General features: G+C 40.8%; 1 protein-coding gene across 1 annotated transcript; it reads right to left on the bottom strand.

Annotated features, from left to right (window-relative positions):
• Nucleotides 1-11479: 11479 nt before the first annotated feature.
• Nucleotides 11480-68547, bottom strand: prkg3 (protein kinase cGMP-dependent 3). Its single transcript, XM_034016989.3, has 22 exons — nucleotides 68360-68547; nucleotides 51091-51180; nucleotides 49794-49856; nucleotides 48320-48449; nucleotides 47715-47881; nucleotides 43937-44050; nucleotides 43603-43708; nucleotides 38245-38308; nucleotides 37953-38030; nucleotides 37243-37331; nucleotides 32201-32266; nucleotides 31142-31189; nucleotides 30898-30939; nucleotides 28839-28974; nucleotides 26637-26773; nucleotides 26385-26474; nucleotides 19706-19847; nucleotides 18751-18914; nucleotides 17686-17802; nucleotides 17018-17080; nucleotides 15067-15142; nucleotides 11480-14473 (listed from the first exon to the last, which is right to left on the bottom strand). Exons 2-22 carry the CDS (start codon nucleotides 51176-51178, stop codon nucleotides 14387-14389), a joined length of 2067 nt encoding a protein of 688 aa, XP_033872880.1. The 5' UTR covers nucleotides 51179-51180; nucleotides 68360-68547; the 3' UTR covers nucleotides 11480-14386.
• Nucleotides 68548-72089: the final 3542 nt, after the last annotated feature.

Below are 72089 nucleotides of genomic sequence, written 5' to 3'. Positions count from 1 at the left end.
GCGGTGGAGGTGTCGGAGACAGAGGCAGTTCCTGCTGCTCTGCTCCTGGCGGTGGAGGTGGCGGAAAGGCTGCCGACTCCTTCGGCAGTGGTGATGGGGCTGATGCTGGCCACTTAGAGGGAGGCTGTGGCGGTGCTGGCTCCCTCTGCTGTGGCGGCTGGGCTGGTGTGCGCCGTGCTCCCTTCAGCAGCATAAATAGAGGCTGCTGGGGGACATCAGCATCCTGCCCTTCTCCCCCCCAGAAAAATTCAGGGCCCTGGAGACTGCAATAATGGCTCCTCCCCTTCTGGCTCTTGGGACGGCAGCGATGGCTCCTCCCCCTCTAGCTCTCGGGACGGCAGCGATGGCTCCTCCCCCTCTAGCTCTCGGGATGGCAGCGATGGCTCCTCCCCCTCTAGCTCTTGGGACGGCAGCGATGGCTCCTTCCCATCCTCTGCATAGAGTTCCAGGCATCTCTCCTCTTCATGCCCGACTTGGCAGCAGTAAGTGCACCACACCTCTGCCTCTACTCCAGTCGCTCCCACGTAGGGGCACCTCAGCCAGGCATGCCCATACCCCTCACAGCGGGTGCACCAATCTGGGGGAATTTCCGGACATCGCCACCAGCGGTGCTCCTCCTGGCCACACCACGTGCACACGGGCCAGATGTACTAGGGCTCCGCCCCCTCTTGCTGCGGGTGCCGCCATTGTGGTTGCTGTGGCCGGACCTTTCTTTGTTTTCTTCCCATTTTTTTTTCTTTTTTTCCCCCTTGCCTGTGGTCGTTTTCCAGTACAGCGGGGCCGCTACATCCTACTTCTGACAACCATATGTGACAGGCTGACCGGGGTAAGGAGACTCAGAGTCAGGATGTGCAGGGAAAATAAAAGACTTTTAATTAAACAAAATACACAAAACAAAAGGCACGATGGCCAACCAAAAAGACAAACACAAAAACAGGCTTTAAACTCGAACTATCCAAAAAGAACCACTCACTCTCTCACACAGGTCTTCTCACTCTCACAAACACTCACCAACTAACATACCCAACCACTCCCTTTTACACAGGTGCCTGGGCTAATTGGGCAATTCGCACCTCATTAGCCCAGGCACATTCCACACATTCCTCTCACAAACTCACTCACTGAACCACACCCCAAACTCACTCATATCCACTCTAAACAATACAAAAATACAAAACCACCACAAAATAGGCTGCACCCCATCACACTTACCAAAAACAACATCCTTTAATGTTGGTTTTTTCAAAGCTCTCTTTCCATTTACACCAGTCCAGTTCATTTGTTGAGCAAGGGTGTTGTTGATGGTCTTGCTGAGCAATCTCCAGACAGTTTCCTTCACATTTGTTCCCCCAATCATCCCAAGATAAGAAATCTATAAAATTAGGTGTGACAAGAGAGAACCGTAATAGTTAATTATCGCAGATTTGATATTAACAGTAGTAGTTTTTTAAGAAATTTACATGGCAGATTATGAGAACCTTTGGCGCAGTGATTGTCACTCCTGGTCCTGGAGAGCCACCGCATTGCAGGTTTTATAGGCAACTTCAAGACCGCAATGACTGATTAAGCTATTAGAGCAGCTCGGTTGAAGTGAAAACCCTGCAGCTCTCAAAACCAGGAGTGAAGATCACTGGTTTGTATACTTTCATTCTAATTGAAAGGAACAGAAACAACATTATCTATCATAATTAACCTTTTGCAGTCCATTTATTAAGTGCGCGTCAGGTCCAATTTATTTTCACACGTGCAGTTAATTTTAGACACGCTGTTTAAAAGTATTTTTTTTCACAGTCAAACGGGTTTAAAAGGCCCTGCATATCAACAAAGCACTCACTAGACATCTCCAGCGCCGCCCACCCGTTCGTTGGTGTTTCAATTTAGGGAGGAGTGTGTGTATGTGATTTTATACCAGGTAGTGTGGTTATTTGAATAATAGGGTGATTTGCAATTTGTAATTGTATCAGGGAGGGTGGTTTATTAACTTGAAGAGAGTTGTTTGCATTTGGATTGGTCTCCACACAGCCTCCTGTAGTGGTGTGATCCCCTTTGAAGTGTGTAAAAGTATTGTCAATAGAGCAGTTAGCAGTTGTGCCAGTCCCCTTGCAAAGTGAGGTGGAACCTATTTAAGGGTGGGCATATAATAGTGGTCAGTCTACAGGAACCAGGGACTGAGGCAGATAGGCAAGTTCCTGCTTCAAGTAATTTTTAAATTAACTACATTTGGTAACTTTGTAAGGTGGTGTTTGAATTAGCTGAGTTAGTGTGTGATTAGTACCAGGTGAGGTGGTTTAATTGAATAGAAGTTGATTCGCTATTTGATTGGTTTCCATCAGTTTAGTTGGTTCTTTTGCCACGCAGTTGTTTTATATATATTAGGCAGCCTATTTCTGCGCCAGCAAGAAGCGCCAGCAAACTGAAGAGCCTCAACAAAAGAGCCGGGAGTCTAGCTGTGGGAGTCTAGCTGTGAGAGGCCTGTGCCGAGACACTGTTCCAATAGATCCGAACCTAACGGCGCTCTGGAAGAAGCCATCTACTAGTCAGGTCTGTACCCTCCACCCCACCCCGCCCAGGTATGTCCAGATAGATGGGGCATAACTCTGCAGTGTCCTGGGGACAGACTTGGAGAACTGACTCACTGCCACTTTTACAGTATGACACACACAGGGCAACACAGGATTACTCCTACTGCAAAACTGCACCTACTTGATCATGAACTGTGATAATGCCTCTTAGGGACAATGGGACAGCACAGACAGTTTGATGGAATATCTGTGTGAAATTAGTTTAAACATTAGCCTGAGTAATTCAAGAACAACAGTTTGGAGTGTATTAATAATTAAGTCAAGTCTCTCTCTCTGCACATGATGAGGACAAAACCACAGAGAGAGGACGATTTAGTTTAGTTTAAAGTTTAAGTGGATTCATCTACTAGACACTGATGATTTAAAATGTTTACACCGCCAGCTCTCTGCTTTCCTGTCCAACCACTCTCTGCTCGACCCTCTCCAATCTGGCTTCCGCTCTGCTCACTCCACTGAAACCGCCCTCCTGTCTGCCACTAACTCACTAAACTCTGCCCGAGCTGCCTCTCTCTCCTCTGTCCTAATTCTCCTCGACATTTCTTCTGCCTTTCACACTGTTGATCACTCTATTCTACTATCCCCTCTTGCTGACCTGGGAATCTCTGGCACTGCTCTGGCCTGGTTCTCCTCCTACCTCTCCAACTGTACTTACCAGGTAACCTGGTGTGGAGCAACCTCCACACCTCACCCTCTCTCAACAGGAGTCCCCCAAGGGTCACTCCCTGGGCCCCCTCATTGCATCCTATGGTTTCTCATACCATTTCTATGCTGATGATGCTCAGATTTTCCTCTCCTTCTCCCCCTCTGACTCCACCATCCCCTCCCGTATCTCTACCTGTCTGTCTGCTATTTCCTCCTGGATGCACTCGCATCACCTCAAACTCAACCTCTCTAAATCTGACCTCCTTTTCTTTCCCTCCTCCTCCCCCTCCTCTGATCTCTCTGATTCCAGAGGATCTCCATTCCTCTGGAATCGACCACACTCTCTCCCTCCTCCTCAGCTAAGAACCTTGGAGTCACCCTGGACCCCTGCCTCTCGTATTCCCAGCACATCTCCACTCTGGCACGCACTTGCCGATTCTTCCTGAGCAACATACGAAGAATCCGACCCTTCCTCACCAACTACGCAACCCAGCTCCTTGTCCAGGCCCTGGTACTCTCCCGCCTAGACTACTGCACTTCCCTCCTGGCTGGCCTCCCTGCGTCCGCCACCCGTCCGCTCCAGCTCATCCAGAACTCCGCTGATCACCTGGTGTTCTCTCTGCCTCACTTCTCCCACGCTACTCCACTGCTCCGCTCGCTCCACTGGCTCCCGATCACCGCTCGCATCCAGTTCAAGACTCTTGTACTAGCCTACAGATGCCTTGACCAGACTGCCCCCAGCTACCTCCAGACCCTCATCTCCCCCTACACCCCCACTCGACCTCTCCACTCCTCCTGCACTAGAAGACTGGCTGTACCTCCTCTATGCTCCCCTGCCTCCAGAGCCTGCTCCTTCTCCACTCTCGCCCCGCAGTGGTGGAATGGCCTTCCAACAGATGTCAGGACTGCTCAGTCCCTGACCACCTTCCGGCGCCTCCTCAAGACACCTCTTCAGACAGCACCTGTAGAACTCCTCTTTTCCATCTGGACACTTTATCACTCTTCCTTAATGCACTTTACTTGCATTTATCTGCTCCCTATTTTACTGCATTTAATCCTGTACTTTAGAGTATTGTACTGTAATCTGCCACAAGTGTTATTCAATCTGTAGTATTTTGCATTTAATCGTATCCTGATGTAACTATCACTGACACTGTTATCTGCTCCGATATTGATTCGTATTTTGTAATATACTTGTACTTACTAGAACTGAAGTCATTGTATTTTATCTTGCTCTTAATTGTATTAATACTTGTACTGTGATTCTTGAAATGTATTTTTTGTTTACGACTGTAAATCGCCCTGGATAAAGGTGTCTGCTAAGAAATAAATAATAATAATAATAATAATAATAATAATAATAATAATAATAATAATAATAATAATAATAATAATAATAATAATAATGCCTTAACTGTTATGTTTAATCAGCATTGCATTCAGTATATTAATCTTAAACTGAAAGGGGTTCCTCATGAGTAATTGCGAGCATGGTAGGTCCCTGCCACCTGGCTGTCATTTCTTTCTAAATAAGAGAACACTGGGAAACATGGTACACTGGTATTGCATTTGCAAAGCATTTGGTTTTAGCAGTCGTTTTATGTGTCACTCTTTTTGCTCAAGAGAGAAGTGAGACATTTTTGTTCGAGAGTTATGAAACCAATACTCATGTGGTATGTCAATGTTCTGAAATGACCCCTATTAATCCCTCAGAAGAATGGGAAAAAGCAATACAAGTAGGGACACTCCAGTGATGCATAATGAGTAATTATATTGTAATGAAGTATGGTGAACTTACATGTTAAACTCCCTCTAGATTCTGTTTTGCCCCAACTCATAGAGCCCAGATAGGTGTGTATATGCCTGAGCCTGAAGCAGAGGAATTTGAAATCTCAGCTTGGTGGGGTGACACATATTTGGAATTGTACTCTGTCGTGTTCTCACAGGTACATAAGCTGGCCTTGCAACAAGCAGAAGAGAAATTGCTTAAAGCAAAGGTTGAAGTCGATCTCGCAAACCTGAAAGTCACAGTACTAAAGTGGTATGGCTGGTCAGGAGAAGCGATGGGAAATAACATCTAGGATTGGATATTCCTCATTCTCCTTGGGGCTTTAGGGCTACTTATGTTGTGGAACTTGGGGCAGTGTATTTGGTGGAAGTATCAACGTAACCAATTGATGAGAATAATTGATAGACAAGAAATGGTAAGATTCAGCATCACTGGTAAACTACGAGATATAGTTCAAATTGTACTCTTGTGTTCTTTTTGTCGAAAAGTACAAAATGAGTGAATTCTAGGAGATGACATTCTGCATACAGTATTAATTATGTATTTGATTATAATTTTCTTTACTTCTATGTTAAAGTTTTATTTTCATATTTTGATATAGCTTAAAGCACTTGTGACTAGCTAAGCAAGACATCTGAAGTCTCTTGTTTCTTGGCTTCTGGCAGAGTGCCAAAGTTAGCAGGTGTCTAATCAAGATGGGTGGAGGAGTGGAGACACAGTGTGAAAACAGAACACCACAAAGGACTAGTTTGAAACAGTTTCTAACAGATTCGGTTAAAATGCTTAAATGTGACACACTATAGAATGTGATAGATTTGGGCAAGTTCCCCCCCCCCTTACCAGGAGGTGTGTTGAAGGTGTGTGATAGCAGGGTGGATCCATACTGATTGGAAGAGAGTATAAGAATTGGGGTGGAAATGCTAATATATTCATAGTATTTAATGTAATGTTTTTGTTTGAATTGTCAGTCAATTCTTTGATTTGACTCCACGGATGTCTGTGTTATGATACAAACGTATACATTAGGGCATGCTGTGACCTGCGCGTCTTTGCGTGCTTGTATCTGATGTTTATACAATTGTATTAACATTATTTTCTTTTATACATATACATTATTTTTTATAAAAAAATATATTTGTCAGATTTATTTCCCTACACAAGCTCTGTTTATTTCCCTACACTATGCACTGTTCCTGGTTGTGTGCAAGCAGCCCAGACACAGACACACAGCCCTGTACCTTGGCACCCCAGTGTCTAGGCCTCGACGCCCGCGGTATCCTCGGGTCCTCTGCCCCCTCGGTGCACTAAAGCCTCGAGGCCTCGGTGCCTCGGAGCCCTCGGTGTTCAAGTGTTTCCCGACATCGGTGGCTTCGTGCCTCGGTGCTTCAGCATCCTCGGTGCCTCGAGGGCTATACGCCTCAGCGATTTGAACCCCCAAGGCCTTTTCAAGCCCTGTGCTGCGACGCATTCGGTGCCACGCTGCCCCAGAGCCTCGGTACCTCGATGGTTCGACACCCTCGACACCTCGAGGATTCAACTTCTCAGTGCTTCGATGCCTCAGAGGCTTTTAAGCCCTGCGCATCAGCACCCTCGGTGGCCTCGGTGCCCCTGAGTCCATAGCCTCAGTACCTCGGTGCCTTGAGTCAGGGAAGTCTGTGGATCCTGGTCAGGTCGTTGGACTTCCATGCACATAAACACACTAGAGCTGAAAGCGGTTCACTTCGTGCTGCAACATTTCCTCCCTGTGCTCTGCAACCAACATGTCCTTGTCTGCAAGGACAACATGTCATTAGTTGCGTATGTGAACCACCAGGGAGAGCTTTGGTCCCTGGGGTTACACCGCATAGCCTTTCGGCTACTGATCTGGGCACAGAGACACTTCCTGTCCCTCTGGGCTGTACACCTCCCGGGAGTAGTGAACTGGGCAGCGGACCTCCTCTCCAGGGAGGGTCCTCACTCGTCAGAATGGCAACTGCAGCTGCTCCGTGCCTTCCTCGAGAAGGTCAGAGATAAGGTAACAGTTCTCCTGGTGACCGAAATTTGTACTGCAGCTAGCTGGGCTACTCCGCATACATTTACCAAGTTCTACCGACTTAATGTCATAAATCCCTCTATGCCTTCAATAGGGACTATGGTCCTTGAGGTTAAATGCTCACAACACAAACACTAGATGGCGGCAGCGAGATGTCTCTCATATGCTGTCTGCTCATTCTCCCTCGTGACGGCTTTGGTATAATTTCCCAAAAGTATTGTTTTGGTGGTAATCTTTGAATTGAAAGAGCCAACTTTGTAAGGTTGCATTACTTGCATTTATGGGTTCAATGCAAAAGATACTCCGTGCAGTGGCTATTTATTACCACGGGAGGCTGGACTGAGGACGTCACTCCATGGAGGGGCCTATCAGCAGCTTTGATATAAAATGCTCAGTAAATACCTGATAGGCATATCCCAAAAGTATTGTTTTGGCGGTCATCTTCTCTTTTAGAACTGCTTACCTCATATATGTTAAATGGGGAGGAATGGCCTTTTGTTACAGAGCCCTCAAACTTTGGAATGAGTTACCAACACATGTGAGGGAAGCTGAGATGCTATCTGTTTTATATATATATATATATAGTAGTTCCTCGAACAAGTTAGAAAAACTTGTTTGAAACTCCCTAGAGTCTCCAAGAGTTTTGCTGTTTTCACCGTTGCAGCTGCAAAACTAAATCACTTAGAATTACCATCTGTACCAGTACCAAAAGTCTGAAACTTTCTTACATCAAATGTGAAAAAACGTAAATACCTCTAATACACAATGAGATATAAGGCGTCACACTAAGGTAAAATTGTTATTCTCCTTCTTCCGTTTACTTTTTAAGAGTGTGTAGCGACTTTTCAAACAGAAAAGCTAAATAACTGGACATCTACCAATCATGTGATTCAATGTGATGTTTGTCAACATCAAAATAATCCATGGAACGCAAGCAGTTTGATATCCACACCATTTATATTAAACAATGTATTTATGTTTTAAAACAGCACATATCGCACAAAAAAGAAAATAATGATTTTTTAAAAAAATTACCACTGTTTGAACTTGCAACATGACATCCTTGAAAAGCACACGGCCTTAGCCTGCTGTGCCACTGGGCTGTTGTTGAAATGTGTTCATTTTTTAAGCTTACATCCATACCTGACCAGCTTTCACTGAAAACCTGGAGGTTCTGCTCGATTCTAGAAATGTTCTATTTCCTGTTTGAAAATATCCAGTTTCCTGTTTGTTTGGTACATACCATAGAATGGAATTGTACACAAGAGTGGCATGTAGCTTCCTTGTCTAAATCTCTGATCTGTGAAAAATTGTAGTTCCTCGTTTAATTAAAAATAAATAAAGGAATAATTTATTACGTAGAAATAAATAAATGATTTAAACAAATGCATAGAGGAATAAATAAATTTAGAAATACATATTTTTAAATAAACAAATGTAGAAATGAATACATGTTTATATTATAAATGTATAAATAAATTAATAAATAGCAAGCTAGAAAAATACATGTCATATTAATTGATTTGGCTGATGCGTTTATCCACAGCAGTTGACTTTTATATACCTATATAGAATTATATACCTATATAAAAAGTACAAGTTTCATGTAAATATATATATTGAGAGGAACAGTAGTTCCTCGTACAAGTTAGAGACTTGTCAGAAACTGCCGAGATTTAGTTATACAAGAAGACACTAGTGATCTATCGCTTGTGGCATCTGTATACTGGTTAGAGCACTGTGATCCTGAGTGGAGGGTTGTGAGTTCAATCACGGGAGGGGACACATTGCTGTTTTACCTAGATTGATCAAGTAAAAAAACCTGACTGTATAAATGGGTAATTGTATGTCACAATTGTAAGTTGGCCTGGATACGTATGGAGGACTATCCATGCCAAAATTAAAAATAAATACATAGAGAAATAAATAAATAAATACATGGACATTTATTTATTTCAACATTTATTTATTAATTTATGTATTTCAACCTTTATTTATTTATTCATTGATTTATTTCAACCTTTATTTATTTATTTATTCATTGATTTATTTATTCATTTATTTATTTCCTGCTTGCCGCTTTGCTATTTACATTTCACAGTGCGCTTTTACATTCCCGTAACTGCATTTACATTTCGAAGCCTGTTCTCTATTTCTTTTTAAATTTCACTGTGACAAAACTCCCCCTGTCAATCACAGCTAGTGGCCGGTATCAATTACACTATTGGCTGTAGAAAGATTGTCCCACCCTGCTCCAGGGAACACAATCGATGCCGATGTGGGCTCGCTAGATCACTGTGTGTTGGAAGATTGTGTGTTATTGTGAGCATATTGTTTCCAGCGCCAGTTGCATGTGAGTTTAGAAGATGGAGAGGTCTATATCTTCCCTTCTTGGTGAAGCAGCGGATCGCTTAAAAAACACACCCAGATCTCAATCTCCTCCACCGACAAATAGAACCATGACTGCACGGAACCCTGTGTAGACGGTACAGAAATTGGCCTCAATTAATTATCTAGCTAGTAGTTTAATTGTTTTGCTGAGCATCACAAGAAACTTATCAGTATTATTACACATTTAAAAACGAGGTATATACATGATGGACATTGACAAAATGTCTGCTGCTCAGCAACGGTGGCCACAAGCTAGTACTAGCCTGTGAATTTCACAGTACCCCCTGTCCCCTCATAACCATATACAGTACAATGTCAATTGTTAATCAGCACATTAAAATCTTACTTCACCTGCTGTAAAACAGAATTTGTCATTCTAGAGAATTTTATCTAAAAAGTTTATTTCTATGCTCAGTATATATCACGATTCTAAAAGCAGATACAAATAAACCCAATGAGAAGCTCTATAATAAAAAAATAACGCGATGTAGAGCTTAATGCAATGTAACTACCTTCGATATTTTAGACTTTTTATTAAACCACTGTTCTATGCTACTAAAATGTCATCAACCACTATTACTATCATAAAGCTCCCAAAATCCTTTTAGATGCTGCTCCAAAGTAAATGCCTGGAATTAAGTTTTGGATTGTTTTGCAGTTAGTGATCCATTCAGCTTTGTGTTTTGCTTACAGATGCTATATAAAAATTAAACCAATAAAAAATCTATGCTGCTTTAGTAGCAGCAAAATACAAGGGTGTGTAAGATGTTCGCTAGATTCACATTTATTACATTTGTGTTCTTTTTTATGTCAAGGTTGTGACAGCAGTTCTGAAGGATTCAGAAGACAGTTATTAGAATCTTATCCCAAACTGAGTGAGGGTGGTGGATTTGAACTAATGAAGATTTCAGGAGCTACGAGAAGCCGGATCTTGGCTGTTATTCCTTGCCCTAATGAGGGGTACTCAGCAAAATATTTAAGGGACCCAGAAACCCAAATTGGCTCTGCCATTATCTATGTAAGGCCGCTACAAAGAGGTCTTAATATGGATCCGGTAAGAGCTTATTGTTTTTTTCTTTTATTGTTTCTTAGTGCTGGTAAATTCTTATTATTCATCCATCTTCTTTGGTGGGTTTTGAGGGTTCCACATGTTCATTCAGCTGTAGTGTAACATTGCATTTGCAGTGAATGATGTGTCTGCTGCAATTCATTTTGTAGGTTCCTGGACTGTCCTTATCCACTGGGCCCCTGATGAAGTGCCTCTTTTGTGAGAGACTTTTCCTTCTCAGAAATAAAGAGTCACAGTGATGGCTGTAGCAGCAGGTATAGTGTTTTTGTTAATGTAATTGGTTAATGTAATTGGTCAATGTTAAATACAGTACATTAACTATTTTGAAAGGTTTACTTGCAGTAAAATGATGGAATATGCATATAGTGGGTTTCAGGAAATGTTTATGCTAATGTAGTCTTACAAAAATAAATGTACTGGTCTCGTTAAATGTTTTCAAAATTAATAAAAGCTGATTGGTTTTGTAATATAATTTAAGTAGTGGTTATAATCATTGTTTTGCTGCACTTCATGGATACATATGTAAAGTTCTTATTACCTGTTGTCACATACCAAAGGTACTTTTTGATGAACATTCTCACAGTGATCTGAGAATGTGTTGGTCCTGCATATGCTTGTGGTCATTTGTCCTTAATTGTCTTTGTTTTGCTGTGTCTTCTTAGTTAATCACTTCATGTGAAACTTATGATTTAAAATGTATTGTCTTCAAGGCCTTCATTTCAGAGCACAGACAATAGTGTAGTGGAAGGAGTAGGTGAGACTCAGAGTTCAGAGGTGCCCACTGCAACAGTAACTTGTGTGCAGCTGAATTCTGATGAGCTGCTTCAGCCTCAGGAGTATATTCCGGATAGACCAAGTGAAATAATAGACAGCAAGAGGGATGCAGGAGTAGACAGAGAAGTCTTCGTTGACAGCAGAGAGGTTGAGGACGGTTTGTGAATTAAATTATTTTATTATTATTATTATGTGTTTATTTAGCGACGCCTTTATCCAAGGCGACTTACAGAGACTAGGGTGTGTGAACTATGCATCAGCTGCAGAGTCACTTACAACTACGTCTCACCCGAAAGACGGAGCACAAGGAGGTTAAGTGACTTGCTCAGGGTCACACAGAGTCAGTGACTAAGGTGGGATTTGAACCGGGGATCTTCTGGTTACAAGCCCTTTTCTTTAACCACTTTCTTTAACCACACATTCCAATTTCATTTAATCAGAAACCTGTAGTTTTTCTTTTATCATGACAGTAAAAAGTTTAAGCTATATCCCAAGCATAAACAGAATCTTGGAGATGGTGGGTCAAATCAGCACACAGACTTAAGTGAAGACAGATTAATCCAAAAAAAGTTATCTAGAGAATTGTGAGGGTTTGGAACCAACTCCCCAGTAATGTTGTTGAAGCTGACACCCTGGGATCCTTCAAGAAACTGCTTGATGAGATTCTGGGATCAATAAGCTACTAATAACCAAACGAGCAAGATGGGCTGAATGGCCTTATCTCGTTTGTAAACTTCCTTATGTTCTTATGTTCTAAAATTAAAATGTTTTGTTTTAAAGTTTATACAGCAATAAAATATAAAGACATTTTAACAAAGATTATTAAATATAGTTGTTCCAAAAAGTCGTCTTAAATCAAGTGGAGCTGGAGCTTTTTGCTGTTGTACGCCTCAGGAACTCTATTCTGGTTACCATTAGCAGGTTGAAACATTGGATTCTTTTAAGTCTAAATTGAAAACATACTTTTTTTTTAATGTGCTTTTATATAATTGGTTGTAACTGGAGTGTACTGTATATTTCAGCTATTTTGTTTTGTTTTTTAACTTTGTACAGCGCTCTGGGATGCCATGATGTGAAGGGCGCCATATAAAAATTTGTATTGTATTGTAGCGTATTGTATCATTGATATAGCTAGAGGTTGAAACAACATTGTAGTGAAACAGATGTTTTGTATTATTAGACAGCACCAGTAATGGAACAGCTTTGTGGAACTTTAACTGAGTGACTGTGAAGACAATAACTCAAAGTATGCTGTATATATACAACCAGAACTTCAAAAGTCACATGACCTTCATATTGTAGCCATATTGGTTCAGTAGCCAATGTAATGGTCTATAAACATTTATCATGAAGTGACTAACTCAAATAGTTTATATGAAGGCTGTAGCTTTGTAAAATTACTGACAACAAAGGTTAGTTTTCTTGTATGACTGAACCTGACCTAGAGAATACTGTACTGAACATGAAGACAATATCTCTGATTGTTAAGACTGGCAACCAAGTCGTCACATAATCCCAAGATGACAGGTAAAAAAGAGTTTCCATTACACTAAAAAAGTTTGAATGGTTCATGAGATTTTTGAAGTTGAAGTAGAAGTGATGTATGCTTAACAAAAACATTTAAGCCCCCCTCAAGGGGACAATAAACTAAACACAAACCAGTATATAAACTCGCACTTATGTAACAATTAAATTGCAACATTGTGTTGGGATTGCTTTTTAATTTCACAATATATTGCATATAGACTCAAAGTATTAAAAAATACATTTCTAATTTCTACACATTCAATGCACAGATTTAAAATTATACAGTGGCTCAACCCATTACAGCAGTACAGTAAGCTATGACAGCATTGCAACATAATTCCTAAATTAATACAATGCCATCCTAAAGTAGTTATAGTTAAACAGAGTGCAGTTAAACTACAGTGTGCATTTCATCTCCACCATGTAATCAGCCTGTAAACCTCAATCTCATCGAGTTCCAATTTTCTTTTTCTGCAGTCAGAGAGTCGTTCACATTGGACACTCATTAGGTGATTTCCACAATTAGCGCAAATTTTTGAGATTGAGTTTTGCCAGCCATCAATGCTAACTGGGGCTGTGTTGTGTGGTGATGTCAGACCCGGAAGAAACACACAGCACTGTGAATGAAATATGAACGCGTTGCTTTTGCGTTTTAATAAAGGAACAAAATAAAGCTTTGAACAAACACAAACATTGATACACAAAACAAACGGCACTAAACAAACACAGTGAGACAAACAGAAACAAGTATTGTGAGGGTCCAATTGTTATTTTCTATTTTAAAGTTTACTCTCTGCTGTCTCGCCTTGCCTCTCCTATTCATTTTTCTCCTCACCGAACACCCAACCCTGAGTGATTCGTGCATCTATATATACAACTGTGCCGGGATTTAATTACTATAATCATTCACTTGAATCCCAGCACGTGAATTGATTTGTGCAATCCCCGTGCCCACATATTAATACACATTTCATCTGCATGTGAAGTGATTGTGCAATTCCTGTTCCTAAATAAAAATATACATTTTTAGAACACTCGTGCTACATAGCCCAATTTATACCCCATGCACCAATATATATACACCAACAATAACACACTACATACAACATAAAACACAAAAATACGCACAGGGGCGGGGCACCCCGCCACAGGCTGATAAAGAGTGCCAATTGAAATTGATTTGATTGTGGTCTGCTGCTGATGGAAATGAACGAGTTTGATTTCAAATCGCTTTCTAGTCAATCCCACTCGAAATGTGTCTTAACACCAATCTGCTTTTGTTTGGTAACAGGTAAGGTGTGTTTCACAGTCAAATATGAACCTGTTCCAATCCCAGCTGGGTTCTGGTTTGCCAAGCAAATGATAACCAAATATAAGTTAGAAACACAGGTCCTAATTTAAATGGGTAAAAAAAAAAACTGCTGATTGATGTATCCATTTCTAGATATTACATGCCAGATATCAAAGATGAGCATGTTCAGGAAGCTAACTGTCCAGTCTGCCCTGTATGTCTTCACGTAAACACCACAAGCTTGCATTCCCTTGCTTTTTAGCATGGAATCTCCTGAAGACAAAAGAGTTTAGAAATCCTTATCCCAGCCAGAGAATTCCTCCTCTGCTTTTGTTATTTCAGGTGGAAATCTGTCAAAATTTATGTACGGTGATCCCTAGAACAAAGACCATAGGTTATGTCATTTCATACACATTTTCCTTCAGTTTATAGTAGCCTTAATATTCTCTGCAGCAGTTATTAGGTGAAGTCTCTACAGAGTCAGTGTAGTCGAATAGAAAGACAATTGTATAAGACATACAGTATGCAAATGATTCAGGAACCACCTGGATTGATCAGCATTATGTGAAGAAGCATACAGTGGTTACAATCTTATTATTCTGGGACTTTTATTAGGTCAGTGGAGTTTTTAAACATGAAAGCATACATTTCCTTAAATTCTAAGCAAAACACTATTGCCCGTGTTTATGCTTTGCTTTATCACAAGTGTTTGCAGTCTGTATTCCATTTCTTGAATATGCAAAAAAGGGAGAGACAAACCATGCAGTCTCTCTACATTACATACACACACTGAATACACACTGTCCATTAAAACAACAGCAGAAAAAGGATGTAGCACTTATTACATGCCACTCTAAAAAAGGCAGTGTGATACCATACAAAGTTTTGATAGGGTTAGGTCCTCATTTTCTTTGACAACTAGTGTCTTGTCATTCATTTCCCAATGAACAAAACTCAAGTCAAACTTACCATTCGTATCAGTGGTATTGTGGGTGCCTCTATCTGTCCAGCCTGCAGTTTCTGCCAGTTTATCTTGCTGAACCACCTGGAAAGTGAGAGGGACACAGTATGTTTATGTACCCTGGATTCATACATTGAAATATATTGCACAATGTATTGCATAAACAATGGACGACACACCAACTGGACACATGACACATTTGTGGCTCATTACACAATAAGGCGTGTATCTGCACTCTCAGCCAGACAGGCTCCTGCTTCTGGCTACCTCCAGCTTTTCTTCCGTACTGAGAGATTCAACCCCCTGGACTCTGATCTACCTGTGTTTTAAGGTGTTCAGAGTCAAATCAATTGGAATGTCAGCTGGTAGGTGACCAATTAGCATTGCTCATAGCTGACATTTTGCAAGTATCTAAGGCTCAAAGTTAACCCTTTCCTAGGTTTGGTAAAACACACATTTTACAACAAAAATACACTATTGAACATTATACAGTCAGCACCGACATATTCGACCTCAGTGACGGTTAAATGTGTGTGACGCATATCTGATTACTTCATTTTGGCCTGATCCATCCCTTGTCTGTTTTACAGGGTACACAAAAAAGATACAATGTCAAAAATACATAGCTGAAAGGACTGTTTTAAAATAAGTAGGCTTCCATTTAGATGTACTGTAGTTGGTTTTGTTGGGCCAGTACTATATTTTCAACAGAAGAAGTATTTTAATTTATGATTCTGAAAATATCACTTGCCAAAAGAGACGACACGTGGACTGTAATGCAGTACATACTTTTAAATCTGGTACGTATTGTAGCAGTATGTAAAATTCCCCATTAACGACCCAACAGCAAAATGAAATCAAAATGGTACCCATGCACAGAACTGCGTAAAACATAAAAATTGCAGAATATAGTGCTCGATAAGGCCCTAATGTGACAGTTCGCTTGCAAATAAAAATGCACCAAAGCAACTAAAGATTGCTTTAAAAAAAATATCACAGTATCTAAAACTGTTTAATGATTAACTGTTTTGCAGTACCGTAGCTTGTCTTGTTCGCTTTGTTTTTGCTGCATTTTCATCATGTGAAATTAGAGGAAATGCTGTGTAACTGAAAAAAATACATAAAAAAAAACTGGGCTGTGATGGATAATCAGATAAATTCTAACATTGAAGAGACGGGCTTTGTATTAGAAAACTGGTGATGGAGTCGGAAATCGCGTGTGATAGGTAAGTGCATTAATTTGTTACACATATTATATATATATATATATATATATATATATATATATATATATCATGGGAATTGATTTGTTTCGCAATACAAGGACGGTAAACCGCAACTGACGTGTATGTGAGTGTCGTATGTCCGAGTGCTGACTGTAATGGAATATGTGGATTAATTACGTGCATTTAGACTGTGAAATATGGGTGAAAACAAGCTCCACTATCGAATAAAATAAAGTATTTACACAAAAAAACACAAAAATAAACACTATTTACATGTGAGGATTTTTCACCCCATCACAGAAGCATGTTTAGTAGTAATTGGTAAATATTAAACTGCTGCATAATACTAAGGTTAGAATGAATCTTTTCCAACTGTTATCATTACTTTACTATTCTGGGTATTCCTCAAAATACTGGCATATACAGTACCTAGTGGAGACAGTATGCTCATATTTCAAACATGGACAATGCAATTCAGAATTATTGGTTTATGGAAGTGTAGCTTAGTTTTTTTTCACCCTGTAGCATATTTATAACTGTGTTTATCTTTAACCATGACATAACATGTACTTTTGCCAATAGTATTGAAGTTAAAATGCCTTGATATTATTTATATTATTTTACAGTTTTTGTTTTGGATCAATTTAGACACTAATGTGACAACTGTATCAGTGCAATTCCTAAGACCTCTACCCACAGAGCTTTCCTCTGTAGAATCTTTCATTATCGATACCTGTGGTTTCTGATGTCCTTTATTCCATTTTTGGTGTTTCCTAACCTTTGACCTGGTCGTTGCCTAGGAATCAAAAATCAGACAGTGAACTGATAATGGTCAAACATTTTCAGAAAGCGTTTTAAAGCTGAGACTCTACCTAAAACTGTGGAATACAGTACCTTATTATAATTTTTTATTTTTTCATATCCTAAACAAAATCCTCATACTCCTCCAGGGATGACTGTTTTTGTCCGACTGTCTTTCTGGATATCCTTTCACAGTTTTTACAGTGATGAAACTTTATCAATCATGCTTTATTAAATGTGGTCTGGACATACTTCAGCACAAGTTTTTGAGAGTTTTGAGCAGCTGTCCATACAGTAGGTCTGTATGTTCAACTTACATTTGTATATGTGCATACAGTGGCAAGTCAAGGTGATCAACTATGTTACCGATTGCTCTACTTTTGCATTTATAGCTGCAGGGGGTGCATGTCACTGACAGTAGCTGTTCTGAACTACCCAGCTGTTCTGGTGATGTGATGGCAGCCATGCAAATTATGTGGAAGAAGGGGTGTAAACGTTTGTCCTGTTTTTCATGATTTCATGATATCCTCTATCTTGACAAACAGGTAATTGATCCATTTGCGTGTTGCAGATGTGCTAGTGACAGATGGAGAAGCTTACCTACAGAGTTTGCTGATGAGAGACCTAGCTCCCTCTCCCATGTAGTGAGGAAATTTAATGATCCCATCCAGAATCTTACTGTAGACCTTCTGGGGGTCGGAGCTGGAGAAGGGGGGGCTGAAACACAGAAAGGGATGTGGATCATTCCACAGCTTGCCAAATCAATCTGTATTTTCAGCTGCTCACTGTCAGTTTAATCAAAAGTGCACAGGAATTTCACACTTAACTGCTTACATTTTACTGCCCTGAAACATGGAAAACTAGAAATGGGAGGTTAGGAAATGCTGGAGGATATGAAGTCAGCATCTAAAATTCTTTGTGAGTGAGTAAGCTCAATATAGATTGCCCTCCAATGCTAGACAATGACTGTGACGGCTGGAAGCCAAGCATCTCACTAAGACTTGTAGGAAATAAGAAGAAAAGGTTTCTTGGTGCCATCTTGGACAAAGGCAACCAGAAGCCAGTCCTGAGTTCTATCAGCTTCAATTGGCCAACTTGATGAGAGCAAGCCAGTAAATTGGTAAAGCTCACTTGCCCTCTGCCGATTTGTCAGTTGCCAGATGAGCCAGTGGAAATTGGGGAATAAATGGGGGAAGGTTTCAGGTTGCCCCTCACCAAGATGGCACCAAGTAAACTTATCTCCTTACATCCTGCCAGGCTTAGTGAGATTCTAGGTTTACAGCTACTACAAACACCCTCTTGCATTTCTCACTCTGCAACAAGATTAGCAGATGAAGTAGCAGTAGCGGCTGAGATAGATTTCCAGTAACATTTACATGCCAAATTAATTTTTTCAAAATGTTAAATGTTGCAAGGAGGAATCATTTATTTAATGTAATCACTGGCTTAAGTTCGACCAGGTTTTGGAGTTCAGCATATTTAGCTGTTGGTAATTGTTCAAATATTTACTAGCTGGAAGTTAGATAGAGATGCACATGAAGGGATCGTCACACTATCTAAAATAACTGAGCTTTATATTTAGATTTGCCTCAAACTATGTTTCATATTTCAGGTTATAGCTTGTACATACTGTTTATATGTATATAACTATGCTTCTTGTCTTACCTGCCTGACAGCAGCTCATAGACCAGGATCCCCAGCGACCAGAAATCCGCAGCAAAGTCGTGTCCCTCATTCTGTATGATCTCTGGCGCCAGGTACTCTGGTGTGCCGCAGAAAGAATATGTCTTCACCCCTCGCGTTAACTCCTTTGCAAATCCAAAATCTACCTGTTAGTGGAAACAGGAAATCTACCTTTATATTTGAACTGTAGTTAATTTGGAGAAGCATGGGCATTTAAGGGATATTTTACTGTACATCCCCTGTATTTACTAATATGTAATTTCATTCCTGTTTAATTTACTATTTATATTACTGTACCGTTTGATCTGTATGATTCTACACTGTGTTTCTGCTTAGATAGTTTTTTGCCAACAATTCCAGCACAAATTGCCTAAAGACTACTCAAGGCTGATTGTGAGGAAGTGAAGTGGGGAAGAATATTAGTGTATAGCTTTTTTATTTTATCAGGTGGATATCTGCCGCTACTACACCTAAAGAAGGTTAAATATGATTCATAAAATACAACATGGAACATGCTTCAAATAATGATCATAGCACATATTGATCTAAATAGAAACGAGAGCATACATAATCAGATCTTAAAGTATCCCTTTTAAAATAGAATCTGTACAACACAAAGAACAAAGAAGACACCTTGTCCCCTCACCAAGTGATCTCCAGTAGCAATGAAAGGGTCTGGGACTAATAGTAGCACAAGGGCAGCTACAATGTTTTGAGCCACTGTTACCACAGTGGAGATTGAGATAACAGTGGATAACAATGGAACACAGCAGGGCCACTGTACTATATTTCTTCCAAATCCATTGGGTTGTCTGTTTTGCTAAGGTCCAGGGATATACAGTATACTGGTATTATCACTATGGTATTATTCTAACCTTTCTGTAAGGCATTAGATTGAAACCAACAACAAGCAAGAAAGAAAGAAAGAAAGACCCACCAGCTTGATGTATCCATGCTGGTCCAACATTAAATTCTCTGGCTTAAGGTCTCTGTAAATAATCAACTTCTTGTGCAAATATGCAAACGCCTCAACCACACAGGCAGCACAGAAGACAGCTATGACCTCCTCAAAGCGCCTTCTGTATCAGAAACAAACCAAAATCACCCCAATCAGCTGAGATAAAACATCCTTTGTCACAATAATTAAAAATTTACAACACACTTACCTTTACAGTCTAATCCTAGGGCTACCTTTTCTTTGTACTCTTTCCAAACTCCATAGATTCAAATAATAAAAGAATATCTTTTTTTATGCTACACAGATATCACCTTGGGGTACGGACAGTGCTCCAGATAAGGTTTTGTGTCAATGGTAATTTACTCTCCAATTTAGACACTATGTAAGTAAAATGTATTTTGGGTGAGTAAAATGCAACATTACCAGGCATGAGTACTTTCAATAAATACTGTACATACCGTAAAACTTCAATACGCGCCCGGGGCTGCTGGGAAATATGGTAAATAGACCCTGAGTTATGAATAATAATATAAGCACATAAGAACATAAGAAAGTTTACAAATGAGAGGAGGCCATTCAGCCCATCTTGCTTGTTTGGTTGTTAGTAGCTTATTGATCCCAGAATCTCATCAAGCAGCTTCTTGAAGGATCCCAGGGTGTCAGCTTCAACAACATTACTGGGGAGTTGGTTCCAGACCCTCACAATTCTCTGTGTAGAAAAGTGCCTCCTATTTTCTGTTCTGAATGCCCCTATAACTAATCTCCATTTGTGACCCCTGGTCCTTGTTTCCTTTTTCAGGTCAAAAAAGTCCCCTGGGTCGAATGCTTGAATCAGATCACTGCGTAGTCTTCTTTGTTCAAGACCGAATAGATTCAATTCTTTTAGCCTGTCTGCATACGACATGCCTTTTAAACCCGGGATAATTCTGTTTGCTCTTCTTTGCACTCTTTCTAGAGCAGCAATATCCTTTTTGTAACAAGGTGACCAGAACTGAACACAATGTTCTAGATGAGGTCTTACTAATGCATTGTAAAGTTTTAACATTACTTCCCTTGATTTAAATTCAACACTTCTCACAATATATCCGAGCATCTTGTTGGCCTTTTTTTATAGCTTCCCCACATTGTCTAGATGAAGACATTTCCAAGTCAACATAAACTCCTAGGTCTTTTTCATAAAAACTGTGTCATAATAAAAGTTCCAGTACACATGGCTGTACAGCGAGCTTACCAATTTGTTTTTCAACAGCAATGAAGAGACCCTGAGGCTCAGGATGAATGATAAGAAAACTGAATTTAATTTATTTTAAGGTACACGTAATGCATACAGTTTTATGATGTTATTCATTTTAAACCAGTTGTGAAGCTTTTTTGAGCGTGCTGAAAGTAAGTAAAATACAAAATTATTTTCTGATATTAACAGGGTTGCTTTTTAGTGTATTTGTACGTGTTTTTTTTTTTTTGTATTAACAGTATTTCGTGCATTGAGTCTTGCAATGAATATTCATATTTGTATCCTTTTCCAGAATTCTTATTTATCAGTGTACACGTTATAAAAACAAATTAGTCACTTTTGCTTTGATTTTGTGATAAAACTGGTACTTGTATTGATTTTATTGTTAATCTTTAAACAGTTTGAAGCATTTTTGAGTGTGTTGTGGGCCAGCAGTATGAACTTATTTTTCGTACTAACACAGTATTTCATGTGGTTGTTTTGCAATGAAGATTCGTTGCTGGTTAATTTTTCATCGATTGTCCATGCTTACCAATGTACATGTTTTGAGGGTGAACAATAAATAAATGTGTTAATAAAGCATGATACTTATTGCTTTTATTAATTGTTTTCTTTTTTATTGTGCTGCAAGCCTACCTTAATACACGCTTGTGTTCCGATATTTACAGGGTTGTCTTTAGTGGATTTTACTGTTTTTATTATTATTACAATGCAAACTGTTATTAACCACTGACACAACCTTTAATGACGTTGCTGGAATGTTGTAATTTACTTATGTCGTTTCTATAAGGTTTTGTGCAGGCAACTTTTTTCATGATTGCATCTTAAGTATTTGTAGATATTAGTGATCTTACATAATAAACGCCGAGTCTCAAATAGTCGCCGGTCTCAAATAGGCGCCGGGGCTACTGGCAAATACTGTAAATTAACACCTGGGTGTTTATTTAAAGTCTTACGGTACTTTAATGCTAACTTATGGTGCATGCATTAACTTTAATTAAGTTACTTTGAACTATTTGGTCTTAACAATAATTATTGTTATTTGCTTTATTGACCACAAACTATATCTCTGTGAAACAAATAAACACGCTGCAGAAGCCCTATATTATTATTATTATTTATTTCTTAGCAGGCGCCCTTATCCAGGGCGACTTACAATTGTTACAAGATATCACATTATTTTTACATACAATTACCCATTTATACAGTTGGGTTATTACTGGAGCAATCTAGGTAAAGTACCTTGCTCAAGGGTACAGCAGCAGTGTCCCCAACCTGGGATTGAACCCACGACCCTCCAGTCAAGAGTCCAGAACCCTCAGACACTAAGGATACAGGCAGAAGATAGCACAGTCCGAACAAAACACAGGAACAAACAAAAGGTTGAACAAAACACTGGAAAACAAAACGCTTCAAAATAAACCCACCCAGGCTTTAGCTATCTGTTGCTCTCTTTTTCTCACTCTCCCCTCTCCGACACTCACCTACACACTCTCCCACAACAAACACTCCTTTTATACCATGTGGCCAGTGCTTGATTGACAATCATCCAATCACCACCTGGGCACATTCCATACTTTTCTATTCACTCTCAAACAATTAATCAAACCATGCCATGTGGCTGTGCAACGGGTGGCCGTCTTGGTTCCAGACTTTACCAAGATGGCCACCAGCTACCAAACTCACACACACACACGTGCACCCACACACCCGTGCACCCATGTGTGGCAACAGCTCTGGTTATGACGGCAGCAGCTCTGGTTACGACGGCAGCAACTCTGGCTATGGCAGCAGCAGCTCTGGCTATGGCACAAACAACTCTCCCTCTGTTTCTGGCAGGAGTTCACTGTGCTGGTAGAGCCAATCCTCCCAGGCCTCCAAAACAGCCGTCAGCCCACGGAGGCAATGTTGCCTTAGCTAGTGCTTGCTCATGGAGGGGCAAGCTAAAAAAGTTCCAACATCATCCATAGCTCTGAGGATGTAGGGGACCCGCTGTGGCTCAAGTCACTCTTTTGTAGGACTTTTTTTAGGACGAGCAGGTTGTTGTGCTGGGAGGTATTTGGTTAACATCTCCTGGAACTGCTGCTGTTGCTACAGTACAACAACAAAATGTTAGACGACAACTGTCGTCTTAAAGGTGCTCCTTTAAGGCTCTGATCCATGTTGAAATGGTAAGCACCAGACCCCACTTCTGGTACCACATGTGAACTTGTCGCTGTATTTTCAGGTCAGACACTCACAGTCCGAGGCAGTAACTGCAGTTTAGCGCTTATTGCACATTTTTATTAAAGCACAAATAAAAACAAACAAAACACAGGAACAAAACAAAAGATTTGAATAAAACACTGGAAAACAAAACGCTTTGAAATAAACCCACCCAGGCTTTAGCTATCCGGTGCTCTCTTTTTCTCTCTCTTTCATTTCTCTCTTCACTCTTTCTCCCCTATCCAACATTCACCTACACACTCTCCCACAACAAACACTCCTTTGTCCTTTTATACCATGTGGCCAGGGGTTGATTGACAATCCATCATCCAGACTCCTTCACCAAGATGGCCGCCAGCCACCAAACACACACAGACACACATGCACACCCGTGCACCCATGTGCAGAGCCTCTGTCCTGTCACACAATATAAAGCATCTCAACTCTCTGCAAGCACAAAATATTGTATTTATTATATAGATTTACCTTCCAAAAACTCGATTGGCAGATAGGTAAATCGCTTATTCACCAGTCACAAACACACACTGCAAGTGAGCGGATTCAACCGCAATTTTTCTTATGAAAACCTGACTTATTGGTCACGTTTTTGTGACACTTCCCAGGCAGGCTGCAATTAACTGTCTTGGCATTCCTATGATCCATTCTCTAGCTACCGCATGCAGTGTATTCACAATTGACCATTGAGACACCAGGAACCAACAAAGTACAAGAAGCTTAACATGCAAACTCAGGTGTACAGAAAAATTGTTATGCATATTCTTTACACCTAGTATGCCTTTTTACTGAACACTGAATTCTGTAACTTTTTAGAACTGCAAACACAAGTCAAGAGGAAGTTAGAAAGGCCAAGAGAGAGATAGAAATCAATATTGCTAAGGGGGGACTAAAACCAATTCCAAAATGTTTTTCCAATATTATAACAGCAAGAGAGCATTCAAAGAGGAGGTTTGTGTCTAAGAGACACAAATGGCAAAATCATAGATGAAGAAAAAAAAAATAGCAAATATATTAAATGATTACTTTTCACAGGTTTTACAAAGGAGGACACAGACAACATGCCCCACATGTCGACCTGTTCCTATCCAGTTTTAAATAACTTTAGCATAACAGAGGCAGAAGTGTTAAAGGGACTAGGAGCTCTTAAAATAAACAAATCCCCTGGGCTGGATGAGATCCTCCCAATAGTACTCAAAGAAATGAAAGAAGTTATTTACAAACCGCTAACCAAGATCATGCAACAGTCTCTTGACACAGGGGTTGTACCGACTGACTGGAAAATTGCAAACATAATACCGATCCACAAAAAGAGAGACAAAACCGAACCAGGTAACTACAGACCAATAAGCCTGACTTCTATTATATGTAAACTTATGGAAACTATAATAAGATCCAAAATGGAAAATTACCTATATGGTAACAATATCCTGGGAGACAGTCAGCATGATTTTAGGAAAGGGAGATCATGTCTACCTAACCAGCTTGATTTTTTTGAGGATGCAACATTGACAATGGATAATTGCAAAGCATACGACATGATTTATTTAATTTCCCGAAAACTTTTGACAAAGTCCTGCATAAAAGATTAATTCTCAAACTGAACGCAGTAGGGATTGAAGGAAATGCATGCACATGGATTAGGGAGTGGTTAACATGTAGAAAACAGAAAGTACTGATTAGAGCAGAAACCTCAAAATGGAGCAAGGTAACCAGTGGAGTACCACAGGGATCAGTATTAGGTCCTCTGCTATTCCTAATCTACATTAATGATTTAGATTCTGGTATAGTAAGCAAACTTGTTAAATTTGCAGACAACAAAAATAGGAGGAATGGCAAACACTGTTGCAGCAGCAGCAAAGGTCATTCAAAATGATCTAGACAGCATTCAGAACTGGGCAGACACATGGCAAATGACATTTAATAGAGAAAAGTGTAAAGTATTGCACGCAGGCAATACAAATGTGCATTATAAATATCATATGGGAGATACTGAAATTGAAGAAGGAATCTATGAAAAAGACCTAGGAGTTTATGTTGACTCAGAAATGTCTTCATCGACAATGTGGGAAAGCTATAAAAAAGGCCAACAAGATGCTTGGATATATTGTGAGAAGTGTTTAATTTAAATCAAGGGAAGTAATGTTAAAACTTTACAATGCATTAGTAAGACCTCACCTAGAACATTGTGTTCAGTTCTGGTCACCTCGTTACAAAAAGGATATTGCTGCTCTAGAAAGAGTGCAAAGAACCAGAATTATCCCGGGTTTAAAAGGCATGTCGTATGCAGACAGGCTAAAAGAACTGAATCTATTCAGTCTTGAACAAAGAAGACTACGCGGCGATCTGATTCAAACATTCAAAATCCTAAAAGGTATAGACAATGTCGACCTGAAAAAAGAAACAAAGACCAGGGGTCACAAATGGAGATTAGATAAAGGGGCATTCAGAACAGAAAATAGGAGGCACTTTTTTACACAGAGAATTGTGAGCGTCTGGAACCAACTCCCCAGTAATGTTGTTGAAGCTGACACCCTGGCATCCTTCAAGAAACTGCTTGATGAGATTCTGGGATCAATAAGCTACCAACAACCAAACAAGCCAGATGGGCTGAATGGCCTCCTCTCTTTAAATACAAATAAAACATTATGTTCGTCTTATGTTCTTATTAAAAAAACCCTACACTGTACTCTACTGTATGAACAGTACAGCTGACCTCTATATTTAACACGCATATCTTTGACATTTAATAAACATGTAATACTTGGAAAAAGTGTAATTATTTAAACTATTAACACCCCTAGTTTAACAGGAGGAAACTTACTGGAAAATAACCAAACAATCATATTAAGCCATATATTACTAACAATTGTATGTTGCTGACTATTTATTTGCTTGCTTATTTGCTTAAACTACATGATGAGATAAGTGTTGAGATAAGAGTGGCACATACCAAAATAAAACTATGCAACAAAGAAAGTATTAACACTGTATACACTTTATTGATAAAGATAGTGTTTTACTGTATTATTATCATGGTTTATATTCAACATCACTTTTCATCAAAACATTTTACAGCTGTGTTTCCCCCTTTTAAATGAGGCTTGGGTCACAATGGGTACTCTCCGAAAAAACAAATAAGTCATAATACTGAACATCTTATTATTAAGTGGTTAAAAGCAATGGGAGAAAATAAAATCTTACGCCTCTCTAAGTTTGGTCCACAACTCCCCACCTGGACAGAACTCCAGAATCATGTAGATGTATCTACTGTCCTTAAATGCTGTATACAGCCTGCAAAAAGCAAGAAAATATTTTATAGACCTCTACACCCACACAGTGAATACACACAATTACCATTGTGTAAGACTAGAAACCTGACTTTGCAAGATTAATACTGATTTTTTTAAAAGCTTGTTGGTTATCAGAGTGTGTCTGCCAAGAATGGATCCCTACCTGACAATGAAGTTGCATTGGACTTCCTGGAGAATACGTCTCTCCAGCATGACATGCTCCTGTTGTTGCTTGGAGACAATGTGCTTCTTACTGATTTGCTTCAGGGCAAAGTAGTGTTTGTTCTGGAGAGTTGTAACCTTAAGCGGAAATGGTTGAAGGTCATGGTTAAGGTTTGAGGAAAGGTTTGTGCAGCTTTAGGATAAGAAACAGATTTAGATTTAGCATGATTTGCATGGGACTAAATCGAATTGCATTGCAATCAGCTGTTAATTCACGGAACAGGAGAAGGACTCCAGGGAAGTAAGCCCTGGGACTTGAAATAGGAATTATGTGCTTGTGACTTTAGGAAGATGACATGTTTTTCCCTTGGCTCGCGGAGAGATGAGACCGAACTGATCGGCCTCTCAGGCTGGGAAGCAAGCGTTACTTCCCCCAAGGGAAAAATGAAGAGAAGGATAGAGGATACATTTCAGAAGATTAGAAGTCGCCCCAACTAACAAGGAATGACTACGCTTCGGGAGATCAGCATGGCCGACCACTGAGACAGAGCCATGCGGGGCGACAGGAATTCTGAAAGAGAAAATGAAATTAACATGCAAAGGGGCCAGAGGGGAACACTGGCATAGATTAAAGCAAGTTGTTAGTAAGGAATACGGTTTCCCCCTGGCTCAGGGAGAGCATGTATGCTGGCCCCAAGGGAAGCAAGTGATAGAAAAAACAGAGATTTGAGAAAAGTGCAGGGTTGCCCCCTGGTATAATGAGATACCGTCCTCTTGGAGGTGAGACTGAACAGACTGGCCTCCAAGGCTGGGAAGCATGTATGCTACCCCCAGGGGGAACCTGGAGTGATAGAGATTGATAAGATAGATTTGGCTGGGGGTCCCCCTCTGGATCTCGGAGAACCTTCTTCTCGGAGGTCGAGGCCAGCTCAGCTAGACCTAAGGTTGGGAATCACTTGGCCCCAGAGGAAGACCGTTGCAGAGGTGGCACTGTGTTTTGGAGGAGGAGGAGAGGAAGGTGGAAAACAAAAAAACAGAGTGTTCGACCCAGGGCTTAAATAGGAGGATAATTGATAGATTGCTTGATTAACTAGGGAGAAACCCCTGCACCTGCTCCCCGAACCACACACAAACGGTTACAATTCAAAATTAGAGCAATCAGTATGATGAATAAGTTATTCACCATATATATCAACAGTATGTAGAGATTAGTACAGAAAAAATGATTCATGTAAAAATATAAATGTGACATACAGATAGATGGACGCATGGACAGACAGACACCTCGCTTTATCCCCAGAATTTGATAATCTCAATAACTCAAGCTAAACAATGTTAACACCAAGTTTCATGGTAATTGGATATGCAGTTCTCCAGATAAAGTGTACGCAAAAAAGTATAGCCGACAGACAAACACCTGCCTATACCCACATATCTGATATGAATAACTAAATAATGTTAATATGAAGTTTCATGACAATTGAGGGATTCTCCAGCTATATGGAGTGTGACATATATATATGAATGGACAGACAACCGCCCACTATATCCCCTTGCAAGGGATTTCTTCCCAAGCGGTGGAAAATAAAGCATGCTTGTTTCACCTAGACATCAGGACCTCCTTATAAATTTGAAAATCAGATAACCTGTGGTGATTTAATCCTATCCAAATAGGGCATGTCCTTGTCACAGAGAATGTTTATCACATTTTAAAAAAGTATTTTCAGGGGCCGGAAACCGTGGAAAGCTGAACAGACATCTTGTTAACAGTTTGGGGAGCTGGTAGCTAGGTAGTTCAACTGCTATTAAACAACTGGGTTCAACCTCCTAATGCAGGATCTCTAAGTCTAAACAATAGACCCTGCCAAGAAAATGTGTAACATAAACAAGAAGCAGGGGGGAAGTGGTGGCAAAGGCTTTGAGCTTTTGCAATAAATTGAATTTGCAACCTAGTCATTGACTTAATTGGGGAGAACTTGTGGCATAGTAGCACTGATATGACTGAGTGTAGTTGGGCACATGTGATGGATGCTCCCTAACACCTAGAAATATTGTATTGTGACTGGTTGCCACTATGCCACTAAGCTGCTGAATGGACTACAAATCCAGAACAGAGGTGAGGTGTTGCACAGCTAGTGACTTTGAAAATATGATGGGAAATTTCAGTAAACATTATAAATGAATTAAAAGGTTGTGCATATACCAGTTTGACCCGACCAAAGCCCCCCACTCCCAGTGTGACCGGTTCTCCCTGGTATTGGCCCTCCTGGTAGAGAACTGGCACCAGTTCTTCAAGCCGTGATGGGATACAAACTCTGGAGTTGTTAGTGAAAACACCACTATTCAGAAGAAACAGAGAAGTAGAGTTAAAGAGACTGACCAAAGATTTGATTCAGAAATGTTAATTCATCCTATACCACAGGGTTTCCTGAAGCCAGCCTCTAAATTCTAAATTCAGTACTTTTCAAGCTCTGGTGAAGAGCTACCATGGGCAGCCAGACCTCCAAGATGTTTAAATTAAATTGTTGACTATCCCTTAAATATTACTGTCTACTTTAGAAATGGAAATCTGCAGCAAAAAGGCCCTAGCCATTTACACAAAACGTAACATTACGTTTGTTCTGATGGATACAATTTTTGCATACATTTTGTTTTAGACTGTTATTAAACAAATCAAGTATAGTCAAGAACAGTATATTAACATTATACTTGTAGCCTGGGTAAACTGGGCCAATAGCAGCAGTTTCCACAACAGCAGTCTGATTGTATAGGAGATAGAGAGAGAAGAAGGGGGTGGGATGTGGTGAGAGCAAGGAGAGAGAGAGTTTGGAGCGAGGACGTGAGTTTTTGGTCTGAACAGAACACCCCTTACTGATCTGTCAGATTTGCAGTCATGTCCATGCTACTGAAGCTGAGCTGCTGTATTTAGGTTTTCAATCCTCCCTTCCTTTTACCTTGGTAAAAGCTTAAGAACGTGTAGTGTAGCAGATATACCGTGAAAATTGGTGTCTAGGTCGCACTGGCGTAAAAGTCGCTCCCCTCTTTTTGAGACTTAAATTTTAGGAAAACACCTTTTTTGTGTTTAAAATACTTTTTGTACAATTGATTTTTTTCCTACATGGTCAGCACCGACCAACAAAGAAAGATACACTGGTTTAGTTTAGAAATAACCCTTGTTTGCAACATTTTATTCCATTAATAATTTGACAGTGTTGTTTATTGTTTTTAGTTAAACTGCTAATAGAAACTCTATTCCATTTTTCAAAATTTCTAAATAATTTGTTCAAGTAAATTTAAGTGCATATCGGTATAACACTACTACTGTAAATTCCAGTAGTAACAGTGTAATGCACTGACAAATGGTACTTGAATGGATTTAAAAAGTAATAATTAACAGTGCACCAGTAAGTAAAATCAAGTTATTACAATCTGTATTAACCTGTTTTCTTTCACCATATTTAAATGTGTCTTTGCTTCGTCTCCAGTCATGTACTGTTTTTTCAGCATTGCGATTGCCATACTTTTCAGTAAATTCAACAATGCACAATTTCAAACCTGTTGTGCAGCATTCTCGTGTTTTGTCTGACTGTCCTACTTTATCTAGTCTCAAAGATACCTGCATTATAATATTGCATTGCAGTTACAACGAACAGAAGACTTAATATGTTTACTCAGCTTTCCAACCAATAGCTGTTTGATACGGATCCCTGCGGGTTCAGTTTGAATGTTGACAAACCAATGGTTCAGGAGGGTGGGAATAAGTAAATTCATAGCGATGGACAGCTATTGTGTTAACAGGAGCTATTTTTTCTCCACTTACATGCATCTGGGTCGAGAGGAGGTCAGTCAAGAGTTTGAAAGCCTGCGTTTAACTTTCAAAATGACTAAGAGTATTGAGATGCCTAATTAAAACTTTTAATTAGAACAGTGGTTTTGTGTTTCTACCTAGCAACATGATCTGAATGCCGTAGATCCTGAAAAAATAATCGGGTTGTTGACTGTTAAGTTTGTGTGAGTCATAACCATGGCTGTAGTAATCCCACTGTGGCACTGGTACAGTAGATTAATATTAGACACACTGGTACATACATTGAACCTGTGTAGTCGCTTCCACCTTTGTAGCGCCCCCCAGAAATGCCTAGAAAATCAACTTATACAACAGTTTTTACAGTAGCTGAAAATGACAGTGTAATTATATCATGGTAAAGGTGTATGGGCTATCCTGCTTACATTTATGATAAAAACACTTTTTTAGATCTCACCTCTTTGTGTAAGCCAACAAAGCCTTGTCAAATATATCATAACTGGAAGACAAAAATATAGGGTCAAAGCTCATCACTTTATACTAATGTACCTGCTGTATACACCACACACCTTGAGTATTGACATGAAATAAAATGTCACCATATGTAATAATAATAATAATAATAATTAATAATAATAATAATAATAATAATAATAATAATAATAATAAACTGTAGTAATAATAATAATTGAAGTACTCACTCATCAGGCAGTTCTATGTTCTCAAATGGAATGGTTTCTTCAAAAACCCTATACAAATAAAAGTGTTGATTATTATGATTTATTTTATAGGCAAAATGTTCAAGATTGGTAATGTTGCATGTATTGCATGTGAACTACATTTTCACCTGCTTACTGTATAAAACTGTAGCTATTATACTGAAATACCTATTATTTATCCAGGGTGACTTACAATTGTTACAAGATATCACGTTATTTTTACATACAATTACATTATTTTTTAAATACAAATACAGTTGTGTTTTTACTGGAGCAATCTAGGTAAAATACCTTGCTCAAGGGTACAGCAGCAGTGTCCTCCACCTGGGATTGAACCCACGACCCTCCGGTCAAGAGTCCAAAGCCCTAACCACTACTCCACACTGCTGCCCTGGTTTCACTACTGTACCCAGCAATTACCGGTTTCATTTCTGTACCCAGCAATTGTTAAACAGATGTTGGTTAGCCTACAACACACCTGAACACAGTTGTCAGTGGTTGATAGATAATACACATTATAAGTGCATAACGTCATTGCCTGGTAGATAATTGACTGTGGTGACAGTTAGGAGCACTGAGCCAAAGACAAGGATAGGTTTCAAAAGACAGGATCAATTGTCTACAGGTTCTGACTGCTGTAGAGACTATAAAACGAACAGACGTTTTTGTGTATTATGTATTGAGTTACACAATTTTAAAGTACTGTTAGGTTTTAGAGGGTATCTACTATAGGATATGGCTGCTTACCCAGAACCCAATTGGCTGTGACAATCCATTTAGAAGGTTTGTAATTACTTGTTTGGTATCTTCTAAAATGTTTCTTATTATTCCCTCTTGGGGATCCATACATATAGATATTTGCTTGTCCAATTGTTAAGAAACTTGCTCAGACATTATTAAGTGCAGATTATTTGTATCATTAGAATAATAAACACAAAAACTGAAACAGGTAAAGCACTGTGTGCCTGATTGAGAGTGTCGTTACTTTCAGACTGTTTATTCAAAGTCAGCCCCAACAGTTATGTGGCATGGAATACTCACTCTTTATCAATGGAGATGCAGGTGACAGGGCCCATTGCAGTGCATGTCGCAGTTCGGCAGATTGCCCTCAAAAGAGAATGAAATATTTTTTTAACAACGTAAAATGTATTTGCATTAGCAGAATTATCACTAGTGCTTTACTTCTTTGTTGCTTTTTTCAGGAAAGGTGCATTTTTTTTTTTTTGCAGTATGTACCAGGGTACAGTAGTGCTAGTTTAAATCTACTGGGTCAGATTTTCAAAGCTTCTATTTTTTATTTTGGGAAAGTGAAAAATCACGTTGTTTGTTTGTACAGAGGCAATACCAGTGTCCGCAATCATTTGAGGGAGGATAGTTAAATAACTTTGGTGATAAAGAAATATAGGTTAACAAAGAAATATTCAACATAGAAAGCAGAAAGTATAGGGTGATCATACATCTCCGTTTTCCGGGGCCAGTCCCCAGATGAGGTACTGTGTCCCTGGGCAAATAATGTCCCCGGAGCGGTCCCTGGTTCACAAAGCTTGTCCCTGAATAAACTTACTATTAATTTCTCGCATTGGTATAATGTAATGTAAATGCGTTAGAGAGAAATATCCATGTTTCTATCATTAAATTACATCCAACCGCTTTCTTGATTCATCACTGACATTCGAAGTAACCAATCAGGTTTACCGTTGGTTGATTGACAGAAATTCCTTCCACTCAGTTTCTTTGTATAATCACTGACATTCTACTGTCTGTAGCCTATCGGTCTAGTTTGCTGAGCTGACTCATGTCAAAAAAGTCCCCTGGGTCGACTGTCTATAGCTTTTAGGATTTTGAATGCTTGAATCAGATCACCGCTTAGTCTTCTTTGTTCAAGACTGAATTGATTCAATTACTTTAAATAAATCATCTCCTGATCACTCGTTTTATCACCAAACTCCTCAATAATGTGATCCAAGTCATTATTTTATTACCATAACATCTCAAAAAGCTCTGCAAATGTCTGTGATATTCTTTGAGCGCTGGATGCAGAAGCAGCTATCTTGTTTGTTTATGGCCGTGTTATCTCTGTGGTGCAGGGGCTAAGTGTATTGCTCAGATCCGCCCTTTTTTTCGGCTTATCTCGGAGAAAAAACGACTACAAACCTGTTTTTTACGTCTTTTTGATGATGTCGGACAGGGTCCGACATAGGACCGCAAGGGGTTAATCTATGGTAGAATATAGTGCAGTCGTCAAAGTTCAAAATACAGTCATAGGTCACACGGTCTGGCACTTGGCCCCCGGTCATTGCTGCTTGCAACTATATTTAGTATTATTATTGTTATTAGTTAAATGTATTTGGTATTATTAGTGTAGGTGAGTGGCAGTACGGTGTGTGTTGTGTGGAGAGTATTGGGTGGCAGGGAGGGAGTTAAAATCCTCCCTGCAAACACATGTTGGAATGTGAAGCCGTCAATTGAATAAATGTTTAAATGAGTAAGGGTCCAGCCACAGGGGTATAAAATAGGTGTTCACAGGTGTTAGTGAGAATTGGGATTCGTGATAATGAGAATTGATGTTGATGAAGATGAGGGATTTGTGTGCTGTGGGGCGCAGTTTTATGTAGCCAGGTACTGAGTGTGTGAAGCTGGCGACTTGGTCTAGAACCACACTCTTTAAAATTATATATATTCTTTTTGTTAACCTGTTTGTTTTGGCCACGGTGCCACTGTTGTTTTGTTCCAGTGTTTTGTTTGTTGTTTTGTTATTTGTGTAATTATTAAAGTACGCATTTGCATTTAAACCTGCATCTTTCTTGTGTTTGAGTCTTTCTGGTAGAAACAGCTTGTCAGTGATGTCATCCTGTTCACACTATACAAAATCGATTAGAACAATGAGGGAATTTTCAGCATGACCAGCATTGTTATTTATATTGAGATATATATGTTTGTATATTTTTTCTATTTTGTCTTCTTAAGTTTATGGTATGGCTGACATCTCAATTATTTCCTGGAACCTGAGGGGCCTAAACTCACCTCATAAACATGTAAAGTGCTTAGATTTTCTATATCGGAAACGGGTTGATGTTGCACTCCTTCAGGAAACTCATTTACGTAAAATAGATATAGATCGTTTTCAAATCAAGTACTACTCTCCTGTAGCTGCATCTTGTGCTAGCACTAAATCCAAAGGGGTTCTTATACTGTTCAGGCGTTGTGTTAAACTTTCCAGAAAGGGAACTGGGGAGGATCATACAGGCAGAATGACATATGTTTTAACTACAATCAATGCTAAGAAAATAGCCTTTGTCTCTGTTTATGCTCCTAATCTTTTTGAACCCTCCTTTTCCCCCTCTCTAGTTTGCTGCTTTCTCTATCTGGTTATAACTTTGTGATTGGAGGGGATTTCAATGCGGTTCTGGATGCCTCACTGGACAGGTCCAATTTAACATCTACTAACTTACAACGTAATAGTACATTGGCTCTTAATCAGTTTACACTAGATTTGAATGTAATCGATTTATGGTGCATATTTAATCCTGGTGCTAAAGATTTCACTTTTTTTTGGCCAGACACAAATCTTATTCAAGAATAGATTATATTTTTGTTTCTGTAGAACTTATTAAAGGGGCTCTTAATATAGATATTCTGCCTGCTACTATATCTGACCATAGTTTTTTGGTCTATCCCTCAGAAATCAACAAGGTGGCGCTTTAATACTTCTTTGCTCCAAAATTCAGAATTTATCACTCAACTCCATTCTAAACTTGTGGAATTCTTAAATATTAATCAGAATTTGGTGGATGACCCGAACATTCTTTGGGAAACAACTAAGTGCTTTATAAGGGGTCAGTGTATTGCCTTTGCATCACATCTTAAAAAATCATCCTTAAAACGTATTAATGTTCTTGAATCCCATATTTCAGATTTAGAACATAAACAAAAGTTAGCTTTTTCAGATGCAATAGCTGTAGCTTTAGAATTGAAGAAAAGAGAAATAAATTAAAACATAGGACTGAATTTATCATGCATAGGGTTCGTCAAAGATATTATTTTCATGATAGCAGGCCAAGTCATTTACTAGCTCTTAAGCTAAAACAGAGTGAATCTTTCTCATCTATTGTAGCTATACGATCTCCCACAGGTGATGTTGTTTCAGAATCTGACCAAATTAACTCAACTTTTCATTCATTTTATTCCAGGTTATATCAGTCTGATAGTGTCTTAGATATGAATGCCTGTGTTCAATTCCTGCAAAAACTAGATCTTCCAAAACTGCCTCTTGAGGACTCTGCTTTACTTGGTGAACCTATATCTCTCCATGAGATTAAACATGCTATTCAGAGTATGAGGAAGGGAAAATCTCCAGGCACTGATGGTATTCCTCCAGAGCTGCTGGTGACATTTTGGGATCTGCTAGGCCCAGTATTACTGAATGCACTACAATCAATGATCGACAAAGGCTAATTTTTTCCAAAAAAACCGAACCAGGTAACTACAGACCAATAAGCCTGATTTCTATTATATGTAAACTTATGGAAACTATAATAAGATCCAAAATGGAAAATTACCTATATGGTAACAATATCCTGGGAGACAGTCAGCATGGTTTTAGGAAACGGAGATCGTGTCTAACTAACCTGCTTGATTTGTTTGAGGATGCAACATCAACAATGGATAACTGCAAAGCATACAACATGGTTTATTTAGATTTCCAGAAAGCTTTTGACAAAGTCCTGCATAAAGGATTAATTCTCAAACTGAACGCAGTAGGGATTGAAGGAAATGCGTGCACATGGATTAGGAAGTGGTTAACATATAGAAAACAGAAAGTATTGATTAGAGGAGAACCCTCAAAATAGAGCGAGGTAACTAGTGGTGTACCACAGGGATCAGTATTAGGTCCTCTGCTATTCCTAATCTACATTAATGATTTAGATTTAGGACTTTTTTGATCTAAAAAAAGAAACATGGTCCAGGGGTCACAAATGTAGATTAGATAAAGGGGCATCCAGAACAGAAAATAGGAGGCACTTTTTTACACAGAGAATTGTGAGGGTCTGGAACCAACTCCCCAGTAATGTTGTTGAAGCTGACACCCTGTGATCCTTCAAGAAGCTGCTTGATGAGATTCTGGGATCAATAAGCTACTAACAACCAAACGAGCAAGATGAGCTGAATGGCCTCCTCTCGTTTGTAAACTTCCTTATGTTCTTATTTCTATACACTGGGATGGCCAAAGTTCCCTGTATACCTACACATGTCCCCTTGGGTATGTAATTATTTATTTATTATTTTTTAAAATTATTTTAAGGTAGACTGTCTCCCTCAGCTGGGCTTGCCTGATCCTTGTTTACACTGGCGTCTTCTGCCAGCATCACTGTATATTCCCTAATACAGCCATCCGAATGCACAACCAAGCGCAGTTCTTATGGGCCGAGCAATCTCCCAAGGCCCGCCTCTCAGCCACTCAGAGAGAGGGAAAGCCCACACAACCTCTTCCCCACCTCTCTCTGTCATCGCCATGGCTGACAGGCAGATCCTACGAGACTGCTGCCCTCTTCCTGCAATACCACGCATGTGCCAGATAGTCAGTCCAGATCTCCAGTTACACATACGTACTCTCTCATTCTACCACTGATGGTCAGTGACAGTCTGGCTCGCAGTTGTGAGGTGTGATGACGTCATGGACCAGGAAGTACAGAAACCAAATCAGTGGATGGGCGGGTGAAGCTGAATGCAACTGCATTCAGCGTAATTTATTAAGTAAATAAACAGAAACAAAAGATTTAAACAAAACAACAAAACACAAAACAAAAAGGCGCGATGGCCAAAGAAATAGAAACAAGTTTTTTGTTTTGTTGTTTTGTTTACCCCTACCTCTCGGCCAGAGCCTGCACGCGTTTGGTAAGGATGCATGACTGTCAGCTAATTACATAATCAGTAGCTGATCAGCCACGCATCCTCACGGGGGTTTTAAATATAAATAATAAGAAATACGCGGCGCTGTTATCTGCGCCGCAAACAATAATACAAATAATAATAATAGGGGCGGGACACTCCGCCACATGGTCTAATGTATGCTGTGACAATACCTTATGAGAGCCAGCTCCCCAAAGTGATCCCCTTCCCCTAGAATCCGAATCTCTCTATCTTGTCCGTTTAACTGTTTTGTAACTCGCACCTGCAACACAATGCAATAATTCCATGACTCATTGTTTTTTAATTATTTTTATTTAGTGTGCCCAATTAATTATCCATTGATTTTCTACCCATTTTGGAATGTCTAATATTTTTTTACCCTCACTGCAACAACTCCTCACACAGCTCAGGAGAACTGAAGGTTTGGTGGGCATCCTCCGATCCCACGACCGAGCCAGCTTCCTCTTTTACACCCAGCAGCTCGAGAGCAGATGTCAGTGAGCTAGCACCCTTGAGCTCACTGGGCATCTGGCAGCAGGGTTAGTTGTAGCGCAATGAGGAGAAACAGTCCCTGCCGGTTTTGCCTTCCTAACCCAGGGGAGAGCCAGATCCAATGTGACACTCCCTTCGTTATCCCCAGCGGAGACTGGTGATCTCACACAGCCATGAACCTACGCTGTATGACTCGCCCTGCACACCACGCAGCTGGGCTTTTACCAGGTGAGCCACTTGGAGACCCACCTCTGACTCATTCTTAATGCTCTGGAGCCTTTATTGTTGTCTGGGCAGAATCAAGAACCTAAGTTACTTTGTTTATCACATTGTCACTGGTACCTGTATGCCAAAACAGTAAGTAAATAGATAAATAAATAAATATCCTCACCTCTCCTTTCAGGATTATAAAAAAGGTTTTTCCCTCTGTTGCCTCACGAACAATGACCTCCTTGCTTTGGAATTTACACTAAACACACACATTGAAAAAAACATTAAACAATGTAACCATTATTGAGTATAAATACCCATCCCACTATTTCAGTTAAACACTTCTTGGTGGACAATTACTGATGAATAAAGAGATAATATAATTCAGTATGCCTGCCATCATTTTCCTTCATTCTGATATCACACAATACTGTAAAGGGGGTTTCAACAATGAGTCAATAACACCAACATACCTCATCCATGGAGTCAATGATCTTTGAGAGCTGGGCATCAGAGAGTCGCTTTAGTATTCTGGCACTGTGGAATAGACAGAACAGATATATTCAGTCATGTCACAGCTTACCTGATATATCCTATAGATACCCATTTCATACTGTAGATGATAGCAAACCCTACTGAGTTTGATACCTGATATTATCCCGTAATTGATTTCCATTTCATAGATGATTGCAAACTCTACTGAGACAGATATACTGTAGAAGCTAAATGAGATTCTGCTGCTGCATTCTGAGTTTGCCATATCAAGCTCAGTAGTATGTGATATTATAACGGTGCTGTAGTGCCGTTATAGGTAAGAGCACCTGGCAGAGCCATGTTTAAACTCGATTTTGAGGGCTATGTTTTCTCTGCTGTTTCAAAACAGATCGGGACGGCATTTCATATGCTCCATGTCTGTGACAGAGATTTGTTTTGTTCAAGTTTTTTGAAAATCTGTGTGGTAGTTTTTAAATTACAGAATCACAAAAAAATGTGTTTTGACAAATTCGTTTTTTTCCGCTAAAATAACTAAAAGACGGCTGCATGTTTAAACACCATATCGGGCAGACGGATAGTACTCATTGATTAGGAGTGCCTTTTTTTGCAACCGGAAAAAAACTGATGAAGTAGTTAGTGAGTTATTTTAATATTTCTTTGTGCATGCGCAGTTTATTTTTGCTAACTCAAAAGTTACGCATGCGCAGTCAGGCTCCACCACCAAGAGTAAGTTAGCGGGTATTCGTCAATTTAATAATTCTCTGTGGGTAATTTTATTTGAATTCCTTAGGTTACTTATGTTTTGTGGTTCTTGTGGATCCTGACTTTATCCATTTAATATTTTGCTACTTATTTTAATTTATTTTAACTCAGTCTGTGAAGCTAAACCCCGGATGCAGTACCATGATTGACAGCGCTATCTCCAAAGGGGACTCCACAAGTTGATGTAGTAACGAATGAAATTGTACCTCTTTTAAATATGGACAGCCAAGATACTAGTCAGTATATAATTAGTATATATGCATTATATACAATGTGCTGCGCGAGGCCCTGCTCCCTGAGCCGGTGGCCACGGAGCTACATCTCCTGTTCAGCACGCTGCTGCAGATCTCTGGTCACCAAGGGCAAGCTCTTGGCTGGAGCCTGGCTAGCTTGATTGTGGCTCAGAGACAGCTGTGGTTGTTGCAAGCCACGGTCCCTGATGCAGATAAGGCTGTGCTGCTAGACACGCCTATATCCCTGGGACACACCTTTGGGCTAGCCGTGGAGGAGATCCTGCAGAGATACCACTGGGAACGTGAGGCGTCCCGGCAGGTGGCCGTGTTGCTCCATCCCCGCACTCCCACGTGGGGCAGGTCGAACCGCTGGCGAGCTCCTCCGATGCAGACTGTCACCAGGACAGTTCCAGTCCCCACGACTCCACTGGGTGACCTAAGGCATCGCCTACAGGGAACACCAGCAGCGAACAACTGGGCCCACCAAGCAGGCAGAGGGAATGTAGGACATGGCCAACCCACACACCCTAGACAGCCACCCCTGAAGGCTGGCAGCCTCAGACCCCCTTTACGGCACAATAGCTGCAGTAATGGCGTGCTTGCATCTCGGACACCTGGGTGCTCGCCACCGTGCACAATGGTTACGCGCTTCAGTTCCGCTTGGGACCTCCTCCCTTTTGAAGTATCACAAATACTTTTGTGATAGACCCTCTCCAGGCCTTGGTACTTCAGAAGGAAGAGAGAGGGTTACTACTCAAGGTATTTTCTGGTGCCCAAAAAAGATTGTGGCTTTCGTCTCATCCCAGACCTGAGGTTTCTCAATGGGCTCTTAAAAGAGAGGAGGCTCCAGATGCTGACTCACCGTCACATTCTCCAGACTCTCCGGCTGGGCGACTGGTTCACCACCGTGGACTTACGGGACGCATACTTTCATGTTCCCATTTGTCCAGAGCAAAGGAAGTATCTCTGCTTCTCTTTTCAAGGAAGCGTTTACGAGTTTGCTGTGCTGCCATTCGGTCTCTCCCTAGCTCCTTGTATGTTTCCAAAGTGCGTAGATGCTTTCCTGGCCCCCCTGTGGCTGCAGGGGATCAGAGTAATAAACTATCTCAATGACTGGTTGATCTGTTCCCAGTCGCGAGAGGGAGTAGTGGCCCACACGGTGGTTGCGACAGAGCATCTGGCGAGGCTGGGCCTCACCATCAATGATGCAAAGAGTCGGCTTACACCGATGCAGTGTATGACGTACTTGGAGCTCCGGCTAGATTCCAGTATGATGCGCAGCTAGTTGCAACTATTCAGGGTTGCCTCTACCTGTTTCGACAGGGATCGCAGGTCACCCTCCTATTGTGCCAGAAAGTGTTGGGTCTGATCGGCCATTCGGCTGGGTCTACTTCACATGCACCCGCTACAAGCATGGCTCAATGTGTTCCACCTAAATCCGAAGAGAGACAGACACCGTCAGCTGACGGTCTCACGTGTGCTCGGCAGCCCTACGCTGGTGGCGGACGACCTCTCACCTGCGCGAGGGTGTACATGTGGGAGAGGTCTTCAACCACCAAGTGGTGATTACAGGTGCCTCCAACTTCGGTTGGGGGGCAGTCTAGGAAGGCAGAGGAGACCGCAGATCCCGGTCGGACTGCTGGACGTCCCTGCATATAAACATGCTGGAGCTGCAGGCACCAGCATGTTTATATGCACTCCGTCATTTCCTCCCAGTGCTAAGAGGTACGCATATGTTGGTCTGGACAGACAACACAACAGTGGTGGCGTATGTCAGCCACCAGGGTGGCCTACAGTCTCTGGGATTGCATTGCATTGCCTTCAGGCTTTTGATCTAGGCTCAGAGGAACTTGCTGTCCCTGCAGGTGAAGCACATTCCCGGAGCGGTGAACTGGACAGCGGACCTCCTCTTGAGGGTCCCCTTCCGTCAGAGTGGCGACTCCACCCTCAGGTAGTGGAGCGCATTCGGGAATGATTCGGGAGAGAGCAGGTCGATCTCTTTGCCTTGGCGGAGATGACACACTGCCCCCTGTGGTACTCCCTCCACCCCTTAGGTGGTCCACTCGGTGTGGACGCCCTAGCGCACGAATGGCCCAAAGCGTTTTTGTACGCTTTCCCATCTATACCACTGCTCCCGGCCTTTTTTGAAAAGGTCCGGTTAGAGGAGACACCAGTTCTCCTAGTGGCCCCCAGGTGGCCCAGGAGAATCTGGTTCTCGACCCTGTGCCAGCTGTTACACGGCCAGCCCTGGGAGCTCCCACTGTGCATGGATCTCCTCAGTCAGGTGACAGGCACTCTTTGGCACCCGGAACCGGGGAGGTTCCAGCTATTGGTCTGACCCCTGAAAGGGACTGCTGGTTAGCCCTAGGGCTATCGGATGCGGTTGTGGGTACTTTGCAGAATGCTAGGGCAGACTCCACTAGGTCTTTGTACACCTACAAGTGGAGGTATTTTCAAGCTTGATGTCTGGCTAGAAGCCATGACCCCATATCTTGCCCTATGTTATCTTACAGTTTCTGCAAGAACTGCTTGATGGTGGTAGGTCACCTTTCACTTTGAAGGTGTATTTAGCGGCTATTTCTGCATGCCATGCCCTCGTAGATTCAGTGTCTCCGGGTGTGCATTTCTTGGCTACCCGATTTCTTAAAGGCGCTCAGCGATTACACCCTGCCAGGGGGACTGTTCTACCTGAATGGAGTCTTGATATTGTACTGGAGGCTCTCATGAAGGCCCTGTTTGAGCCCATACACTCCATAGAGCTGAAGTACCTGTCTATGAAGACAGCCTTCCTCGTGGCTATCACCTCCGCTAAGCAGGTCAGTGAGCTGCAGGTGCTGTTTGTGCACAGCTCCTGTATGCGTATTTGGGAGGATGGCAGCAGGGTGTCTCTGCGCACCAACCCTGTTTTCCTCCCCAAGGTGATCACAGCCTTCCACATTAATCAGTCTGTGGAACTGGAGTCCTTCCATCCACCCCTGTTTGTTTCAACGGAGGATGAGAGATTGAATTTCCTCTGTCCAGTGCGGACATTGAGATGCTACGTGGATAGGACAAGAGCTCTGCATCAGTCTGACCAGCTCTTTGTCTGTCACAGGACACGGACACTAGGACAGTCCCTCTCTAAGCAGCGTCTGTCACATTGGATTGTGGACACAGTCTCGACTGCGTATGATGGTGCTGGCTTGCCCCGACCTGGGAGGGTTGCCACACACTCCACTAGAGGGTTGGCTACATCTTGGGCCCTCTTCAGAGGGGCCTCGGTATCTGATATTTCTACTGCGGCTAGCTGGGCTATGCCGCATAGTTTCTCCAGGTTCTACCGTCTTAATGTGGTAGATCCTGCTCTGCCTTCATTAGGCACAAGGGTCCTTGAGGGTGTAAGCTCGCACCGCTATGCCTTGGGTTATGCGGTTCTGATGCATCCATTATATGCTGCCATTCTTTCTCCCTAGCGACGGCTCTGGTATACATTATCCCATACATAATGTCGCTGGTGGTCGTCTTCGAAATGAAAGGGAACGTTAGGTTACTTACCGTAACCCTGGTTGCCTGAAAGAGACTACACATCAGACAAATTTTCCACTATCGCCCTCCTCTCTCTCTCTCTCTCTCTCTCTCTCTCTCTCTCTCTCTCTCTCTCTATATATATATATATATATTGCTGAGTACACTACTGATTAACACCCTCAGTATTTTTTTAACAGTTTAATTAGCTTTAATATTATTATTATTATTATTATTATTATTATTATTATTATTATTATTATTATTATTTATTTCTTAGCAGACGCCCTTATCCAGGGCGACTTACAATCGTAATTTGCATCCAAGTTAAAGTGTTAGTAAAAGTCCCTGTTGTAAATATGTAACCCTATATTCAATACTTGAATGTATACATACAGTACATAAAGAAACAAATACATAAATACCTTGCAGAGATGCAGACATATCAAGTCCCACACATTCGTGAGCGTGAGACTCTCACGTACAGACTTGCTTATCTCATGCATTTAAAAAACACATAATTTATAATGTGTCATACATAGCTCACTGTAGAATATGAAAATAGCAGTCAATCCTACAAGTACCTGTTTATGTTTTATACTAAATCCAATTTTTTCACGCAAGACTATTCAGAAGCATGTGTAAGTGTATATACACACTGCTGCCCAGTGTCACTGTTGCTCCGATTTATTTATTTATTTTTTAAATTGATCTCAGTTAGGAAAAAATGATTTAAGAAAATACTAATTCATGCAATAAACAGAGCAAATTGTGAGCACCCAGCCTCTGATCTGGTTCAGCCTCAGCATTTCCACCCAGCTCTCAATAACAACTCACGTCTTGAGGAAGCCCATGATCTGCTCCCGTTTTCTTTTCGATTTGTTTGTCATGATTGCTCGATATGTCTGCCTTTCAATACACCAGAGCTGGACATTTGTGATAGCTGTTTTGAGACAGAACAACAAGGAGCATTTAATAATGTTCTTATGACAAATCTATATTACCAGATAGCAGGACAAGCAAGTGAAATTATATTATGGGACAAATAGAAACCACTTTAAATAGAAACAACTTGTACTTTAAATAGTCACTTTTTAACAAGGTAGCATTTAGGAATATAAAATGACTATGCCTATTCCATATGGGTTAAGGAGTTGTGCTATCATGATACCTGTGACAGTGGCTGTACGTTTACAGTTGTAGAGAATGGCCAGCTCCCCGAAGACATCCCCTTGGGACAGGGTGCGCAGAACACGGCCACCCTGGGTTACCCGGAGCTCCCCAGCTGGAAACCAAGCCCAAGAAACCATGCTTTAAAACAAGACTTCCAAAGAGAATCAGACATTCTTTGTATATGAAAGACCTGACATCACAGGTGGTGTAAGTAAGGTGTAGGAATTTTATCTACAGGAAACACTCTATCCCTGTATCCAAATCTCTTTATTAACAAATGTAGCATAGGTGGTTTACTGCATCCTATAATGTACTATATGAAAGGAGAGCCCTGTTTTATGTGTCACATTAGTGTGCCACAGTTACATAGTGGTAGTGGCAAGTCCGTGCTGTGGGCTGCCCACAAATTTGTATTTGCTCACACTTTTCCCTTGTAAAATAGGAAGTCAGCTTTCCCCATTGTAAACAGTATGTGCTTATTGCTTAATTGCTGTGTTTTAAAGTGTGCCCAGTCTTAATATTATGCAGAGCAGGACATACTGTATCCACGAGGATATTGGAAAATAATTGTTATTTATACATCAATTAGGGGCAATTATTTTATTGACACGCTAGTTGACAAATTAAAGGACTACTCTGACATATAACCGTAACTGAGACTCTCATTCTGGACAGTAGGCTTGAATAGTAAGCAGGGCCAGCCTTAAGGCAAGGCGAGTGAGGTGGCCGCCTAGGGCCCCACCCTTTAGACAGTCCCGCGCTGAACCGGTCTGCCGTAAGATTGAATGTGTTCGTTACGTGTGTGCAAAATGCTCAGTGCAAATTTGGGTTACCTCATACAGCGCCAGCAAGATTACATTCAGTAACTTCAGGACAAAACCCCCCGACACAGAATATGAGTAAAGGTTTTATTTATGATAATGCAAATGCAAAGAATGCGAGGTATGTGAAGGTTTGAGGGACCACTGCCTGGCCGTTTGGACGAGGCAGGAGACCCCCCATAGTGATTGTAATTAAGATAAGTTCCTGGCGGAGATGGAGAGGTGGAGGGATGTGAATGAATCAAAATGCGAGAGAGGGTGAGTTATGTGGTTATTTATATATTTCAATAGGTTACAATTAGATGACGTAATGTGTGGGTGCCGTCCCTCCTCCCGAACTTCAGTTTTATTAAACTTAATTTCTAGCGCAAAGAAATTAATTTCTTAATTTCTAGCGCAAAGAAATTTATTTTTTAGCAACTATAGATGATAGTTTCTCATTGAGTCTGGACTACTCATATGACCCACCCACACTCATCCACATACATAGGAGAGAAGGTTTGTGTCGTGTGGGAACACTTTCCCAGTCGTAGTAAACCACACTTTTACACAGTTATCAATTAAATCTTTGTGTAACAAGTCAAAAAGTTATATGGTCAATTAGTAAACTTAACAGGTACAATACATTGTAAACATAAGAAATAAGAAAGTTTACAAACGAGAGGAGGCCATTCAGCCCATCTTGCTCATTTGGTTGTTAGTAGTTTATTGATTCCAGAATCTCATCAAGCAGCTTCTTGAAGGATCCCAGGGTGTCAGCTTCAACAACATTACTGGGGTTGGTTCCAGACTCCCACAATTCTCTGTGTAAAAAAGTGCCTACTATTTTCTGTTCTGAATGCCCCTTTATCTAATCTCCATTTGTGACCCCTGGCCCTTGTTTCTTTTTTCAGGTCGAAAAAGTCCCCTGGGTCGACATTGTCAATAGCTTTTAGAATTCTGAATGCTTGAATCAGATTGTCGCATAGTCTTCTTTGTTCAAGACTGAATAGATTCAATTATTTTAGCATGTCTGCATATGACATGCCTTTTAAAACAGGAATAATTCTGGTCACTCTAGTTTACATTCTTTCTAGAGCAGTAATATCCTTTTTGTAGTGAGGAGATCATGTCTCGTGATCGCAATCCTCTTCATTTACAGTGAAAGTTAAGCTTTGCTAGTTTATAAACACATTGTTGATTAAAAAATGCTGATGCTTTGGTTAGATGTATATAATCACAGATTTATGTTACAATTAAATCAGTTGTTGCAGCTAATGTAAATCTACTCCATTAATACAATGTAGCTGAATTGACAAGCTATTGTTTCGTTAATATGTCGAACGTCTGGGCTATTCAGATCTGCCGTTTTAGGTTTCTTAATATAGCAATTTGGGGGGTTAAGAGATTATAATATAAATATATATGCATAAATATGCATCACAATTGTTTCTAATACCATTCATCATTTTGTGAATTAGATTTTTTTTTACCCAGTAAAATACTCTTTATATACCAATAATAATAATAATAATAATAATAATAATAATAATAATAATAATAATAATAATAATAATAATAATAATAATTAAACTACCCTCTTTTAAGTACATGTTTGTTTACAAACTATTTTTTGTCTAAGACAAAATTAAATAATATTACAGACTGCTGAGTCTTGCCATGGATGAGAGAGATGTGGCAGAATTTCCTTTGCACAAAATATTACAAACATGGGGGTGATTAGATTTGGGGTACATTTTGTTAAAAACATTTACTGTAACACGAAACACTAAAAACTAATTTTCTAAATGATTTGCACCCCTGACGCTGTAGCTGCAGCTCATCATGTTGACACCTCGCAGGTATGAGTCCTGTGAAAATGCTGCAGTACATGCATGGAAACAGATGAGCCAACAGATCATTCCAGTGACGGCTGCTTCTGGTGAGCGCAGCTTTTCCAGGCTGAAATTGATCAAGACATATTTGCGCTCAACGAGGAAAATGTGTCCATACTGTCAAATGTGAGCGAAGTTACCAAGAATTTAGAATAATCAGATTTGATAAAGGACTAGGAAAACAGCTTTGTAATTTATGTTCTTACATAATTTAGAACATAAAATGAAAAAAAGGATTTGATAATGCCCAGGGGTTCATTTGTAAATATTTTTTTTTGTAAAAAGTGGCGAGAGTGTCAAGTGTCAAAAAGGGATTTTTTTATTATTTATTTATTTATTTATTTATGCCTGGTTATTCTCGCCGCTGGCCTGTCAGAATACGAGCATTACCGTATTTTTCACCTATTGGGGCATGGTCATTTTAGAAAAAAATATGTGATATGTTTGAAGTAGACTAGAATTCTGAGTGCTTTGAAGTTGTGAATTATATAAAATGATAAAGTCTAACAAACAACCTGAAAAAAGTATTCATTAACATTTGAATATCATTAATATTATTTACTGTATCTTAACATTAGTATATGTAGGTGCCTATGATTACATGATGCACCTATATACTAACTAAGATATGGTTGATACTGTAGCATTAATTGGATGTTCTGGACCCCGCACTAATCATCACCGCCTAGGGTCCCGCACAGCCTAAGGCCAGCCCTGGTAGTAAGGGCTGATAAAAGTGCAGTGTGTTAAAACAACAGACAAGCTCTGCTGCTAGAGAGCTGTCTGTTTCTAAATTCAGGAAGCCTGTTTTGATTTTTTCTTTGTATCAGCAAACAACAAAGTGCAAAAGTGTTGAACTTTACACTGTGCTAAATTACTAGTGTTTATTTAGCACTATAGTTTTATATTTAGTGTAAGTTAATTACTAGGTTACCCTATCACAGGATCAAATAACTATTAATATATTTGGTAATCTAGAATGTATTGTAACAACCCATGACTATAAAAACATGGTATATGAACCAACTAGATGTTTCAATATATAGAACAAAAACGCAAGTACTGTAATAGAGAGAGTTACCTGCCACAATGTACAAGGTGTTGCCCTCTGTCCCCTCTCTAATAACAGTCTCTCCCTGACTCCACTCAGCTGCACACAGACACTCCACCATCATATTGATCTGTTCATCATCCAGGCGGTTCAGAAAGTCATTCTGGTAGATGGCCTTCACAATTAGGTTTGTTTCACTGGGGCAGCACAACATTTAAAAAAAAAGAGTTTAGCTTTAGTATCAAATTATGCATTTTTATGTTTTATATTTTTCTAATAGTTTATTTAGGTCTATGTTATACTAATTATGAAGCAAATTATGTTTCTTTTTACTTAGTTTTAGTCTTTCAATGCTACAATTATCAATCCATTAGCTCTGGGATTATTCCCTACTTTCACACATACTGTACAGTGCTCCACCTTTATATATATATATATATATATATATATATATATATATATATATAGAGAGAGAGAGAGAGAGAGAGAGAGAGAGAGAGAGAGAGAGAGAGAGAGAGAGAGCGAGAGAGAGAGACTGTGCTATTTGTGTTACAGTATAACAAGTATAAAAGTACTACTGTAATGGCATTATGGGGCAAATGCCATATAAATGAGAGGCTCAGAAAGCAGTGTACCTGGAAGACTTTTGAATCCTCTGTGCTAAGTTGTCACAGTCTTCCTGGAGAGGCTCAGGGGCAATGGCGGCTGTGCGACTGTTCCGTACCTCATGGTCACACTCCGTGCTTGAATGCTCATCATGGATATCTGCAGGACCACACAACATCTCAATGTTCAATATACCACATACTTCATGGACATGAGTCAATTTACTACTGAAGGGTTAAATTGTATGTTTTGAAATAAGAGTTATGACCGTTCACTATAACAATCCACCGGTTTGGTTAAAACTGGTCTTATCAAGATTTATACAAGGGAGAGTGAATAGAATAAAGATTGCTTATGTGGCAGAGTGGACCGAACAAAGGTTGAAGTAAATGGGGTGATAGCGATGACTTGGTATAATATCTGTTAGCTGCAGCATATACACACTCTTAAGTTGGATACATCATTGGGCTATTTGGGAGACTCACAATGACATCCTTCACTCCTGGACCTGAAAGAATACCCCCAGTTTTGGGTAGATATTGCGAACCTACACTGTAACTGTATTTAAACTCGACGACCATTATACTGCACCTAGAGGTATAATTGCAATAACTGTGTCTGTATTACTAATAATCTTTGAATGCTAACCTTTGAAAAATGTACGCTATAATTAGGGCTTCTTTTTTCAGTGTTTATTAATTTCAGCTATTATTAATTTAGCTATTTTGAGTTTTATGTAGATAGCCCGAATTTTTTTTCTTGTCTTTTGCTTTTTATATACTGTATTGTTTGATTACTTTCCAAAATTCTTTGCCGTTTTTTTTTTTTTGTCACAATATTTTTAGTAACTCGGCAGTACTTGCACACTTGTACCTTCTTTCCTTTGCTTCATAAAGTCACAACAAAATCCTCATGGTCACGGGCATACTCTTCTGGGGTTTTTGTGTGTCTAGGTATTTTTTTACATTTGGCCACAATTTCCAATTCTATTTTAAATCCCACAAGCGTGTAAATCCTTCCAATCTAACTGTAATAAAAGTCACACGAGCAGGAACAATCTCCTTTTCTACCTGTGATCTCGTTTTAAATCGCAGGTGTGTACAAGCCTCTCGGTCTGTGGAGTCTCCAATAGAAATGTAGGAATTTGCTGCCACTCAGTAGTTGAGGTGGGTTTAAAGTATTAATAACAACTCAATGCTAGATAGTTCCATTTGTACAAAGTAATGAACACAAGAGCTAGAGTAATACTGTATGTGCTTTCTACATGAAAACAATTTTGAAAATCAAACCAATCAAACACCCTGCTTTTCATGTTTTATGCACTGAGGACTTGAGACCACCAAACTCATTTCACTGGTGAAGATGTGAAGCCAGTCCTTCACAGAAGACAGGCATGACAATTAGTGCTGCATCACCCAACACTCCCTTTACTATACTACACTTGATTGTGCTTTTCTGAGTTATAAAACATATACAATGCATATTCTGTAACATGTACTTTACCTAAAACTCCAAACCGGGTTTGTAAATCCTGGACTAGATTGTCTTTCTCTTTGAGAAGATTTTCTAAAGAAAGAGAACAGATACAAAGCAGTATTATTCATAAGAGTCCAAAGAGTCTAAATTTATAAAACTGAAGATTTGATATTAATATTAGGGTACAAAAGTCTTGAGAGTCAAATAAAAAATAAGAAGATATTTAAAACATTATATGCGTTTAAATTCTAAATTCATACATAAAAATGTAGCCCTTTCTTCTAAAGTTCTTTTGACTGGAACCACAACATATTTATTTTTATTTATTTATTGCATTATCTAGTGCTTTTTATACAAAAGTATCACAAAGCACTGTACAGTACATAGCAGAAAAAAAAGAACAAACCACAATACATTTGTATAGCATGTCATACATACAACTGCCCTAGTCAGACCATTTAAATAACAGTATACACATAATAATACAGAAGTAGCAATTTTAAAGTTACATTAAAAACCCACTAAGATAAGAAAGCCATTTTATAAAAGTGTGTTTTTAGTCTTGACTTGAAAACTGTAACAGTCCCAGCTTCCCGGACAAACAAAGGCAGAGCATTCCATAATTTAGGAGCTCTACAAGAAAAAGCCCTACCTCCCATGTTGCTTTTGTTGACCCTAGGAATAACCAGCAGCCCCGCATCTTGTGATTGCAGAGTGCAGTTTGGGATATACGTGGTCAGTAAGTCCTAATAACTAGGTGCTAATCCATTCAGGGTGTTGTATGTTAACAGTAAAATCTTAAAATCAATTCTATACTGCACAGTGAGCCAGTGTAAAGAGGCCAAAACAGTGGTAATATGTTCACTTTTCCTGGTTTTAGTCAGAATTCTAGTGGCAGTAGTCTGAACAAGCTGCAAGCGGGATAACACACGTTTTGGGACACCAGAAAAAAGTGCATTACAATAATCAATTCTAGATGAAACAAAGGCATGCATTAGACTCTCTGCATCAGATATGGAAATAATTGGTCTAAGTTTGGCTATATTTCTCAAATGGTAAAAAGATACTTTAGTAACTTCCCTAATGTGAGTCTCAAATGATAGATCAGGATCAAAGTTGACCCCCAAACTCTTAACTCATATGTTAAATCAAGTGCAAAATTTGCCCCCATCATTTTCTGAAAGGAATAAAACCATGTTCTTATTAAAAGGGTGACCGAATAGTAATACAACAGCTGCAAAAGACAATGGCACCTGAAAGGGGTCAAGCACAATGAGCAAGCTGTATTGACCGGAATAGAACCACATGTGAGAGACTTGCTTACCTAACTCTTGTATTTGGAACTCCAGCTCCTTGTTCCGCAGGCATTGTCTCTTCAGCTGTAGCTTCAGCTCCTGAATCTCAACCTCCATGGCTGGGACAAACAGTCATTGAAAAATCCATTAAAACACTGCATAGAATTCAACCAAGATATATAAAAATATTAACTCTTTTAACATTATTAATGAAAACTATTAACGTATCTGTGCAGCAACCTAGGGTGTCTATATTACTTGTCATGTTTGCTGTACCTCACATTTGACCTTCAACTTACTTTCGCTTTCAACATGTAAGTATTGAACAGTATTTCAACAGTAGATTGAAAATACTATCCAGTTCTGCTATAGTGTTATCAAAGTGTTGCAGCCAGCGGAGTGTGAATGTACATGTGTTTACAAAGATCTCTGTTTAAGAATATCATAGGGTGACCATAGTTTGTAAACCAAATCCGGGGACACTCAGTTATGGGAGCACAGCAAAGTAGCCCAGACTGAAATGTGTGTTGCAGAGTGTACCGCGAGAAGCTTATATTTTAACAGTTGCACATATTCATTACAAATAGAAAACAAATATGCATATAAATCATATAAAGCAAGAACACTTATTAATGCCCATAACACTGGCATTTATGAAAAACAGGACAACGAGCCAAAAACAGGATATTAACCTACTTGTGCTCGTCTTTCGGGTGAGACTTAGTTGTAAGTGACTCTGCAGCTGATGCATAGTTCACACACCCTAGTCTCTGTAAGTCGCCTTGGATAAAGGCAACTGCTAAATAAACAAATAATAATAATAATAATAATAATAATAATAATAATAATAATAATAATAATATTTCTGGGGTACTCAGAGCAAAACCAGACTTTACAATAAACCATAATATAATATTAAAACTGATATATCTGTCCCAAGGTTCTACAGTTAAGTAAAATGCAACGATTTGGCATAACCAATTTGGGGATCGGGGGAAAATACAAAACATAATTGGCAACTATTAAAAAATGGATGCTTTGAACGGTGCATTTGAAGATGTTGTAATGACCCTGGGTCTGCTGTAACTGCGTTTGGGAAGGTTCTGTGACCCAGGGTCAACAGTTCAATGCAGCAGGTGTTTGGGGATGTCAGAGATGGGAGAATCACCACCAATCAGGTTCTCGGTTTGCAGCGCGAGTGGTACCAAGTTGCAACATTGTTGGCAAAACCAAGGGACGAGATGTTGCAACCATCAGGGGATCGAGAGCGGGAAGCCGTGTCTGCTTGGGATTGGTGGCTGGTGCACTGGGGGCGTGCCTTGGACGCATAAATAAGTAACGGGCTGCTGCTGCTGAGATGGGGAGACAAGCTAGAGTGAAAGAAAGAGCACAGAAGAGAAGCAGGACTACAAGAGACAGAAACCAGAGACTGCACTGAGTAGCATTACGCTGCACTGGCTTGTAAAGCAGCACATTTACCTGTCCAGTGTAGAGTCCCGGCTTAATAAACTGCTGAATTCGAGAACCTGAAAAAACCTGGTGTGAGTCTGCCTTCATTTCTACGCAATGCTACAATATGTATGGAAATACATAACACTCAAGGGACAAAATGGTTATTCTAGCCTTTGGAAAAGAAGCTACAACCAAATTAGTTATTGCTGCGCTCAGTGAGTTTATTAAACACACAAATAAAAGATTTAAACAAAAACAGCACATGGCAGAAAAACGGACTAACACTAAAACATTGGACGAACAGACAAACAAACATGGTGGGTCAAAATAGCAATTGTTATTAATTATTACTTTATTTTACTCTCATTCTGGCTCCCGTTCTCTACTCATCGAACACCCAACCCCAAGTGAGTGAAACACTGCATCTTTTATGCAGGTGTACCGAATCTCGATTGCTAATCATTCAATTTGGAATCTTGGTACATATGCATGTGAACTAATTTGTGCACTTCCTGTGCTTCCATACTAATACCCCTTTTAATCTGCACGTGAAGTGATTGTGTCATCCTCGTGCCTAAATACAATTATGTATTTTAAATCACTCGTGCTACACAGACCCATTTATATCCCGTGCACCAATACCTATAAACCAACATTAACACACCACAAGCAAACGTATAACACAGAATAAACACAGGGTGGGGCACATTGCCACAGCAGCCCATTACAAAAAAATGTGTGCTACATTTTGCTGTTTACAGTCCAAAGCATAGAATTCAAGGGCTTTTGCACAAGTAGAATGATAAGGAGAAACAGTCCTTGTCGGTTTTGCCTCCTTTACCTGTTGTATGCAAGAGCCGATGCCAAGCACCCTTCGGAAACCCCAGGGAAGACTGTTGACTTTGCACAGCCATGCCTTTACCTGGTGAGCCAGTCATGGACCCAGAAGGGCTCCTAAAGAATTTTGTTAGACTTCAGTGGAACTATTGTGATGATTAGACAGGGATGACATGTACCCTCATTTTAAGTAGGCACTTAGATACTTGATTAAAACCTATTCTGAGTTATTGTTAAATGTTGAGGAAAGGTGGAATATTTATTTAACTGCAATAAAAAATGTCTACATGACTGGCAAGATGGTTGTAAAATAATTATATCTATGGAAAATGCTGTGTAACTCCAAAGTCCTATCATAACTAAATTAAGAAAGATATGGTTTAATTACTGCTTTACAATTTTAACAAGGTCAGAGTTTGTTTAGGTGCTATGTGTGTAAAGGGTGGTTTGCTGTTCTGAAAATGGGCAATGTTAATAAAGCTTGTTTACAATTTTTGTTGTATGCTTTTAACAACCTGAGGCTGGATTTTATTAGTTTCATAAACAGTTTTCATAAACTATTGTGTTATCTGCACATATGTCTCTTCACACACACTCGAATAGAAAAACTGCCCTTATTATACATTAGATCTTTTATGATTTCTGTAATCATTCTGAGAGGCTCTGAAGTCCAATATTGAAAACAAAATAATTTAAGCACATAAAAGTGTAAAACAATAAGGATTCTCTTAGCAGATTCAAATACAAATAGAGACAATAGTTTGATTTAATGTACAGTATTTCTGTTATTATTACTTTTAACTTGGATGATGCCAATCCCATTAAGATATCCACCTCTATTGGCAAGATGGCATTAAAGATAAAGTTACAGTAATATAGCAATTTGAAATAAAGTCAGAAACAACAACCAAAATATTTTAAAAAATACATTATAAAAAGGCGACAAACGTCAATATTAACAGAGAAATAACCACAGTAGTTTAAAAAAAGGTTTAAAAGATGAACATCTCTTCATAACAAAGAAAAGTACCTTGTGCTGGTCATAGTTCAATCTGAACCCCATTTACACCATGCACTTCAAAAGAAATAGCACTATAGTTTGTTGATGTATCCAGACAGCCTGAGTTTATAACAGAGAGGTTAATTGCCCCTAACGATGGTGTAAATAAGTAAACATGGTTTTCTGTAAGTTATTTTGGCTGTGAAAACAGTTTTAACTAATCCACTCCTTTAAAAAGCTTTGTTTATATTTGATAAAAACATTTGTTAATGAAAAGCAAACAAAGTATGAATTATTTATTTAGTACTGGGATGCAAAAAACAAACTACGTTTTGCACATGGAAGAGATTATTGGCTATTTAACATTATTGAACTTGAACAATCTTGCATGGAGATGTGAAGTTTAGAATAAACTTGAAATTGACAATTTACTTTATTGCATTTTTATGTTGATTGTGTTTATGAATGAACCTGGCACTGTATTTTATGCATGTTATTTGATGTATCACAAATATTGTTTTAAAGTAGTAATATGTGTAACCTGATTATGATATACATGACATGCAGTTTACTAAGATTATTTTTTATTGAAGTTTTTATTAATGCCTGTCAGTGTCTGGGAGATGACGATAACAAGCCATTGTATAGCTCTTATGTCACATTACAAGCAGCCAATGTTATGATAGTATGTTATCCGGGACAAATAAATACATAAATATATACATAAAAGAAGTTTAACAGCAACAGAGGTGGTTTGGGGGTTTAACTGTATTTTTTGTGTGCCTAGATACCTAAATACCAATATTACTTTGGTAAATGCGACTAATAAAAACTGGCGCTCATTTTGAGAGCATTGAGCAAAAATTGTAAGTTCCCTGTTGAGGTGCTGTCCTTGGTCATCTCGCTCCTGGATATTTGGGTGAGAATCGTGAATTATTTCTTACCTATCTGTAATTGCTGCCTGCTCGAATAAACAAGACTTCAAATTTAGTTGACTGTCTCTGACGCCTTTCCTATGTAGCATATGTCACCATGGTTACGGGGTTGGGGTGCCCAGCAATAAATACAGCTGGTGCAGAGCAGAGAAAGAGAAAGAGCTGTTCCGGGTTGGAGGTGATTAGTTGCTGGGTGCGTGTTTTTGTCTCGCAGAGCACTGGAAGGAAGGGGTAGGTTGCATTTTTGGTCTCCCTTATTGTGTTTTATCGTGCTCTGTGTGGTGTTGTTTCAAATAATTAATGCTTGTTGAATTCGAAGCGAGGAAAGGAACTGAATGGGGTCCAGATTCTCCCGAGGTAAATCCAAACAGCATTATTTTTATTTTCTGTATTATTTTTGTTTGTGGCTGAAGGGCATATTATAATTTTAGTTTTGTTTTAGGGACCAGACTGCCGTCGGCCACTGGTTTCTGTGTGTTTGTTTTATGTTGCTGGTTGCTGATAGCCGGGCATGTTGTATTGACTAAATTTCCATTGTATTGTTAATTGTGCACTGTCACAAAGACGGCCGGAGTGGGTGGCGTCAGACCAGAAGCAGGGAGTAAACAGACAGAGACTTGGGGTTTTGGTGGAGCTGAGCGAATGGTTTCGCTCAGCATTTAATCAAACAGCACAGAAAATAAAAGGGTTTAACAGACAAAAACACGGGACACGGCACTACACGCCAAAATAAAAAGACAAACAAAAACGGACTACACAGACAAAACACGGTGAGCAGATTTAACTATTACTATTACTATTATTATTATTATTATCTTTACCTCCGTCTCCAATCACGTTCTCCACTCACCGAACACCTAACCACGAGTGACTAAACGTGCATCTATTTATACCGTTGTGCTGGGATTCAATTACTAATTAATTACTCACTTGAATCCCAGCACGTGAATTCATTACGTGAAACCCCGTGTTCACATATTATATTTTAAATGCACGTGCGTGATGTGCAATCCCGTGCCTAAATACAAATATACACTTTTTAAATACACGTGAAACACAGACCCGTTTATATCCCGTGTACCAATGACTATACACCAACATTTACACACGCAACATACAACACAAATGCACACAGGGACGGGGCGCATTGCCACATATACCCCCCCTTGTGCGCAGCACACATGGCCTCAACGGCCACCTCCCCCCTTAAAAATCCAGCAGTCCAGGACAAAGTCTCGGGCTGGGAAGGGAGGCTTCAGTGGGCCCATGGCTGGCCATGCTGTCAGCACCCCTGCCGGTAGTGGCACGGCTGACAGCCTGTTGGTTTGCTCCTGCAGCGAAACTGCTGCTGGGGAAAGTGGTCTCCTGACCTCTCCCCCTGTCTTTGTAGCCGGTAGCTCCCTTTGGTGGGGCTCCGACCACAGTACTGCCGGCAGCGAAGAAGCTGCAGTGGGAGCAGGTCTCCGGACCTCCCCCACGATCTCCGGCAGCGAAACTGCTGCAGTGGGAGCAGGTCTCCAGACCTCCCCCACGATCTCCGGCAGCGAAACTGCTGCAGTGGGAGCAGGTCTCCTGACCTTCCCCACGATCTCCGGCAGCGAAACTGCTGCAGTGGGAGCAGGTCTCCAGACCTCCCCCACGATCTCCGGCAGCGAAACTGCTGCTGGGGTTGGTGGTCTCCAGACCTCCTCCCCCTTCTTCGTGGCCGGCAGCTCCCCTTTCTGGGGCTCCGGCCACCGTACTCCCTGCGGAGGTACGGGCAGCAGAGGCAGCTCCTGCTCCTCTGCTCCGGGCGGTGGCGGAGGCAGAGGCAGCTCCAGCTCCTCTGTCTCTGGCGGTGGTGGAGGCAGAGGCAGCTCCAGCTCCTCTGCTCCTGGCGGTGGTGGAACCAGCAGGTATTCACCCTCTGCTGGTGGAGGTGGGAGGGGCCAGCAGTCCTCCCACTGCGGTGAAGGTGGAACCAGCAGGTATTCACCCTCTGCTGGTGGAGGTGGGAGGGGCAAGCAGTCCTCCCACTGCGGTGGAGGTGGAACCAGCAGGCATTCACCCTCTGCTGGTGGAGGTGGGACCAGCAGGTATTCACCCTCTGCTGGCAGCTTGGGTCCTAGGGCTGTGGAAGCCCCGACTTCCCTCTCTTCGGGCTGTGGACGCACCGACTCCTCCCTTTTGGGCTGTGGACGCACCGACTCCTCCCTGTTGGGCTGTGGACGCACCGACTCCTCCCTGTTGGGCTGTGGACGCACCGACTCCTCCCTGTTGGGCTGTGGACGCACCGACTCCTCCCTGTTGGGCTGTGGACGTTCGGGCTCCTCCCACTCAGGCGTTGGACGTTCGGGCTCCTCCCACTCAGGCGTAGGACGTTCGGGCTCCTCCCACTCAGGCGTAGGACGTTCGGGCTCCTCCCACTCAGGCGTAGGACGTTCGGGCTCCTCCCACTCAGGCGTAGGACGTTCGGGCTCCTCCCACTCAGGCGTAGGACGTTCGGGCTCCTCCCGCTTGGGCTGTGGACGCTCAGGCTCCTCCCGCTTGGGCTGTGGAGGCAAAACCAGCAGGCATTCTTCCTCTGCTGGTGGAGACGGGGACAGCAGGCATTCTTCCTCTGCTGGTGGACCTGCTACCTGGGCTGCTGTTCCACTTATAATTGCCTCCAGGTAGCTGAGGACCAACCCCACACCTTCCTCCCAGGTGCTTACGGTCTGTTCCCTTGCATATGCCTCCCATCGCTCTCTGTCCATAAATCGCAGGAACTGGACGACTACTGGGATAGACTGGGCCTCCAGCCCAGCATTTTCCAGCATCCAGTCCCGCACTTTGATGGCGTCTTCTGCCATTTTTTTTTTTTTTTTTTTTTTTCCTTTTTTTTAAATCCAAACTGCGGTTCCTGCTCTGGCCTGAGTCCTGGAGGCGCTGTCGATCCCACGCAGGACACCACGTGTCACAAAGACGGCCGGAGTGGGTGGCGTCAGACCAGAAGCAGGGAGTAAACAGACAGAGACTTGGGGTTTTGGTGGAGCTGAGCGAATGGTTTCGCTCAGCATTTAATCAAACAGCACAGAAAATAAAAGGGTTTAACAGACAAAAACACGGGACACGGCACTACACGCCAAAATAAAAAGACAAACAAAAACGGACTACACAGACAAAACACGGTGAGCAGATTTAACTATTACTATTACTATTATTATTATTATTATCTTTACCTCCGTCTCCAATCCCGTTCTCCACTCACCGAACACCTAACCACGAGTGACTAAACGTGCATCTATTTATACCGTTGTGCTGGGATTCAATTACTAATTAATTACTCACTTGAATCCCAGCACGTGAATTCATTACGTGAAACCCCGTGTTCACATATTATATTTTAAATGCACGTGCGTGATGTGCAATCCCGTGCCTAAATACAAATATACACTTTTTAAATACACGTGAAACACAGACCCGTTTATATCCCGTGTACCAATGACTATACACCAACATTTACACACGCAACATACAACACAAATGCACACAGGGACGGGGCGCATTGCCACATGCACACACAGGTTATTTCTGCTTTTATTGTTTTAATATTCCTGTGTGTGTGTTTTAGTGGTTCAATTGTTGTGCTGTTGTGGGGGAGCTGCAAGACAGTGGGGCACTATTTTTATGAGGTCAGTGCTGCATGGGGGCATTGCTCTAAACTAATCCATTTATATATAATTTAGGGTTTGTGGTATTTGGTTTTGGTTTTGGCATTGCACTTCACTTTAATACAGGATTGAGCACTGTGTGTATTATTTTCTTACTTTTCGTGGATTTGTATTATTAAGTTTTGTGTTATTTTCACAGGTGGGATTGGGTGTTGATCAAGGCCTTCTGGGCAGTGGAACACTTCTGAAGCTACCCTGGAGATAACTGAGATTAGGAAAACTTTGCAGAAACAGCAGACCCAAATTAACCATGTATTGTCCCTCTTTGAGCAGCAGCAAGCTACCAGCAGCGTGTGCATTTCCAAATTCTTTCTGGTACAGATTTGATCCTCCGATATGTAACTGCTGTAACCAGGATGGTGTGCAGAAACAGTCCCCGTCGGTAGGAGATCTGAGGGGGGATGGGTGGGCGGGGGCTTTTAATAGGGCTTCACCGGCAGAAATCTAGAATCCATCACTGTTAGGAGTCATACTTTGGTGGGGAGTAGTTTAGTGGCTAATATGGGTGGGGTGTCAATAACCTGTGTCTTGGACACCGGGTCAATGGTGACCACTATAAAATAAAGCTTCTTTAACCAGCATTTATGAGGCTGGCGTGGGGGAAAGCTCTGGTATTGTGGGTGGCTTAAGCTTCAGGCGGCCAATGGGCTGGAAATACCGTACGTGGGCTACTTCATTTTTGTTGCCGATGGCTGGCACTCCACAGGTTAGGAACCTTTAGGGTCGGGTGAGGGGATGCTGCCTACCACACTCCTCCTACCTACTGTTATGGTACAAGTAGTACAGCGGCAAGTGCAGATACTGGTGGTGAATGTGGGAGTAGGGGTAGCATAACTGCACCGCCGGACGGCATTGGGGAGAGCCTATCTAGTGGAGGTAGTACGCAAACCAGGCCAGGGGGTCCAGATTATTGAGCAGGCCGGGGTTCCAGAGCATGTGGGCTTAGTAAACATTCAGACTGTAGCTGATAACACTGGGGAGCTCCACACAGATTTGGACAGTTCACAGTTTCCAGGGCTGGGTATTGGAGAACAGCGTATAGTTCAGAAACTACTACAGGAATACAGGGACGTATTTTCTGAAGGGGAGGGTGATATTGGGTGCACCACAGCTATTACCCATGAAATTCCTTTGATGGATACGGTGCCAGTCCGCCAGCGCTACCGCAGAATACCCCCGTCGCAATATGAGGCTGTAAAAGCCCATATTAAGCAGCTGTTGGATAGTCGGGTTATCGGTGAGAGTAGTAGTCCCTATGCATCTCCTATTGTTCTAGTCCAGAAAAAAGATGTCAATCTTCGGATGTGCATCAGCTATCGCCAGCTTAATGCTCAGACCCAGAACGATGCGTACCCCCTGCCTCATATTGAGGAATCTCTGAATGCCCTTGGAGGAGCTCAGTGGTTCTCTTGACTTGGCCAGTGGATTCAATCAGGTTCCAATAGCGGAACCAAACAGGTACAAGACTGCCTTTTGCACTCCTTTTGGCTAGTTTGAGTTTAACAGGATGCCCTTTGGATTGTGTAACACCCCTGGAACATTCCAGTGCCTGATGGAATGCCTGTTTGGGGATCAGAGCTGTCAATCATGACTCTTGTACCTGGATGATGTCATTGTCTTTTCCTTTACTGTGGACTAGCACTTGGGGCAGTTGCAGATGGTGCTTAGACATCTACAACATCAAGGTCTGAAAGCCAACTTGAGTAAGTGCTTTTTATTAAATTCTGAAGTGCATTATTTAGGACGTGTAGTCTCCAGGAAAAGGGTAGCTACTGATCCTGGTAAGATCAAGGTGGTAGCAGAATGGAAACCACCACAGAGTCTCAGTGAGCTCCATTCATTTCTAGGATTCTGTAGCTATTACCACAGGTTTGTAGAAGGGTTTGCCAAGTTTGCAGCCCCGCTCCACCACCTCGTGGCAGAACTGGCTGGGACAAATAAGAAGTGAAGACAGGGGCGCAGGGCTATCACTGTAAGCAACTGGACCCAGGAGTGTGAAGAGTGTTTTCAGGCACTAAAAGAGAAGCTTGTATCATCTCCAGTGTTGGCCTATGTTGACTTTTCTAAACCTTTTGTCCTAGAGACTGATGCAAGCCATCAAGGGCTAGGAGCTATATTATTAAGGAACAGGATGGAAGGCTAAGTCCTATTGCATTTGCCAGTCAGGGATTGAGACCCACCAAAATAAAAATGGATAACTATAGTTCCATGAAGCTGGAACTATTGGCACTTAAGTGGGCCATGACTGAGAAATTTAGACAATTCTTGCTCGGGCAGCATTGTTTAGTGCTCAGTGCATCATTATGGCACGGCCTGGTAGGCTGAAGGCTGACTTGTCAACGGTACAAGCCCAGGACCCAGTGATAGGGCGGTGCTGGGATTTCTGGAAAAGGTGTCGTGGATCAGCAGTGTGGCGTAGTGGTTAGGGCTCTGGACTCTTGACCGGAGGGTTGTGGGTTCAATCCCCAGTAGGGGACACTGCTGTTGTACCCTTGAGCAAGGTACGTTACCTAGATTGCTCCAGTAAAAACCCAACTGTATAAATGGGTAATTGTATGTAAAAATAATGTGATATCTGTATAATGTGAAATCTTGTAACAATTGTAAGTCGCCCTGGATAAGGGCGTCTGCTAAGAAATAAATAATAATAATAATAATCAGACCTGAATGAGCGGATCCAGTTGGCGAAACCAGTGTCAGAGCTTGTGCGTCAATGGGACCGAATTAAAGAGAAAGAGGGTGTCCTGTACAGGGTAGCTTATCCACCAGGAGGAGGCAATAGGTTTATACCGCTTCTACTGTCGAAACTTCTTCACCGAGAAGTCCTCACCAGTCTACATGACAACCATGGCCATCAAGGTGTGGAGAAGACTACACAGCTGGTCCGCCAGAGGGTGTTCTGGCCTGGAATGGGAGGAATGTGAAGCAGTGGTGTGCGCAGTGTGAACGTTTTACCCTTTCCAAGGCAGTGCAGCCAAAGGTATGAACTTTCATGGGGAACGTGCTCGCTTAAAGACCTTTGGAGATCCTGGCTCTTGACTTCACTGTCTTGGAGCCCTCGAGTGATGGGAGGGAGAACATATTGGTTATTAAGAACGTCTTCACGAAATTTACGCAGACTGTACCTACCCGGGACCAGTGTGCCAGTACTGTGGCCAAGGTGCTGGTACAGGAATGGTTCTACCGCTTCGGAGTGCCAGAGCAAATTCACTCTGACCAAGGTTGAAATTTCGAGAGCAATGTGCTCCACCAACTGTGCCAGGTATATGGAATCAAGAAGAGCCAGACTACTCCTTACCATCCTGAGCGAACCGCCAGTGTGAGAGGTTTAACTGCACTCTACGTGACCTCCTATGGAGCTTGCCTCTGGACAAGAAGCGGTGCTGGGCTATGCATCTCCCCCATATGCTGTTTGCCTATAACACCTCAGTACATCAGACCACCAACCAGTCTCCATACTACCTCCTGTTTGGAAGAAAACCCAACTGCCAGTGGACTTCTGTCTGGGTACAGGTGAAGTAGAGCCCGCTGGGGGGTCAGCAGAGTGTTGGATCCAAGAGCATCAGGAAATCCTCTAGACAACCTACCATGAGATGAAAAGACGGTTGGTAGAGGCAGCGCAGCAAAGGGGTAAGCTGCATAATGAGAAAGTCTATGACGTAGGACTGGCAGAGGGGCAGAGGATTTACTTGAAGAACCATAGCATGAGGGGTCAGAACAAGATCCAGGACGTATGGAGCTCAGTCCAGTACAAGTGGTTCGATCACCTACGGGACATGGTGCGGTTTACTGCATTGAGCCTGTGGATGGGAGTGGACCAGTTCAACATGTAAATCAAGGTGAGATATGACCAGTACACCAGGATACAATTGTTGATATTACTCCTCCACATCACCTTGATCTTGGTTTGTTCCCCTCAGAGTCTTTCACTTCCGAAGAAGATACTTCGGATGACGACAGTGAGGTGGCTGTATGGCAGGGGCTCCAAGACACCCCTATGGAACCTCTTGAGCAGTAAGAAGTGGAATAACCTCTTCCAGAAGCTGGACATGTCCTCCGAAGGACCTGTCGGAGTGCTGCAGGTCAGCACCTCAGCTCACACCATCTACCCTGGTCAACAGTCAGTGCTACAGACGAAGCTGATGGATGGAATGCAGGAGCTTCGAATCTCACGGGTACCTGCACCAATAGTTGTATAGTCGAGTCACTGTCAGGGATACATCCAGACAGTGACCAGTAAAAGGTAATGTTGACGGGGTGTCAATGCAAAAGGGGGGTGGTGGAATGTAGCATATGTCACCATGGTTACGGGGGTGGGGCACCAAGCAATAAATACAGGCAGTGCAGAGCAGAGAAAGAGCTGTTCCGGGCTGGAGGTGGGTGCGTGTTTTTGTCTCACAGAGTGGTGGAAGGAAGGGATAGGTTACATTTTTGGTCTCCCTTATCTGGTATTGTGTTTTATCGTGCTCTGTATGGTGTTGTTTTAAATAATTAATGCTTGTTTGTTGATAGCAGTGTTAGGGTGAATTCAGAGCGAGGAAAGGAGGTGAATGGTGTCCGGATTCTCCCGAGGTAAATCCAAACAGCATTATTTTTATTTTCTGTATTATTTTTGTTTGTGGCTGAAGGGCATATTATAATTTTTGTTTTGTTTTAAGGACCAGACTGCTGTCACTGGTTTCTGTGTGTTTGTTTTATGTTGCTGGTTGCTGATAGCCGGGCATGTTGTATTGACTAAATTCCCATTGTATTGTTAATTGTGCACTGTAACAGGGCGAGGAGCCCTGTACATTTATTTAGTATTTATTTTTAGAATGGGGTCTCCCCCTCCGCCCCTGTGTTACTTTGTATTTTTGTTTTCTGATTTATTATGTAATTAAATGACGGCAAAAGCTGTGGGTATTGTTTTTGTATTTATTTATTGTATTCAAATATGATGGCGTAGCTGTGTGTTTGTTTGTTATTGTTTTGTTTTCATTTCAAATGTGTTCTGGCAGAGGCGAGGTCCTCTGCCAGGAATAATTAAAAACCTTGTGCAGCAGGTGGCCATCTCCCAAATTAATTAAGTGATTAATTTGTTGCTAAATCGGGAGATGGTCACCTGCATATAAACCAGCAGCTCTCTGCACTCGGGGTGGGTGTTCAGAGGAGGAACAAGAGCGAGAGTGAGAGGAGAGAAGAGAGAAATCTATTTAAAACTAAACGTAAGGATCAGTGAAGGCAGTTGCTCAGCCTGACCTTAGCGTTCTTTTGTGTTCGTGATTATTTTGTTTAAACTTTTATGTGCAGTGTTTTGTGTTTAAATATTTTATTTTATTTTTGAAACTGCAGTACTTACCTGGTGTCAGTTTTTCCTTCCTGCTTCTGGCCTGACGTCACCACACGTCCACCCTGCCACATGCACATGCGCTTTTATTGTTTTAATATTCCTGTGTGTGTGTGTTTTAGTGTTTTAATTGTTGTGGGGGAGCTGCAAGACAGTGGGGCACTATTTTATGGGGTCAGTGCTCCATGGGGACATTGATCTAAACCAATCCATCTATATATAATTTGGGATTTGTGGTATTTGGTTTTGGTTTTGGTATTGCACTTCACTTTAATACAGGATTGAGCACTGTGTGTATTATTTTCTTACTTTTTGTGGAACCAGTTAATTATAATTTGGACTTTGCCTGCTCTTTCTCACCTCCTTTTTGTATGTTAATTAGTATTAACTAATAATTATTATAAGTTATTGTCTGGCGTTTACTTACTGCTGGGAGCCGGATTGGGTGATATTGCCCCTTATAGCAGTTAAGCAATCCGACTCAAACAGCAGCAACACAGCAATATCCCTATGATTAGGGATAGGGATATTGCCTCAGCAACATTATATTTTGGTTTGTTATTTATTTCTTTGCACACTGTAGTGCTGTCGTTTATTATTTGTTGCACTGTGGACCTGCCTGTGTTGATTAAAGTATGGCCACTACTTTTTATATTGTTTTACCATTTGTTCTGTAAATAAATTAATTGCTCTTTTGAGCACCACCTGACTGAGTCTCTGGGCTTCCATTTATTTGCAAGGGGCTTGTGTGGGGAACATTGGGGTGAAGGAATTATATTGTGGAACCTAGTTAAGGAGATGCTAACCCTCCAGTTAAGTTAGCTGGTATAGTATCAACTGAAGAATACCCTGTCTGGGTTAAACCAGAGAGGGGTTCCGCAAACCAGAGCCGCACCTTGCCACACCTACAAAATAAATGAATGATAAATTGAAGCTGACCTAATGGGCGATCCCTGGTATGTATTTATGTGAATGAATTATGATATAGTTTACCAAGTGTTGCTGGTGCTGCATCTTCTTTCATTAAATAAAGACAGGCCATTTCTTAGAGAAAGATGCATCCATTTGCAGTGTTTAATTGTTTCAGCTCCAGCAGGAAAGCTCAGTGACTGAGGCCTGTACTCCACTCACCTGCGGCAGCGGTTGTTTGCTCCAGCTCCAGCAGGAAAGCTCAGTGACTGAGGCCTGTACTCCACTCACCTACAGCAGTGGTTGTTTGCTCCAGCTCCAGCAGGAAAGCTCAGTGACTGAGGCCTGTACTCCACTCACCTACAGCAGTGGTTGTTTGCTCCAGCTCCACCAGAAATAATTAGTGACAGACCTGGACTTCTTCAGGAGTGCAGTACAACAGATGGTTGTAAGGCCTAGACTCTATTACGTTAAATATCTGTTTTATAGTTTTATTCATTTGCCTTTGCAGCAGTATATTGGGGGGTTTGATGTTGACATTTTACTTGTCTATTTGTTTACAGATTTATTTATTTATATACTTTTTATTACTAACTACCATTGTGTATTTTTATTTACTATTTAGTTTTAACCATGTCTGGTACAGATAACGATACAAAGGCCATGCAATGTAATTCTTCTAATATGTTCACTGTGATTAGCTGTTCAAAATATGTGAGCAAATTTATATGTGAAAAATGTAATATTAATCAAGAGTTGATAGATAAAATATCTTAACTGGAAAAACGCATAACAACCCTTTGAGAATAATTTAAGGTTGTTGTAGTAAAACCACTGTTTAAAAAACCTGCTATGGATCCAAAAGTTCTAACAATTTCAGGCCTATTTCTAATCTTCCCTTTTTATACAAAGTTTTAGAGAGAGTAGGAGCTAACTACTACATTTCTTGCAGCACATGATATATATGAGAAATTTCAGTCAGGCTTCCGCCCGTGTCGTAGTACTGAAACTGCACTTATGAGAGTGGTAAATGGTGTGCTGTTATCCTCCGATATGGGCTCACCCTCAGTTCTTATGCTTCTAAGTGTAGCATTCAACACTATTGATCATCCTATTCTGATTGATCGTCTTGAGAATCTAGTGGGATTCTCAGGTTGTGTCCTGTCTTTGTTTAAATCCTATCTTTCAAATAGGTTTCAATTTGTTAAAATTGAGGAAGAAAGTTACATGTTGTGTCCTGCAGGTTTCCGTTCTTGGTCCAATTTTGTTTTTCTTGTATATGCTTCGCTTGGGGCAATATTGTCCGTAGACATGCAGTACATTTTCATTGTTATGTTGATAATACTCAATTATATTTATCTCTAAAACCGGGTGACACCTCAGCTGAAAATAATGTGATTACCTGTGTTGCTGACATTAAGCAATGGATGTCAAAAAAAGTTTTAACGTCAAATTCGGAAAAAAACAGAGATGATACTCTTGGGATCATAGAATCAACTAAATAATATAAATCCTTCTGATTTTAGATTTTCTCCTCTGAGTAAAAGCTGAAATGTGGGTGTCATTTTTTATCCAGATATTTAATTCGAGCCACACATTAGGAATGTAACTTTTTATTTAAGAAATATTGCTAAACTAAGATGTTCTCTTTTGCTGCAGGAGGCTGAGAGACTGATGCATGCCTTTATAACACCTAGTATTGATTATTGCAATGCTCTTTTTTCTGGTACATTTTATAGATTTATACAGTGTACTTGGTCTCCTTAATTCACCTCCAACCCCCGCACAGTCTTCTCCCTATCATCCTTGAAAAATATGGTCATCTAAGACAAACAGGATATCCATTTTTATTTCTCTATTAAACTGCCTTGCAGGAAGCAGTATTCTGTCAACAAAACACTGTCGTTCCATGCAATTACCATAGTTTACCATGGTTTGCTATGTTTTTTTTTTATATATGCCTTACAATACCTTGCTGGTCTTTACAATGCTTACCTATGCTTTACCATGATTTCACAATGCTTTATTACACTTTGATATGCTTTTACTATGGGCTGTTATCTTGTGCAATTGTTCTAATGTTAAACTGCAAAATGGAAGCAAGAATAGTAAAAATAGTAAAAAAAAATAAAATAAACAGATCATACAGCATGTACTACAGCAGGGGTTTTCAGCCTTTTTTTGAAACTACCCCTTCTGTCTGGGGGTACCACAGTTGCAATAAAAGGGAGAATAATTTGATTAACACATTTCTTTTTTCCTCCTGTTTTTATTTAATAAATAATTTGTCACAACAGCTTGGGACTGACAAACTGCTAGGCTAGGACAGAATTCCAAACAGTAGGCTTAATTCTTAAAACTTTCAATTACGTGTCTTTGGATGCACAGAATTAAAAGAAAGTATTTGGGACTCTCTTTGGAAACACCCGTATTTGCTTTCTATTCGGCAAAGTTAGTATTAATAATACAAAATAGCGTGCACTGTAAATGCAGACAGATTGTGCTTCCCCGATTAGGATGCTTGGTGGTCCAGTGGTTAAAGAAAGGGGCTTGTTACCAGGAGGTTCACCCCCAAGTCTCTATAAGTCGCTTTGGATAAAAGCGTCTGCTAAATTACATAATAATAATAATAATAATAATAATAATAATAATAATAATAATAATTAGCATTCCATTATAACAGCAAAGTTCATGTGCAGCACAGAGTGCTTTCCATAGGCAGAATTGCCAGATGCCTGCTTCTCCCACCCTATAATAGATATCAGAGTGGAAATCCACTCAATCAAAATCATGCATGCGTACAGGAGTAAAGTGCGGACGTCATAGATTAACTTTGAGCTGCTAAACAAAAATGAAATATTCATGCACAGTGGTTTAGAGATGATATATAATAACGTTAAAAAAATGAATTCAAGATCATTATTTTCTTTTACTTTCATTTTTATTTGTACACTTCTGAGTCTTCCTACATACCCCCGATGACCCTTAGGCATACCCCTGGTCGAAAACTCCTGTACTACAGTACTGTTAACTCAATAAAGAATACTGTGGCCTAGCAGCAGTTTACTAACATAAAACATACATAATGTATCACAATAACTGAAATGTATCATGCAAGTAGTATTGGGAGGAGACTCTTTGACTTACCTGGCACCCTGTGTTCAGATAATCTCAGATATCCACCATCAGACAGAGGATCCAAAACAATAACAGTTACTTCTTCAGAAGGCAGAAGAGGAATGAGAAGAACAGATTGTCTTCCTTCCTTGGCAACAGGTATAAGTGTGTGTCCACAAATCCCAGTGAACTACAGAACTTGACAGTTCGCCCTCTCTCTCTCTCTCTCTCTCTCTCTCTCTCTCTCTCTCTCTCTCTCTCTCTCTCTCTCTCTCTCTCTCTCTCTCTCTCTCTCTCTCTCTCTCTCTCTCTCTCTCTCTCTCTCTCTCTCTCTCTCTCTCTCTGTGCTTGCCTTGTGCATCCTGCCTCCTCTCAATCACAGCATGCCCTGCTGAGCACTGGACTCACATGAAACATTAACCAGATCATATCCTCTTATGGGGGGTGTGAACAGGCTGGCTGGTGGTGACGTCAGACCCGGAAGAGAATGGACCTACAGTCAGTACTGCAGGGTATGAAAGCGCTGATGTGCGGTTTAATAATTATAAAAGTAAAAGGTTTGAACAAAACAGGAAACAAAACACTAAACACAAACAAAATGGCACAGTGGCCAGAGACAAAACCAAACAAGTATCATGCTGGTGTAAAACCGGCACGGATAGCAATTGTTATTTATCTAGGCTCTCATCTCACGATTCACGTCTCTCGTTCCACCTCTGAACACACTCAAACTCGATCAGCCAAAGCTGCAGGTTTTTATACATGTGACCATCTCCAAATTAGTAATAAATTATTCAATCTAGAGATGGTCACATTCTCCATGAGTTTAGCTTCTCCATGGGGAAGTTTAACCCCATCCATGCTGCAAAACTATTAACAAAACTAACGTGTTTTTACACACAAACAGTACATTCAAATAATAATAATGCAAAACCATACAATACACACAGGGGCAGGGTGTACCCATCACACATGGTCTTAACACTAGAAGCACCAAGCCGGTCAATTTGACCGTTTTGGGTTTTAAAATTTAAATTACTTTGTGTTCCGGAATGTAATGCGCATGACTGTTCGTGACTTTTCCTAAATATATGTATTAGATATACTGATGGCATTTGAGCCACGTATTCACAAGAAATTGATAATTATAAGCATGTTTACCTAGAAGCGCCAAAACCGGTCATTTTAACCGGTTATTTCAATACATATTTATTTATCAAATATAGCCTATAATCATGCCTGTCCTTTTCAATACAATCAGTTGTCCTTTTCAAGACGCACTTCTGAAAACATAGTGACTGAAACACCGGGCCCAACACCGCACAACAAACACAACATTGACACTGTACTGAGTGCTTTTATGTTTTTATGTTGCTGATAAACATGCAAATGCTATTTCACATAGTACAATGTACAGTAACGCAGGCACATCACATACAAAATAATGATTTGTGGACATTATCTGTGGAGGCGTTGCAAGCAGTTATTGCAATGTTCGTGGCGCATATGGGGGCAAAAGTGTTCATCTGGAGAGCTTGTGGTCCAAGCAGTGGGGAATTTATATTTTTCCGTCAGACAATGGCACACAATCGGTTCAGAGAAATAATGCTATATGTTCATTTTGATGTGAGAGCAACAAGAGTCACATGCCTTCGGACTGATACATTTGCCCTGGCATCGGACATTTGGAACGGTTTCATTACAAACAGTATTGCCTGTTACAAGCCAGGCCAAAACATCACGGTAGATGAGAGCTGTTTCCTATAAAATCACGCTGTCCATTCACCCAGTATATGGCTAACAAACCTGACAAGTTTGGCATCAAGTTCTGACTGGCAGCGGACATTGTTTCAAAATATCTCGTCAATGGTTTCCCCCACTTGGGCAGGGATGATACGCCCTGCTGGCCAGAGACTGGGAGACAGCATGGTGTTGAGGCTGGCAGAGCCATACCTCAACAAAGGGAGAAATGTGACCACCATTTTTTCACATCACTGCAATTGGCCAGAGAATTGAAGAACAAACTGTAATTAAGGCACAACACAACACATGGCACAACAATATTCAGTCAAAACCGAATCTCGTCTGTGGCCTGTAGCTGTATTTTATAACATTTTGGACCTGGCAGCCATCAATGTGTGTGTTCTGTACAAGGAATATACCGGGGAAAACTGCAACAGGAGGGACTTCATCTTGCAGTTAGCTATGAAGCTTTGGCAAGCACCTATGGATCAGAAAAGGACAGAGAAAGATGCCTCTTCTGGCAATGCTGCAGCCGCTGCACCCACATGCAAGAAGAAACAATGCCAGGTTGCAAAATGTCTGTGCCAGTTGTGGAAGGGTAGCATGCGGTAAATGCTCAGGGAAAGTGGAGAAGTGTGTATTGTGTGTGGACTGTACAGGTTAGAAAGTTGCCAGGTATGTAGGCTAAATAAGGCTCTGGACTCTTGACCGGAGGGTCGTGGGTTCAATCCCAGGTGGGGGACACTGCTGCTGTACCCTTGAGCAAGGTACTTTACCTAGATTGCTCCAGTAAAAACCCAACTGTATAAATGGGTAATTGTATGTAAAAATAATGTGCTATCTTGTAACAATTGTGTCGCCCTGAATATGGGCGTCGGCTAAGAAATAAATAAATAAAATGTTATGTAAATAGTTTATTGTATTATAGTTATTTATATTTTGAAGTAGTGCATTATATACTATTTTCGAAAAAAAAGAGCCTTTGATGTTATTTTCTGATGTCAGGTAGTGGCAGCAGCGCTGTGTACTCCGGCAGTGACACTACTGTGGGTAGAGGAGGTCTCCTCACTTCTCCCCCCTTCTCTGTAGCCGCCGGTTCCCTTTCCTTGGGCTCTGGCCCCAGAATTTCCAGCAGTGTAATTGCTGCTGCTGGATAGAACAAAGCCCCAGGTGATGACAAGCTGGCCTCCCTGGGCGGCGGTGAGCCAGCCTCCCCTTAAAAATAAGGCTACAGTGCCTGCATTTTTAAGAAGGTGGTTATCTGATAAGCACATGATAACAGCTATTTTCAAAACTATTACTTGTAAAATGTTATCAGTACCAGTACAATAAAATAGCAGAATTTGATAAACAAGGCAGTCTTTTTTAATGTATGTTTTGCTTCATGAGCTATAACAGTGCTTGAAGGAGCACTGAAACATTTGTATTTATATATTGTATATATATTGTGGTGAAGCCCCTCTAGTCAGGATGGACCGTAGCTCTGTGGGTGTGCAAAGAAAGTGTCAGAGTCAGTGTAATGTATTTTAGCGTGGTTTGCACACTTTTATTATTTACAATGAAACAAAAACAAAAACAACAAACACAATCCTAGCTCCCTTGGAGCACTACCTACGTTTTTCTTTTAAACCTAAACCTAAAGCCAGGGAAGGCGAACACCTTTTGCCCTGTAAAAATTAAATATATATTTTAAGGAATACCTTCTTTTTATACCATGTGGCCAGGGGATGATTGACAATTAATCACTCAATCATCCACCACTTGGTTACATTCCACACTCTACCACTCACTCTCAAACAACTAAACAATCAGCCACCATGTGGCTGTGCAAACCGTGGCCAACTTGGTTGCAGCTATCCCTTCACCAAGATGGCCACCAGCAACCAAACCTTTATCTACACACACACATGCACCCATGGGTAGAGACCCTGCTTTACCACTATATATATATATATATATATGTGTGTGTGTGTAAGGTATAAACCACGATGGGCCGTGCGGTTCCTATGATATATAT

Source organism: Acipenser ruthenus, chromosome 6 (assembly GCF_902713425.1).
Source record: "Acipenser ruthenus chromosome 6, fAciRut3.2 maternal haplotype, whole genome shotgun sequence".
Lineage (NCBI taxonomy): Eukaryota > Metazoa > Chordata > Actinopteri > Acipenseriformes > Acipenseridae > Acipenser > Acipenser ruthenus.
Note: the sequence above shows the minus strand (reverse complement) of the source record. Positions and strands in the feature narration are given on the sequence as shown.

Coding starts and splice junctions, on each gene's coding strand:
- prkg3 (XM_034016989.3), bottom strand. CDS start 51,178: ATGGAGGTTGAGATTCAGGAGCTGAAGCTACAGCTGAAGAGACAATGC. Junction 38,309..43,602: donor ATCATGGGCTTCCTCAAGAC/GTGAGTTGTTAT, acceptor TCTATTCCACAG/TGCCAGAATACTAAAGCGAC. Junction 18,915..19,705: donor AGCATGGATACATCAAGCTG/GTGGGTCTTTCT, acceptor TTCCACTAACAG/GTAGATTTTGGATTTGCAAA.